Source organism: Hyla sarda, chromosome 9 (genome assembly GCF_029499605.1).
Source record: "Hyla sarda isolate aHylSar1 chromosome 9, aHylSar1.hap1, whole genome shotgun sequence".
In the NCBI taxonomy this organism is placed as follows: Eukaryota; Metazoa; Chordata; class Amphibia; order Anura; family Hylidae; genus Hyla; species Hyla sarda.
Genome location: NC_079197.1, coordinates 101,696,384 through 101,765,525, shown reverse-complemented (window position 1 = coordinate 101,765,525; position 69,142 = coordinate 101,696,384). Strand labels below are relative to the sequence as shown.

Below are 69,142 nucleotides of genomic sequence, written 5' to 3'. Positions count from 1 at the left end.
ACTCATAAATGAATAAATAATCATAAATAAAGATACTTACTGATACTACAGAGTCCGGCAGCGGGCGTGCAGGGGCAGTGGTGTCGACGACATGTCCGGGAGGAGTGGCCTGATTGACAGGCAGGGAGCGAGCGCAGTGTAAATGAATTAGGACCGATTGCCCGGCCGCGATCGGTCCGAATTCAGGCGTGACGTCACGCCATGCTGCAGCCAGCCACTAGGAGGGAGACCCCTAGTGGCCGGTTTTCAAATGTAAAATTCACCCTGAAAATGAAAAAATTTATAATGAAAATATATTACAGATATGTTGTAGTACATAAGTACTACAACATATCAAAAAATAAAGTTGGTGACAGTGCCCATTTTAAAGGGGTTGTCTCAGCCAGTGCTGTGATAAGCCGAGCAGAGAGTCCGGTGTGCGCTTAGCTCAGAAGCTTCGGCCAGGGAGTGATGTCACCATTGCTTCTAAAGCCGAGCTGGTCGACAGGAACCATGACTAACAGCTGTCAACAACAGAAAACTAGGAGAGTTTGCTAAGTGAAGCCAATTGCAAACTTGTTTATGCTGCCATGCTCTACATTTAGGTCTCTCCCAGGTGGTAGGCCAACTCTCTGTAGGCCCACCAATCAGTTCATTCAAGTTGCCATGGCCTTTGGACAAGAGCTGTGGCCCCTTCATTAGCAGGTACAGGGCTGTATATTTTCAAGCAGCTGTGCTCAGTATTACTACTACAACTTCTTCATCTTGCACATTCCCATTCACAAGACTGAGCTGCAGTACAGGGTACAACCACTACATAATGTAAGACAGGTTGTCAGAGCAAGCGCTGCAGCCTTTTCACTACTAACCAATCATTGCAGCCAGTTTAATCAGCTGCTCAAGGATACCAGTAGTTGGACCCCTACAATCCGATATTGAGCCACTTAAAGGGGTATTCTGGGATTTTTTTTATTTGAGTATGCTACATGGGCTGTAAAGTTAATGTAGTTCATAATATAGTGTCTGTACCTGTGTTTCAAAGTAGTCTCACTATTCTTCTGTGATTTTTGCCCCATGGTTTATTTTTAAGAGCATACAAAATGACTGTTGTCTCAGGTTTTCCCAGGTTGCAGTGCAACCGGAGACATTACATCACTAGTCAGGTGATCAGAGGGAACCTGTCTTTGCTTCAATGGGTGGAGCGACTGCTGGTTGGGAGAAAGATTATTTTGTTTTTGCAACAGCTGGAGGCACCCTGGTCAGAAAACACTGGTCTATTGCATTTAAGATATCACAGGTGTGTTTCCATGGATGGGGTGGCTGATGTGTGAGAGGGAAAAAAGTGACCCCATACTTACAAACAAGGAATGATGGGATTTGTAGTTTAAGGGAACAAACTCCAACAAGAACTAGCCAGTTCACAAAAAGATAGCCTCAGTTTTATGATAATCTCAAAACATAGCCATTTAGACCCAAGACAAGCATGGATCCTTCCTAAGCATGTCCATTACTGTCTGGCATGTATGTGCTATAATCACCTTATGGTGGATAACCCCTTATAGAATAACAACAATACGGAGGATAAATATAAAAACTTGAGCAGATTAGCAAGTTTTTTTTAAAGTGCCTCTGAAAAATAAAAGCTAAAATCTGATTAGTTGCTATGTGTAACTGCGGTGGTCCAGCACCAGTGTACCATTTGCTACATTGAGTTTAGCTAGGATGGCTGTAGTTTTCCTTGAAGGGGTACTCCCATGGAAAACTTTTTTTTTTTTTTTTAATTAACTGGTGCCAGAAAGTTAAACAGATTTGTAAATCATTTCTAATAAAAAAAATCTTAATCCTTCCAGTTCATTGTAGGGGCTGTATACTAAAGAGAAATCCAAAAAAGAAATGCATTTCCTCTGATGTCATGACCACAGTGCTCTCAGCTGACCTCTGCTGTCCATTTTAGGAACTGTCCAGAGCAGCATATGTTTGCTACGGGGATTTTCTCCTGCTCTGGACAGTTCCTAAAATGGACAGCAGAGGTCAGAAGAGAGCACTGTGGTCATGACATCAGAGGAAATGCATTTCTTTTTTGGATTTCTCCGCACAAGCCAAAAACCACCCAAATGAATGTGGACTCGGAATTGGTGCACATGTGCGGAAATTCTGCCGTGTGAATATACCCTTAGCCATTCTTGGGTGTTTTTAGCTGTGTGTTGGCCATTATCCTGTTGAACAACTCATGACCCGTGACTGAGACCAACCTACCTGACACTGGGCAGCATCTTTCACTCCAGAATACCTTGATAGTCTTGAGATTTCATTGTACCCTGTACAGATATCAGACACCCTGTGCTAGATACAGAAAAGCAGCCCCAAAACATAACCACAACCCCTTTAACCCCTGGGAGACTGGTCAAATAACCAAGATGAGATATCAACTAGACCCTATACAGCCCTGATTATTACTATAACTATTATAGATCAAGGTATAAATTATATGTAAATTCGGGTAGAAAACAGACATGGTGCACATCTACAATCTTGTATAATGATCTGATTGCTTCTCAGCATAATATCAAAAACTAACAGGTAGTTAGTATACATTTTTGATCAAAAAGTACAAGCCCATTCACCACGTCAAGGCCACCTATTCAGCATAAAATGGCGTAGCACTGGGCGGCGACCACCACCGCCGCGACACCAGTGCACAAGGGGGGGGGGGGGGGGGGGGAGCGACCCACTGGCAGAGCGGCCCCAATGCCTCTCAAACCAGTCTATGGGCCGCACCCGCCCGCAGACACAGCGCCACGGCAGCAACGGACGCCGCCCTGCACCACACCAGTGTGAACAAGGTGTAATGGCTCACTTACCATTCTCTCCCAGTCAGACTGGGAGGCTGCTAGGAATGAAATGGCCCCTGTGTGGCTAATTACCACCTATATAGGGTTGGGCTGAGGGGGTGGGGAAGAATGCAGCACATGTTCAAACAAAAAAAAAAAAAAGAAAGAAAAAGGGAAGGATAGAAATCACAGTGTGAATTCGGGTAGAAAACAGACATGGTGCACATCTACAATCTTGTATAATGATCTGATTGCTTCTCAGCATAATATCAAAAACTAACAGGTAGTTAGTATACATTTTTGATCAAAAAGTACAAGGCCACTCGCCACGTCAAGGCCACCTATTCAGAGTGGGTCCCTAACGTCCCTAGCATAAAATGGCGCAGCACTGGGCGGCGACCACCACCGCCGCGACACCAGCTCACACGGGGGGGGGGGGGGAGCGACCCACTGGCAGAGCGGCCCCAATGCCTCTCAAACCAGTCTATGGGCCGCACCCGCCCGCAGACACAGCGCCACGGCAGCAACGGACGCCGCCCTGCACCACACCAGTGTGAACAAGGACCCACTCTGAATAGGTGGCCTTGACGTGGCGAGTGGGCTTGTACTTTTTGATCAAAAATGTATACTAACAACCTTTTAGTTTTTGATATTGTGCTGAGAAGCAATCAGATCATTATACAAGATTGTAGATGTGCGCTATGTCTGTATTCTACTCGAATTCTTATTGTGATTTCTATCTTCCCCTTTTTTTTCTTTTTTTGAACATGTGCTGCACTCTTCCCCACCCCCTCAGCCCAAACCTATATAGGTGTTAATTAGCCACACTAGGGCCATTTCACTCCTAGCAGCCTCCCAGTCTGACTGGGCGAGCAAGGTAAGTGAGCCATTACACCTTGTTCACACTGGTGTGGTGCTGTGTCTGCGGGCGGGTGCGGCCTATAGACTGGTTTGAGAGGCATTGGGGCCGCTCTGCCAGTGGGTCGCTCTCCCCCCGTGGGCACCTGTGTCGCGGCGGTGGTGGTCACCGCCCGGTGCTACGCCATTTTATGCTAGGGATGTTAGGGACCCACTCTGGATAGGTGGCCTTGACATGGCGAGTGGGCTTGTACTTTTTGATCAAAAATGTATACTAACAACCTGTTAGTTTTTGATATTGTGCTGAGAAGCAATCAGATCATTATACAAGATTGTAGATGTGCGCTATGTCTGTATTCTACTCTAATTCATAAATTATATGTAGTTTTATGTTATATAGTTATAAAATAATCATATCTACTCCCTTTTGGGAACACTCATACTAAAAATGAATAAAAGGATGTACAATGTTTAAAAATGATACTTTTTTAGGAAGCAGCTGACAGTGGTTTTTGGAAACCACTGAGGCAGAACCTTGGTCAACAGCCATGTATGTTGTTTTCTCCACCTGTGATGAAACGTCTGCTGAATGCAGACTACAGTGAAGGATCCAGGAAGCAGATATTGTCCTCTGTACCAGCAGCCCCCGATACACCAGGGGTGTGGCTGTTCTTTTCTGTGGCCCTCAATGACATCAACATGTCTGTCAATGACACAAGTCTGTGCAGTCTGATGAGGCCTAGTTTTTTTGACAATGCAAATGAGCAGGATTTCCAAAACTTTTTCAGGTCATGACTCCCTTAGTGTATCTGAATTTTTCCAGGGCTCCTTAATGTCATAACATATGCCTATCCAGTAGTTGCAGCGTGCATCTATATCTACACTGCAACTGTTAGATGCGTATGTTGTGACACATCCTCTAAACTCCCATACTAGTTAGGCATCACACTGTGTCCCCATAAAGTAATTAGAGGCACCTCTGGGCCCCCTGTTGTATTAGGCCCTCATTATAGTATAAGGCCCCCTGTAAATCAATAATAACTTTGATAATAATAACCTATGTCTACTTCTAAAAAAGCCTAAAATGGACATTGCGTTTGAAAGTCTGAAAAAAAAAAGTAGGGAAAATGGCAACCTGATCTGACAAATCTACACATTTATATTGCCAGGTACACTGCTTACCTGTATTACAAACTATATATCCTCACATCCATCCATCCATGTGGGCAGGAACGTTCCCTGCGTTGCCAATTGTTATATATGGTTAAATCTAGTGCTTGGTTCCCTTTAACAGTGGTAACAACAGAATTCTTCTACTACCCAAACACACTGACAGGCCCATAAAAGTTTAATTCCTTCTTTTCTATCCACACTAAAACATACATATAAGAGGCAGCAGCACATGCCTTCATATCCTCCTCCTTTCTTTAGCTCACAGTGATGTTGCCACCTACTCAGACTGCTGCCACCTGCTGGCTTTCATACTGGTCTCCTCAAAGACTAAAACAACTAAAATAACAGGTCCTTACTAATGATCTTTTCTGGACAAATTACAAAAAATGCGCTAGATACCACCCTTGGCAAAAGGAAATATATCGCCTTAAGTAAGGTAACCAATTGGGCAGCAGTATAGAGTATAATAAAACAACCTTTATTTATTTACACCATGAATTTATAGATAATCTAGAGAGTGGCAATTTTCACCTTTAATAGTAAAATTAGTCAACATATAAGATATCAGTTATTTAAACCTCTGAAAAAAGTCATATATTCCATTGATTTCAACATGTTTCTTTTGAAAACCAAACTCTAAGTTCATCAGGGGGAAAAAAGTCCCAATATAACACCTGCAACTAGTAGGTGGGGCCAACACAGGTGTCACAGAACAATCAACAGATGCCTGAAACCAAATTCAAGAAAAAAGGCAACAATTGATAACCTGTACAGTAAACATCAGATATACCTTCATAACCAATGTACCTCTTGACCGTGGTAAAAGATGGTGCCACAAACTGTCCATGTCCTCTATTAGTAAATGTCACAAATGAATGTTTTATATATACAGCGTGGATCAAAAGTTTGGGCACCCCAGTTAAAAATTTGTATTAATGTGCATAAAGAAGCCAAGGAAAGATGGAAAAATCTCCAAAAGGCATCAAATTACAGATTAGACATTCTTACAATATGTCAACAAAAGTTAGATTTTAATTTCCATCATTTCCACTTTCAAAATAACAGAAAACAAAAAAATGGTGTCTGCAAAAGTTTGGGCACCCTGCAGAATTTCTAGCATGCACTGCCCCCTTTGCAAAGCTGAGACCTGCCAGTATCATGGATTGTTCTCAGTCATCATCTGGGAAGACCAGGTGATGTCAATCTCAAAGGTTTTAAATGCCCAGACTCATCTGACCTTGCCCCAACAATCAGCACCATGGGTTCTTCTAAGCAAGTTGTCTAGAAATGTGAAACTGAAAATAGCTGACGCTCACAAAGCTGGAGATAGCAAAACGTTTTCAGATGTCAATATCCTCTGTTCGGAATGTAATTTAGAAATGGCAGTCATCAGGAACAGTGGAAGTTAAAGCAAGATCTGGAAGACCAAGAAAAATATCAGACAGAACAGCTCGCAGGATTGTGAGAAAAACAATTCAAAACCCACGTTTGACTGCACAATCCCTCCAGAAAGATCTTGCAGACACTGGAGTTGTGGTACACTATTCCACTATAAAGAGATACTTGTACAAATATGGTCTTCATGGAAGAGTCATCAGAAGAAAACCTCTTCTACATCCTAACCACAAAAATCAGTGTTTGAAGTTTGCAAATGAACATATAGACAAGCCTGATGCATTTTGGAAACAATTTCTGTGGACCGATGAGGTTAAAATTTAACTTTTTGGCTGGAATGAGCAAAGGTACGTTTGGAGAAGAAGGGGAACAGAATTTAATGAAAAGAACCTCTGTCCAACTGTTAAGCATGGGGGTGGATCACTCATGCTTTGGGGTTGTATTGCAGCCAGTGGCACAGGGAACATCTTTCAGCCAATTTTGGATGCTAACTTGATGCCATCTGTGAGAAAGCTGAAGTTAAAGAGAGGATGGCTTCTACAAATTGAGACTGATCCTAAACACACCTCGAAATCCACGGGGGGATTACATCAAGAGGCGTAAACTGAAGGTTGTGCCATGGCCTTCACAATCTCCTGACCTCATAATTGAAAATCTATGGATAGACCTTAAAAGAGCAGTGCGTGACAGACAGCCCAGAAATCTCAAAGAACTGGAAGACTTTTGTAAGGAAGAATGGGCAAAGATACCTCAAACAAGAATTGAAAGACTCTTGGCTGGCTACAAAAAAATGTTTACAAGCTGTGATACAAGATATTAACTCTGCAGGGTGCCCAAACTTTTGCAGACGCCATTTTTTTTTCTGTTATTTTGAAAGTGGAAATGATGGAAATAAAATCTAACTTTTGTTGACATATTGTAAGAATGTCTAATCTGTAATTTGATGCCTTTTGGAGATTTTTCAATCTTTCCTTGGCTTCTTTATGCACATTAATACAAATGTTTGCCTGGGGCGCCCAAACTTTTGTTCCCCACTGTGTGTGTAGAGACTAAGTAAAAACTACAGCAGTGGAGTGGGTTACACGGGTAAAGAGAGAAAGGCAAAAATGTCCCATCGAACCTGGCTTAAATAGCCATCCAGATATGTAAATACTGAAACATTTGACCCATGCTGTCTAAAAGAGAGAGAGAGCGCGCAGAGATAGCTACAGGGGAGAGAGGCACAGTGAACTGTGGACATAATAGTACCAGGAGCATTGAACACTGTGAACATGATAGTGACACAGGGGGAGATTTATCAAAACCTGCGCAGAGGAAAACTTGCCCAGTTGCCCATAGCAACCAATCAGCTCGCTTCTTTCATTTTTAGGAAGGCCTGTGAAAAATGAAAGAAACAATCTAATCGGTTGCTATGGGGAACTTTTCTTTTGCACAGGTTTTGATAAATCTCCCCCACAGTGTATTGATATTGCACATATTCCTAGGTAGGAATGCAATAAGGGGACAATATATACACTGCCCCAAAAAATAAAGGGAACACAAACAACACAATGTAACTCCAAGTCAATCACACTTCTGTGAAATCACACAGTCCACTCAGGAAGCAACACTGATTGACAATCAGTTTCACATGCTGTTGTGCAAATGGAACAGACAACAGGTGGAAATTATAGGCAATTAGCAAGACACCCCCAATAAAGGAGTGGTTCTTCAGGTGGTGACCACAGACCACTTCTCAGTTCCTATGCTTCCTGGCGGTGCTTTCACTCTAGTGGTAGCATGAGATGGAGTCTACAACCCACACAAGTGGCTCAGGTAGTGCAGCTCATCCAGGATGGCACATCAATGTGAGCTGTGGCAAGAAGGTTTGCTGTGTCTGTCAGCATAGTGTCCAGAGCATGGAGGCCCTACCAGGAGACAGGCCAGTACATCAGGAGACGTGGAGTAGACTGTAGGAGGGCAACAACCCATTGATGCTATGGACTGGCCCGCCCAATCCCCAGACCTAAATCCGATTGAGCACATCTGGGACATCATGTCTCGCTGAATCCACCAACGCCACGTTACACCACAGACTGTCCAGGAGTTGGCGGATGCTTTAGTCCAGATCTGGGAGGACATCCCTTGGGAGGACATCCCTCAGGAGACCATCCTCCACCTCATCAGGAGTATGCCCAGGCGTTGTAGGGAGGTCATACGGGCGCGTGGAGGCCACACACTACTGAGCCTCATTTTGACTTGTTTTAAGGACATTACATAAAGTTGGATCAGCCTGTAGTGTGGTTTTCCACTTTGATTTTGAGTGTGACTCCATATCCAGACCTCCATGGGTGGATAAATTTGATTTCCATTGATAATATATGTGTGATTTTGTTGTCAGTACATTCAACTATGTAAAGATGAAAGTAATTCATATGATTAATTCATTCATTCAGATCTAGGCTGTGTTATCTTAGTGTTCCCTTTATTTATTTCTGCAGTGTAAAAATACCAACATGTCTCCATGTATCATAGAAATATACATCCCCTAATAGAATATATACAAATACACAGTCACGAATCAACAGTGCAGTTAGAGATAATACCAATACTTAGCTGCCATATAAACGTAAAACTAGAACATTCTGGAACAGTGGTCTGGATTGGAGAATCTTCTGATGTCTGTATCTGATGTTTACAGTACAGGTTATCAGTTATTGCCTTATTCCTTGAATTCCGTTTCAAGCATCTGTTAATTTATGTTCTGTGTTTATCCCACCTACTTGTTTTGGGTGTTACCATTTTTTCTGTATGCACATATTTACAATGTTGATTATGCCTATATCCTGCGGTGTGTATAAAATTTCTCTGTATCTATGCTGAAACGGATTCCATTGGGATTTTTTTACCCTGATGAACTCTGAGTTTGATTTTCAAGAGAAATGCATTGGAATCAATGGGATCGATTCATTTTTCTGTGGTTGGAATAATTTTACCACTCAAGATGACAATTGCTAGTAAGTCGAGACGGTGTGTTGGATTTTGTCGTGTGACAATTTTATTATTTTACTTAAGAATAATTAAAGGTTATGTTTCAAAATACTCGGTATTGTTGCCAAATTGGTTACCGCTATGGACTAGGATGAGGCAGATGATAACCAGGGGATTATCCGCAACTTGAGTTGCTCAATCCCGGACAATTGGGAAGGAGGGTGAGAATACTCTCAGCTGCATAGACTCATTCTTACCACAGTTTTAACAATCATCAAATATAAACACTATCATCTATTTTCATTGAAGATGTCAGATCATCAATCAGATCATTGCCCTCTGGAATCACCAGCAGAGCACTTCATCAGTGGTTGCAATTTAACATGAGCCATGAGTAGTCTGATTTCCTGGCAGCTACCCTTAAAAGGGTTATTTAGGATAAAAAAAATTGGGCTAATATCTTAAAAAAGCAGTGCCACCCCTGTCCTCAGGTTGTGTGAGGTATTACAACTTGGCTCTATTTATGTTAATAGAACTGAGCTGCAATACCTCACACAACCTGAGCACAGGTGTGATGCTGCTTTTGGAATAAAGCATCTGTTTTTCTAATCCTGGATAATCCCTATAATTGATCCAGCTTGTGAAGGGAGCAATGCTGATAAAGGAATTGTCCTTGGTTATTTAAAGGAATTTTCCAGCTTAATATAAAATTTGCTCAGGTGCAGGAGATGGTTGTAGATACTTATATTCATTCCTCCATCTACTCCAGCCATGGTGATTTTAAAGGGGTATTCCATGAAAAAAAAAAAATGTCATATCAATTGGCTCATGAAAATTAAACAGATTTGTAAATTACTTCTATTTAAAAAAATCTTAATCCTTCCAGTACTTATCAGCTACTGAAGTTGACTTTTCTGTCTGACCACAGTGCTCTTTGCTGACACCTCAGTCTGTCTCAGGAACTGTCCAGAGTAGCAGCAAATCCCCATAGCAAACCTCTCCTGCTCTGGACAGTTCCTGAGACAGATTGAGGTGTCAGCAGAGAGCACTGTTGTCTGTCAGAAAAGTCAACTTCAGTAGCTGATAAATACTGGATGAATTAAGATTTTGTAATAGAAGTTATTTTACAAATCTGTTCAACTTTCTGGGGCCAATTGATATGAAATAAAATGTTTTTTCATGGAATACCCCTTAAACATACACTGGCCTCAGCGATCACATGCACCTATGAATATTTTTATTAATATGCATAGCCATAAATGTAGTAAATACAGAGTGGTAAATCTTTCATCTTCCGCTCCCCTTTTCACCTAAGCATCAAGATACAGTATCTTCCTTTTGATTCCTTGTTATGTAATGTCTATATTGGAAGACATTGTGAATGATAACATTTCCTCTAAAAAAACATCACTTAGGCTCAGATGTATCAAACTTTGTGAAAGAGAAACTGGAGTGAATTTTCAACAGCAACCAATCACAGCTCAGCTTTCACTTTACCACAGCTCGCTAGCTGAACTAGGATTGGCTGCTGTGGGAAATCACTGCAGTTTCTCTCTCACAAAGTTTGATAAATCTGGGCCATAGTGAGCAGAGACAACCATTGTATGAAACTTCTGAAAGTTAGGGAAAAAGTGTTTGATAATGATAGTTTCCCAATTTATTCCACTGTGGGGCACTCCTGGCACCCCTACCAAAAACATTTCTACAAAACTGCTAAATACAAGCAATGCACAATAATCCCAAGTATCTCATTCAGTGCTCTCATTTAATGACCTGTCAGTAGTAGTTACTATAAGGCTGGGTTTAGCAGTATTCATGCAAACTCTGTTTAACATTGACACCCAATTTCTTTGAAATCCAAAATAGTGTCATTTTGGCCTCCATTTGAGATGTAAACGCCAGGATTTTCTGGATGGATAAATGGCATAGCTATATGCTGAGTGGACAATGCCAGAGCAGTGGGAACCCAGTCTTAGCATTCATATTCTCCTGCATAACCCTACCAGTAAGCATGAGTTATGTTTCTCCTGCACACCCACAGTAATCCCTATTAACACATTGTCAACAGAAATATATAGAAAAAGACAGAGGAGACACAATGCGCATCTAAGCGTAGTAAAAAAAAAAAATATATATATATATATATATATATATATAGATATAGATATATATACAGATATAGATAATCTGAGTGTAAAAGAAAATAATTAAATTAAATAAAAAAAAAAAAATGGATGTCGGCTCCAAGGAAGGGGGGGAGCAGCCGTTTCCAGATTCGTTGTTATGTTAGGTTTGCTCACCTTTCTGTGTTGTACCGTGGGCACAACACCAGTAGACGCTTGTTTCCCACTATTCTGGGGGACACAGATTGGAGGAGTGCAGCCGGCACTAGACCCGTTCTCACCGGCGGAGGACGGTCACTGGAATGGAAGAATATCGGTCCCGTGGTCCCGAGAAATGTGCTCAATTGGGGTTATGGACATAGCCTACCATAGCCTATCTAGACATCTGAGCCTGATGCATGAGGGAAACATGACAGCCATATCCATAACCCCAATTGAGCACATTCCACCGGGAAAGAAAAATAGGTTTGAAATCCTGTCACGCAAAGAAATGTTCTGGATTTACAGCCTCCAGACATTACAACCACATGGCCTGAATGAAGCGGTGGAATTAATATCTTAAAAAGATGAGATAGTTAACAACTGACACAACAACCACAACAAACAAACTGAATTAAAACAAAACAAACAGCTGATAAGTACACATCCATTCACCATGCGTATGGATGTGTGTGTATGTACATATACATACACATATGCATTAAATAAATGTAATCATCCCTGTGTGGGGAAATGGGTTTGACACCGGTCCCCCATCGAATAAGCGGCCAGGAGGACGGATGTGTGGACAGACCTCTCACCCAGCCACTGTAGATCTCCGAAGGGAGAGCATTTGAAATGGCCCGACGTCTGCAGAATTATTACATATCACATATGCAATACAAGATAGGGTGCATAATATAATGGTTAGTCAAACTGACCATCTGTGGGTTATTTTACAGAATGCTCACTTCCATTTTTAATGTAAATGTCTTCTTTTCTATGGATTTTATTTATTTATTTTGATTATTTATTTATTTATTCAAATTTTCTTTTTTTTTATATTATTATTTTTTTCTTTATTGTTTTATTTTCATGTTATGTAACACACACGTGATTTTCGCGGGCAAATGAGGTATAAATAAAGGACATCCACACTGCCCAATCAGATAGCCTGATGAAGAGGGGGTCCCTGCCCCTCGAAACGCGTTGCTGTATTGCATGCTGAAGGAATAAACCTTCTTTTTATTTTCCAAAATACATCCGTGTCCAAGCGGTTTTATTTTACCAAGTTCTCGGAAACTTCCACATACCTGTGACGGACTACATCTGTGACGGAGGTGAGCGCCCACAGAAGCACTTCTCTTTTTTCTCGGGACCGATATTCTTCTATTAACAAATTGTGACACTGCTCACTTGTGTTAACAGTCCTTCAAATGCTCGGTGGTGGTTGCTATGGGTGGGGGGGAAAAGCACACTACTGTTCAGCAGAGTAGGGTAAGTGATCGAGGGCCCCTCTTTGGTGGAAAGCATTCTTCTTCTCATAGGCAGAAGTTGTAGATACCCATAACGTTGACGCTTTCTACCCGGCTTCCTCTGAGAAGTCTGTACACTCTACTGTACAGTACAACATGTTTCTTTTCCTGCCATCTTGCCCATCAGAATGCTGTGGAAGCCCTGGTCAAATTTCTCAGCACACCAGCTAGGAATCACTGTGTGCTAAGACCCCCCCCCCCCCCCCCGACCTACGATGGCCCCGACATACAATCATTTCAACATAAGAAAATGAGGCCATCGCATGTTGAAGGCGGCATCAACATACGATGCTTGTGTATGTCGGGGCCATCGCATAAACGGCTATCCGGCAGCGCAGACTGCTTCAGCTGCCACCGGATAGCCGTTTACGGTGCCCTGTGTGGTCCGCTGACGATCACTTACCTGTCCTCGGGGCTCCGGCACGTCCTCTTCGGGATCCTCTGCATCGTCAGCGCTCTCCATGGTTGCCATCACGTCGCAGCGCACACCGCCCCGTCATCCAATAGGAGCTGTGTGCGTAAAGACGTCATGGTGGCGACGGAGAGCGAGGATGCCGGGGAAGCAGAGGCCTTGCTGGAGCGTCGAGGACACCCCGGGTACGTGGCGACAGCGATGGAGGGAGACATCCAGTGCAGCGGTGGTGAGCGGTGACGGTTTGGAGCGGCGGGAACAGGTGAGTACAACTTCCTCTACCAGTGGTCTTCAACCTGCGGACCTCCAGATGTTGCAAAACTACAACTCCCAGCATGCCCGGACAGGCATGCTGGGTGTTGTAGTTTTGCAACATCCGAGGCCCGCAGGTTGTAGACCACTGTCCTATACTTTACATTGCACGGATACCTCAACATACGATGGTTTCAACAAACGATGGTCCATTTGGAACGGATTACCATCGTATGTTGAGGGACCACTGTACTTATGAATATTTTACTTACTAAAAAAAACACTCAGAAACAAAGAAAGAGTTTGAAAGCTAAGGAAGGAGATTTATCAAGCTCTGTAGTAGATATTTTTTGCATAAAAAGGGTGCACGTACTTTCGCATGTGCGACTTTTCTATACATGCTGCGACTTTTTGATTTTTGCTTATTCCAAAGAATATTTCTGAAATCTGCTCACGTAGTAATTTTTTTTTTTTCACTTTGCAGTGGTCATGTATTTATCAAACGTGATAGTCGCTATTTATGAAGAAAAAAAGTTGTATCTCCATTTAAGTCGCATCTGTATTCCAGGTCCAACCTGGCTTACAGAAAGTGCATCCGTCTGCAGAAAAGGACATTAACAACTGTTCTTGTTCTGCATCATGAAACAAAGCTACTACATTAATGTTAATGTTAGTTATAGAAAAAATGTATTATATAAGTAATAACTATTCATTTTAAGGTTGAAAATACATACTGCACACCTTGTTAATTTTAGGACATGTACATGCTGGCGTATAGGGATGTCCCGATACCATTTTTTTAAGACCGAGTACCGATATTTTAATTCTAGTACTCGCTGATACAAAGTACGAGTACTTATATTTTAAAAGGGAATCTGACACCAGGGTGACCCGGTTTCTTGCGCTGTTTACCGTATGATATGTGGGTCCTTGTTGTGTACAATGGAGGCGGCTGCTGTAGTATGAGCCAAGATTTCTCTCTTCCCCATTGGACAGAACAGGGAATTTGCATTGGTGGTGAGACCGATGACCACATGGTGAGCAGTGGTAGAAACCGGGTCACCTGCACTATCTACCCATAAATTCAAGTTAGTGCAGGTGACTCTGCTGTAAGATTGCCTTTAATAGTAGGTAGTATCCCCTTGCAGACATTAGCAGCAGCCCCCTTGTAGACAGCAGACCCCATGTAGACATAAGTAGCAGCCCCCCTTTAGACAGTGGGCCCCCATTTAAACAGCAACAGGGGGCCCCCGTTTAGACAGCAGCAGGGGGCCCCCGGTAGACATTAGTAGAAGCCCCCCTCCTTGCAGGCAGCTCACCTCCTCTGTCAGGTGCTGCAGCTCCACTGTCCCGTTCTCCCGTCCGCATCATGTCGTCCTATGGAGGAGCATGTGACATACACGTCACTCTGCTTCCTCCGTAGCGTTACGCCGGGCGCAGGGGAGGAGACGGAGTGACATGTGTGTCACATGCTCCTCCATAGGACGACATGATGCTGCCCGGAGGACGGAAGAACGGGACAGTGGAGCGGCAGCAGGTATCGGGCATGGTATCGGGGACATTAAACGAGTCCCCGATACCATGCAAATACCTAGTATCGGCCCCGATACCAGTATCGGGACATCTCTACTGGCGTACCCGCTGAATTTTTTAATTAATGTTGTTTTAAAATAGAATAAGGCACAAAATAATTGTGTAAGAATTCTTACAGAATACATAAATAACCTGTATGTGGCACTAAAATCTTTCCTTATAAAAAAGATACATCCATAGTAATACAGCTTTATGCACATTTTGGAGTGGGTAACGTACCGAGCCATTTTTTTTTTTTTTTTTGTGGCTTCACTATTGTTTATGTGCCTGTTGGTGCTGCGCCATTTGTCTTTCTGCTGTAAACTCTGGCCTCTACACAGTGACGCAAGACTCTACTCAACATCACAAAATGCGGGCTCAAAATTTAACAAAAAAGGCTCCAGAGTACAGATCTTCATGGTGCAGCATAGTATGTTTTTAAATGGAGGGTGGATGGGTTGTTGCGGGATAGTTGGAGGGCAGCTATTTAGTGCCAGGCAGGCAAGTCAAGGTGTCACCTGATGTGGTACCCCCCCCCCCCCCCTCTCAGTCACTCTCCTAACAACCCTACTGGTAATAAAGGGTAGATAACGAACTTTGGCTATTAACATATGGGAAAACTTTTCTGCTTTAAAAAATGCTTTTGTCAGCAGGTTTCGCTTCAGTGTGATTTATTTATCAAGGTCATGTGACTATTTGATAAATACGTAAGCAAAAGTTACAAAAAAAAATTGTCATATAAAAGCCATACGTCTGAAAAGAATGATAAATCTCCTTCAAGGTGTTTTTGTGTCTCCATTACACTTATTGAAGATGTTGATTTCGACAAGCCTCTTCAATTGCCATGTAGCCCATATGTATAACACTAAACAGCAGGTACAGTGACATTTATGAAGTGATAAGTATCCTAAGCTTAACTAACCACCTTATAAGAATGTTCTGATTCCATGTATTTCAAAATGGCAACTACTTTCTGCATTTATTTGTGCATGATACCAATGCATCCATGCGTCACAGGTAAACAGGTTCTATAAGCCTTATACAGATCTATAAAAAGCATAGACTTTGCCGTAAGTGTGTAGCATCAATAAAGGTTTGTGTAGAAATAGTCCAAACTAGTTATAACACAGGATAGGGATGGTATTACTCAGGAACATTAACACAGGCCAACTTGATGGCAAATAAGTTAGGCTGGTGTCTCTTTCCTGCTGGATCCACTTCTGGTTTTGAGTAATGGCAGCGGCAGTTTTCCAACAAGAAGATTTGCGGATGTGGCAGCAACCTTATGGAAACTCCTATTTTATATTTATGGAAAAATAACTAGCCCTCCACTATTCTTCTTAGCACGGCCCCCAGTCCGCCTTTTGCCACCTGTAGTGGTGTCTTCTCGTCTTTGTTTTCTATATAAATACTTGCTCCATGTTCTACCAAGAATTTGGCCTCGTCTGCTCGCTCCTCATCACAGGCAAGATGACTGAAAGAGAGACATTGATGGGATTATCTATTGGCTTTAAAATAAAGAATTTAACAGTAAGGTTGAAATGTTTCTTATATCAGATGTAAATGTATGTATGTTAAATATCTGACAGATACACCAAGAATTGACTTACAAATAGAGGCATAAAAACCAAGTACTTTATGTATGTTAATTAGACTTAGAATAGAACTAAGTAGACAGGAGAATCAAGCACACCCTATTTCTAAAGTTACTGTTAGCAAAGAGGCAATGTCAGATTTGCTATGCAACACTTTTCAATTTAGATTTTTCTAAACAAATTTTTTCAAACGGAACTTCAATGTATATTAAAAAGTTTTATAACCTTTCATTATTTAAAGGGGTACTCTGCACCTAGACATCTCATCCCCTATCCAAAGGCTGCGTGCTGTTCGTGACGTCATGGCCACATCCTCTCCCATAGACTTGCATTGAGGGGGCATGAACGTGACGTCACGAGCCTCTGACCCGCATCACCAGTCATCCGGCCCGGAGCGAAGTTTGCTACGTACATCAGAAGTCTGGGGTGCTGCAGCCAAGATTGCGGGGGTCCCCAGCAGCAGGACCCACGCGATTAGACATGCTATCCCAAACCCTTTGGATAGGGGATAAGATGTCTAGGGGCAGAGTACCCCTTTAAGGAATAAAAAATGGACCAGCTTCCAGACATGTATTGGGAAATAACTGTTCTAACTTCATGTCCAGTTCTTGTAAATTGACTTACAGAGCTGTATTCCCTTCAATGTCTTGTATGTTAGTTGAAGCTTTGTGTTTTAGGAGGATTTCTACAATTCTCAGGTTGCCCTTGGAAGCAGCACGATGCAGAGGTGTGGACTCCAGTCTGTCCTTTGCATCGGGTGACGCACCATTTTCAAGGAGCAAAACAGCAATCTGCAAAAGTAAACAGGTATCTGAGATACTGCATGCACACAAGAAATATACATATTCACACACAATTTTTGTTCTGACAGTCATAATTGATCCATTAGTCTGCTCTTTAAATCAGAACCACAAGATGATGTGATCTTACATTTAGACACTGTATGCTGCCATGAGGATTATGGGAAGGCGGACGCTGGGCAAGACAAGATCTTCTTACCAGAAAGTTCAGACCCAAATTCAGAGATTACACACGATGGGGGGGGACCTTATGAAGACCCGTCCAGAGGAAAAGTTGCTGAGCTGCTTATAGCAACCAATCGGATCGTTTCTTTCATTTTTGAAAAGGCCTTTTCAAAAATGAAAAAAGCAATCTGATTGGTTGCTATGGGCAGCTCAGCAACTTTTCCTCTGGACAGGTTTTGATGAATCTCCCCTGATATCCTTATACTTTAAACAGATAGAGTAAGTTGTTAGTTTTTTGTTGTGCACAGTGACTTTTCAGTGCAGGGCACAAGCCTCCCTGTACACATGCCAGAATATCTGAAATTATTTGAATTTACTAAATAAATGTAAAGCTGTCGCACACTGCCACAATGGTATTTCAGGTGAAAACATTTAATACAACTTCAATAATGCATTATTAATATAATACCTCATGCTTGTTTTTGGAAGCAGCATAGTGCAGGGGTGTGCAGCCATTCTGATTGGTCACATTCACTTGAGCCCTCTTCCCGATTAGTGCTTTAACTATATCAGTGCGTCCTGCAGAAGCAGCAATGTGAAGAGGAGTCCACCCAGCCTGAGAGAGGGCAAGCACATACTTGGGGTCATGACAAAAAACTATTTACATCCTAAAGGAAAACTAAACATAGGCTCACCTCAATAAAGACAGGTAAACAGTCTGCATATACAATATATTTATAAAAACTACCCTAGGTTTCTGAGGAAATCAGCCCCCCCTTTCTTAGGGTCCTGTGACTAGCTATATGGAAACTGGCTGCAGCAGGAGCCTCCCCTCTCTGCCTTTCCTGCAGTAGGAAAAAAAAATAGATAATTAAGTCCCTCCACACCTCAAAGTGTAACAGATGGGCAGGAAGTTAACCCCTCAACCATGTTCTTTGCAGGACTTCTACTGAGAAAATGTTGAGGAATATACAGAAAAACTTGCATGCTGACAGTGTGGGTAAGATTATCTCCTGTTTAATCCAATTAGGATATGCCCCCCCCCCCCCCCCCCCCAGTAGTAAGGTAGGGAATTTCCTCCCCCTTTAAATAGGTAGGTAGGCAATTCCCCATACTAGGTAGAATACTCCAGTAGGTAGGGAATCCTCACAGTATATGTAGAAGACCCAGACAATAGGTAAGAAGGGAATTCCACTATTAGGCAGAAGCCCTAAGTAGTTAGGTAGTCAGATAGGTAGGGAACCTCCTATTAGGTAGAAGTCTACCTACCTCCAAAAGAAAAAATAAGAACTATCCCACTCACCTTATCTCCACTCCAACCCTGAGGCCTCTACATCCTTTGCTCTTTTGGTGGTGCACAACTTTCTCCTGCAAACTGGTGTGGTGCAGGACCTGCCACACGATGAAATGACAAGATCACACAACAGGTCCTGCTCCATTCCAGATAATGCCGCAGATGATGAAGAGGCCTCAGTGAAAGGGATTTCTTTGTTGGTCCGCAGGTATCAGGATGGATTACGGGAACATTTGCACGAGTACATGTACTCATACAGATGTCCAGTATTAGCACTGATACCAATATAGAGACATCCCTAACTACTATCATTTATTTCCATTAAGTGAATGAAAAACAAGAGATTCCCTCTGTACTTGTTAGATAGTTTTACAGACTCCTATATAAATAACTGATCTTATTATCAAGCCTGCTAGACATTACTAATAAGGAGTATGACCGCTATCTCACTACTGAATGTTTTCTCTAAATCATTGCTTCACATTATCATTCTCCCCGCTAGCTTCTGCACAGCACATGATACCATATAGACACAACTTACATCATCTTTGTTATTAATAGGTACGCCTAGTCCGAGTAGATAGTCCGCAACCTCTGTCTGCCCTGCAGAACATGCCCAGTGTAGAGGTGTCCTGTCATCCTAAACCAGGGTAAAGATAGAGAGTCAGCATGTTAAAGCCCACCTGTGATTTTAGAGAATTTTAATAAACCAACATAGTTTTATAACCTTAAAGGGAACCATCATGAGATTTTACTATATATAACACTTGGCAACACATTATATATGGTAAAATCTTCTTCCTCACCATCCCTGGGATGGTGAGGATATGAAGTTAGTAAGTCTTCCCTGCTGGCCCCATAAGTAGTCCTCTGGGCAGGGAGCTATACTTACCTAGTCCGATCTTCTCCAGCTGTAATCATGCCCCCTCTGTGGGCGTGATCAGCCCGGGCCCGCCTCAGCTCTCTGCTCCGTCTGCTTAGGGAGGAGTGCAGTGATGCAGGCTGTCAATAACACTGAGGGGGTGGGATTACAGCCGAACCAGCGGGACTAGGTGAGTATAGCTCCCTGCCATTTTCAGAAATGAGGCTCTCAGAAATGAAAGAAGTGATCTGATTGGTTGCTATGGGCAACTCAGCATTTTTTGCTCTAGACAGGTTTTGATAAATCTCCCCTTCTCCATTTTGTTCTATCCAGATACTTCACTAAACCGGTCGCGGTGCGTCGGGTCGGTGCGGGGGTCGGGGCATTATCGGCAAGGTAATTGCCGATACCGATAATGCCCAAAATCGTGATTATCGGACGATAATATTGGCCAAACCGATAATCGGTCGATCCCTACTCCAGATGTTTCAAAACTACAACTCCCAGCATGCCTGGACAGCCTTTGGCTGTCCAGACATTCTGGGAGTTGTAGTTTAACAACACCTGGAGGCACCCTGGTTGGGAAACACTGATCTAGGACCTGAGTATAAGGAGGTTTACAGGAAAGGGCTGATATCTCCCCTACTTCTATGACAGACATAACTGCAACCGGAAAAGCTTTGTTTTACAGTATGGTTCTCATGTGCCGTATTTTGCTGCATATTTTCTGCAGCCAATTTTGCTACCCATTGACTTCAACAGGTAGCAAAATTTGGCATGTGTGACCCTACCCATAAGAGACAAAATTCTTATGGGATTAAAATAAATAAGTTTAAACAGATCTGTAAGGGCCTGGAGAACTAGTGAAAAATCCCAAGTGGCAAGCTCTGGTTTGAGCCCTTTTTCTAGGCCTTTCTGTAAGACCTCCAGAATAGATGCAAAGCTGGGTCTATACATGTCCGAGCAATGCTTTGCACCTCCACCAACTTAGGGAGCCTGAGGCCGGGTTCACACTATGGAATTTCTGAGTGGAATTTCGTTTTGAAATTCTGCTCAGAAATTCTGGTGCAGCAGAGCCCCATTGCTGGCAATGAAATTCTGCTGCACAGTGCACACTGCAGAGTTGTGACTTTCCACCCAGAAAATCCACTCGAAAAATTCAGCCAGAACAATGAACTTGTTTAAAGGGGTATTCAGCTACTCAGCATTTGGAACAAACTGTTCTAAATGCTGGAGTCAGGAGCTTGTGATGTCATAGCCCCGCCCCCTCAATGATGTCACACCCGCCCCCTAAATGCAAGTCTATGGGAGGGGGCGTGACATCTGTCACGCCCCCTCCCATAGACTTGCATTGAGGGGGCGGGGTGTGATGTTGTGAGGGGCGTGGCTAAGATGTTACGAGCTCCGGCATTCTGAACAGTTTGTTCCAAACGCTGAGCAGTGGAGTACCCCTTTAATGTTCTGGCTGATTTCCACAGTGCAGACATTGCCGTCTATGGGGACAGTAATATCTGTGCAGTCCTAGCGTTGTCTGATTCAGTCGGTACTGTCAGTGCTCTGGAGCTTCTCAAGTGTGAACCCGGCCTTACACCCTCTGAGGCAGATAAACAGATCTGTTTAGGCCTCTGGAGAATTGTTCCACTGACCTATAAGGCTAGGTTACCACTACGGAATCTCCGGGTGAAGTTTCAAAGCAGAATTCCACTTAGAAATTCCGGTGCTGCAGAACCCATTGCTGGCAATGGGATTCCGCTGCACAGTGCAACCCTCCACCTCTGAAATTCCACTGCCGAAAGAATGAGCTTGCTAATTCTTTAGACAGAATCTGCACCAGAAACACTGCTGTCTATGGGGACAGCAATGTCCGCACAGTCCTAGCACCGTGAGCCGCACTCAGAATCTCCGGACAAAATGTTTCCAATTGGGGATTCTGTAGTGTGAACCTAGCCTAACTGAGGAAGATAGGCACATAGGCTGTAAAGGAAAAGTTGTTTTAAAGGAGTACTCCAGAATACAAAAATTGTCCTCCATACTGCCAGCAGTAAAAAAAAATAAACTGGTACATACCTTCCTTCGCTCCCCCGGTGCCTTTGGTAACCCGCTCCGGTCTCCGCCGTGATCCTCTTCAGTGATTGGCTGAGCGCAGTATGACTCGCCGACCACCGGCAACCAGGAAGAGGATTACGGCGGAGACCGGAGCCAGTTACCGGAGGCCCCAGGGGAGTGAAGGAAGGTATCTATCTTTTTTTTTTTTTTTAAGCATAATAATGTATATGCCCATACTCCAGGACAACCCCTGGCAGGGCTTATTTAGGCTGGACAGAGGATACTGTAAGGGCTCATTCACACTACAAAATCTCCACCTGGGAGATTCCATCCGTAGCGAGCGCTGGCAGAACAAGCTGGGGCTACTACTGCTCAGAAATGTGCCATCTCCACAGACCGCAATGCATTTCAGAGCAATTTCTGCCCCCCAGAAAATTGACATGTTCATTCTTTTTGGAGAGTCTGGGATCCAAAATTTCCACAACGGAACATGTGGAATGGTGTGAATAGGCCCTAAAAGTGTATTAAATTGTGATATGTGGGAAAGGTTTTACTCAGGGGGAGCCTGGGTGCCAAAAATTCTTACCAATCACTAAACCAAAAGGAGCAGCCAATCACAGTCCTGGGGCCTACATGGCAGAATCAGCACTGAAGCCAGTGATTGGATGCTGCGCTCACATAGGTGTACGTGATGTCATCATTGTTGCCACCCCCAGTATGAGCTCATAGTACCTGCACCTGGTTCTAATGGGGAGATTTATCAAAACCTGTGCAGAGAAAAGTTGACCAGTTGCCCATAGCAACCAATCAGATCGCTTCTTACAAATGAACCCCTTAAAGTGGTACTCCTGTGAAAACCTTTTTTCTTTTAAATCAACTGGTGGCAGAAAGTTAAACATATTTGTAAATTACTTCTATTAAAAAATCTTAATCCTTCCAGTACCTATTAGCTGCTGAATGCTACAGAGGAAATTCCTTTCTTTTTGGAACACTGATGACATCACGAGCACAGTGCTCTCTGCTGAAATCTCTGTCCATTTTAGCAACCATGCATAGCAGATGCATGCTAAGGGCAGCATGGTGGCTCAGTGGTTAGCACTGCTGCCGTGCACTGCTGGGGCCTTGGGTTCAAATCCCACTGAGGACAACAATAAATAAAGACTTATTATTATTATAACGTCAGAAAAGAGCACTGTGCTCGTGATGTCATCAGAGAGCATTCCAAAAAGAAAAGAATTTCCTCTGTAGTATTCAGCAGCTGATAAGTACAGGAAGGATTAAGATTTTTTAATAGAAGTAAATTTTAGAAGGAGAGGAGAAAAAAACGAAAACGCAAAAATAAAATAGGCCTGGTCCTTAAAGGGTTAAAGAAGAGATCTGATTGGTTGCTATGGGCAACTACTCAACTTTTCTTCTGCACTGGTTTTGATAAATCTCCCCATAAGTGTCCAGGCTCACACCTAATTAGGCCCCCGTTGTAAACCTCTAGAGCATGCTGAGACTAGTAGTTCCACACGAGTTCCCGGCGCTCACCTGGTCTGTCCTGGAGGCCTGAGACTTATCGGCCTGCAGAACACTGTTCAGCTCGTCCAGCTGGCCCCGGTACGCCAGGTTACACACCTCCACATCAGACACTCTCATCTCCTCCATGCTGACAAAGGGAAAGAAGCCGCCTGCTCCCGCCGACCAATCACACACTTCCAATACTCTGACGTAGGAACAGAAACTGGAAAGTGGCGCGATGACCTATGGGAATTGTAGTTTGTCTTCTCGAGCGTCCTGCTGACCTAGTCTAACGTTACACTACGTCTCCCAGGGAGCATTGCGCCCACTGTTGTTGTGGACGAGGCTGCGCCGGTCCCTGGGTGACAGGGCAGGATGGAGGCCGGTAAGTTGTTCACTGAGAAGCGTCCTCCTGTAGTGTGGAAGTAAGGGAGCAAGTCCTGGGGGGTGTGAGCTGGAGATAATCCGGGGGGCCTGAGGGGGGAGCTATGGAGCTGCTCGGCCCCGGGAGTCCACTTCTCTAGCGTTGTCTACAGACTCTCCTGACCTCATTGTTGTTTCCTTGTGTGTTGTCACTTGTGTGAGTATAGACCAGTGTTTCACAACCATTCTTCGGCTGTTGTAGTTTTGTAACAGCTGGAGGCACTCTGGTTGGGAAACACTGGCATAGAGAATGTGGAGCAGCTGCTGCAGAACCTCTTTCGGCTTCCCTCCAACTTTTCCTTTTCAAAGCTTTGCTCTATGATGGAGCAGTATATAGGACACAGGTATAATATAGAGCAGTGTTTCCTAACCAGGGTGCCTCCAGATGTTGCAAAACTACAACTCCCAGCATGCCCGGACAGCCTTTGGCTGTCCGGGCATGCTGGGAGTTGTAGTTTTGCAACACCTGGAGGCACCCTGGTTGGGAAACACTGATATAGAGTGAACTGGATTCCCTAGAAAGTGGTGGACACAATGGTAAATCAGTCATAAGAGCGGGCAATGCCAGGGTCAGCAACTTATAGGAGCCATGCCAATCAGGTGGTACCATTACATAGACTGGCACACCACTCATACGCCACTCTATTGCCCAAACGTGAGGCCAGGTTACAGTACACAACTATACAAATACTGCACACAAATAAAGGGCCTCCGTATCTTTCTGAGCATTAGGGCCAGAGCAGCAGGTTACGGCATTTAAAGGGGTACTCTGGGGGAAAACTTTTTTTTTTTTTTTTACTCAACTGGTGCCACAAAGTTAAACAGATGTGTAAATTACTTCTATTAAAAATTTGTAATCCTTCCAGTACTTATTAGCTTCTGAATACTACAGAGGAAATGGTTTTCTTTTTGGAACACAGAGCTCTCTACTGACCTCCCAAGCACAGTGCTCTCTGCTGACACCTCTGTCCATTTTAGGAACTGTCCACAGTAGGAGAAAATCCCCATAGCAAACATATGCTGCTCTGGACAGTTCCTTAAATGTTCCTTAAATGTGAGATGTCAACAGAGAGCACTGCTCTGTGTTCCAAAAAGAAAATAATTTCCTTGGTAGTATTCAGCAGCTAATAAGTACTGGAAGGATTCAGATTTTTTTTAATCGAAGTAATTTACAAATCTGTTTAACTTTCTGGCACCAGTTGATTTAAAAAAAAAAAAAAAAGTTTTCCACCGGAGTACCCCTTTAATCTCCATTCGTAAATTTCTAAGGCTAGGTGGTCACGTGACATGGACATCGCATTGCCGCATGCAACATCATATCTAAGGATGGTCAGTGTAGCCACTTACAAGACGACGAGACTGCGATATGTCGCCCAAGGTCCACTTTGCAAGTATTGACCTCAATTCAAGTCACATGTGACTGCGACCTGCTTGCCACTTTGCTATGTGGCTATTTTTTTGGACCGCTATTGTAACTGTAATAAAGTCACATGACAGCAAAATATTTTGGCCGCACCACTGCTGACCCGCTCCACTAAAGGGTGTTCTGTCAGTTTGTTGGAAGGACAGGAGTTGAGTATTAAAATTCAAATTTTTTTTATTTTTTATTTCTTCCCTGATGGACCCCATTCAAGTCAATGGGATAAGTCGGGACCTGGCAGTGTCAGATGTGCTCCAACCCGTTCAAGGTCCATTCGGCGCAGAAAATGATGCATGTCACTGTGTAGTCCTAGCCCAGTGTTTCCCAACCAGGATGCTTCTCGCTGTTGCAAAACTACAACTCCCAGCATGCCTGGACAGCCTTCGGCTGTCCAGGCATGCTGGGAATTGTAGTCTTGCAACAGCTGGAGGCACCATGGTTGGGAAACACTGTCCTAGCCTCATGCTGCCGTTTACCATCTGACACGACTATACAACCCTAGTGCGGCATACACATCACCATGGACTTCTCTGGGCAGAAAAAGATTGTGCCATGGCGTAGGCAGTATTTCTTCAGGGGTGGCATTCACTATTATTCAGACACAGTAATACAGCAGCCAAGCCCCTAGGCCAGTGTTTTTCAACCAGGGTGCCGCCAGCTGTTTCAAAACTACAACTCCCAGCATGCCAGGACAGCCAAAGGCTCTCTGAGCATGCTGGGAGTTGTAGTTTTGCAACAGCTGGTGGCACCCTGGTTGGGAAACGCTGCCTTAGGCTGGGTTCACACTACGTTTTTGCCATACTGTTTTCAATCCGTTTTTCTAAAGAAAACCATATGGCAAAAAAACAGATGGAACAGTATGGGAAAAAGTAAACCGTATGCGTTTTTAAACCGTATAATGTTTTTAAAAGGGCATACAGTTCCGTCCGTTTTTATAGAAAATAAACCCATACGTTTTTGATAATTTTGTCCATTTTTAATGGGAGGGGTATTAATGGGAGGGGTGGGGACTTTAGGATGCAAATGCGAATGTGCAAAGTAAAAACCGTATACGTTTTTCCCGTATGGAACCGTATACATGTGCGTTTCCCATTGACGGTTTTTAAACCAGAGAAAAAAACGTGGTCAACCACGGTTTTGACTCCGGTTTAAAAACTGTACTGCAATCGCATACGTTTTTTTTTAACATGGACGTCAATGGAAAACGCACATGTATACTGTTCCATACGAGAAAACGTATACGGTTTTTACTTTGCACATTCGCATTTGCTTCCCAAAGTCCCCACCCAACCCCCCTCCCATTAAAAATGGACAAAGATATCAAAAACGTATGTTTTTCTTTTTTTTTTTTTATAAAAACGGACGGAACTGTATGCACTTTTAAAAACAGTATACTGTTTAAAAACACATAGGGGGAGATTTATCAAAACCTGTGCAGAGGAAAAGTTGTCCAGTTGCCCATAGCAACCAATCAGATTGCTTCTTTCATTTTTCACAGGTCTTCATGAAAATGAAAGAAGCAAGCTGATTGGTTGCTATGGGCAACTGGGCAAGTTTTCCTCTGCACAGGTTTTGATAAATCTCCCCCATACTGTTTACTTTTTCCCATACTGTTCCATCATTTTTTCTGCCATACGTTTTTTTTTTTAGAAAAACTGATTGAAAACAGTATGGCAAAAACGTGATGTGAACCCAGCCTTGCCCAGGGGTGTGGAAATTTAATTAAAAAAAACTACTTGTCCACAGGACTAAAACAGAGCAAAATCTACTTGTCCCTCATGACGATCCACTTGTCCGGCCAATTTTCGCTTTTACGCTCAAATTTTTTTCCTCCTCGCCCTATAATAGCCATAACTACCTACTATAAGGATACCTTTTAATTTTTCCATAACATATGCTCCTAAACAAAAAATATATATATATTGGTGAGGTGAAATTGAAATAGTAAAAGCAAATTTAGCAAATTTGGTGGTTTTCTTTTCTACACCATTTACCTTGTGGTTGAGGTAACTTGTTGTTTTGATACTTTAGGTCGTCAGATTGTTTCCCTCATGTTTTACTAATTAAAAAAGAAATCAGAACTTTTTTTCAAAAATTTTTTAATTGACATTTTCTGACCCTTTAGCTTTGCTTCCCCCCCCCCCCCCCCCCCCCCCCCGAGGCTGTATGAGCGCTCATTTTTGGTGCCATAATTAGTTTTTTGTATCTGTACCATTTTGGTATTGACCTGACTTTTTTTAATCGCTTTTAACTTTTTTCTGGGATATTATACAAATTGCAATTCTATTTTTTTTTTTTTTACATTTATCATTCACCGTACGGGATACATTATGTTATATCTTAATAGTTTGTACAATTACGCTTGCAGCAAATATGATTATCTTTATTATGTTTACATGTTTTTATATAAGAGAAGGGGGTGATTTGAACTTTTAATATGGAAATGTTAATTTTTTTTTTTACACTTTATTAGTCCCTTAGGGGACTTATAGGATGAATCATTAGATTCCTCATACAGATCAATAGAGTTCTATTGAACTCCATTGATCTGTGTACTGTTCGATCCATTGATAGAGCCTAGTCCAGCCAGGGAAGCAGACGTAAGCCCTCCTGCTACCTCTATAGTGGACCACCCCACTAGCCCACCCGGGAGCATTCATATGTCCCTTTAGATGCCGCTGTCAGCTTTGACAGCGGTGATCTAAAGAGTTAATAGCCAGCCGCTGTGATCGCCGCATGCTAGCTATTAGCGGTGCCCCCAGTTACTGAAAACAGCCGGGGGCTGCAGAGCATGGAGCGGGCAGAAATCCAGAGCCTTCTCTCTACACTCCTCCGAGCGCCGCTGTGCTTATCGGGGGCTTTCAGGTTCGGCCCTGCCTGCCCGAAGCCGGGCTAAGGGCCTGAAAAATTCACCTGACCGGCGCCCAGAACTGCATGTCCCGGGCGTTGGGCGATAGGAATTCCACATCCCTGCAACATGGTATCTGTATAGATTCCTCATCATAGTAGGGACATACAATTCCCATTTATTTACTACAACACGGATCTCAAATCCGCATAGTTGAAAGCCATGACAGAATGATTTCCATTGGAATCCATGTGAACCTACACTTATACCTGCGTGCCCAATATGTGGCTCTCCAGCCCTCAGATGTCCAGGCATGTTGGAAGACATGCACAGGTCGGAAAACTGCAAAGATGAGCTCCATAGACTTTATGTAGAAGCCGTCTTCTGCAGCAAGGAGGGAAATGCTTAAAGGGGTACTCCCCTGCCAGAAAGTTAAACAGATTTGTAAATAACTTCTATTAAAAAAAATCGTAATCCTTCCAGTACTTATCAGCTCCCGTAAGATTCACATGAAGTTCTTTCCTTTTTTTATTTCCTTTCTGTCTGACCACAGTGCTCTCTACTGACACCTCTGTCCATTTTAGGAACAGTCAAGAGTAGGATCAAATCCCCATAGAAAACATATCCTTCTCTGGACAGTTCCTAAAATGGACAGAGGTGTCAGCAGAGAGCACTGTGGTCAGACAGAAAGGAAATTCAAAAAGAAAAGAACTTCCTCTGGAGCATACAGCAGCTGATAAGTACTGGAAGGATTAAGTTTTCTAATAGAAGTAATTTACAAATCTGTTTAAGTTCCTGGCTCCAGTTTATTTAAAAACAAAAATGTGTCCCCATTGGAGTACCCCTTTAACTTAGTGCTTCTCCCTACCTGTTCTAACAATCTGATGGGGTTTCTGCACACAGTCCCCGAGCGACTGACATTTTTGATGCGTCTCTAGTGTTTTTTTGTTTTTTTTCCTATGATAAAAACATTTTACACAAATGCTAATGGAAGAAGAAGCTGACAGTAAAGATGGGTTCACGTGTCATATAGTTGTCAGCATGTTTATCCAAAACCAGGAGTGGGACAGTGAGAAAAACTTTTTAGGTAAGAATAGTTACTAAAAATGTCTCAACCCAGCCTAAGGCTTTCCATATAGTGATGTTGCAGAAGTGTCACTTTGTACAATATTAGTGCAACTTACAGTTGACTCTTTTACATTCTTGTTTTTTATGTGCAAGCCTCATTCAGATGAATAGAATACTCACAGACATTTCTGAAACAATTGTGCCGTGTGTTGCACAATGTCAGTGTATACAGGGGTATGGATTTTTGTATGGCCGTGTTTTACTAGGATGAACAGGATATTAACTTACTTTATGCAATTATTTTGGCAATTATTCCGTATTACAAGGTAATTCTAGAAGTAGTATGTGAGTATATTTGTTTCAGCTGGAGGGCTGACAGCCCAGGTATTCAATGACTGTTGCCTGGATTAATGTCACATTCTCATTCCAATTGGTATTGTCATGTGGTAAGTAGAAAATCAGGCCAAACCACAAGCCGCATGCAAACAATTTCCATAAACAAGGAATGTGATATATTATTGTTACAAGTGGCTCCGTGGCCAAACATGCGCGCCACGGGCGCACTTCTACCCCGCCGCCCGCGCTGTCTCCGGCACAGGTGGCACTGCTGTCTCCTTACTGGGCTCTACCTGCAGCCTCCCGGCTGGCGGACACGCTCCCCACTGCGTTCCCGGCTCCACTGTTCTCTCTCACTCCTGGCGCACGCTGTCTCTCCCTGCCGGATGCTTGTTGCCTAAGAGAAAGGGTTTTCCTGTGTCTTGCCTCGCCGTGTATCTGACCCTTGCTATGTATTCTGACCTTGCTCCTGTGCCGCCTGCCATCTGACCTTCCTGCTACGTGACCAGACCTTGCTTCTTTGCCGCCTGCCCTGACCTCCTGCCTGTCCTGACTACGTCTGTGCTTCTACCTTCCTCTGCCACGTTATTGCTCGGCTGCCTGAGGGGACGAGTCGTACCAAGGGTAGAGACCTGGGTGCTGAATGCTGCAGCAAGTCCATCCCGCTTTGCGGCGGGCTCTGGTGAAAACTAGCAGCACCTTAGACTCCGCTCTCTGGCACGGCCCATCCCATCATCCCCACAAGTCAGTGGATCCACCTTACCACAGCTGTTCCAATTATTTAGCATTGTGCTGTTCCACAAAAGGTTTACTGTGGCTTCCTAATGACCAAAGACGATCAAAGTGGCAGAACAAGGTGCACGAGAAAGGAGAATTCCCCCTTACTATATATATATATATATATATATATATATATATATATATATATATAGTATGGGGATGATAACAATAGTTAGATGATTTGAAATAATTTAAAGGGGTATTCCGCCGTTAGACATCTTATACTCTATCCAAAAGATAGGGGATAAGATGTCTGATCACGGGGTCCTGCCGCTGGGACTTGCCCGCGATCTTCGTGCAGCATCTGGCATTCTGTGCCGTGTGCTGCTCCAGTCTCTGAAATGCTGGGTATCCTAGTCGGAGATGTGACGTCATGCTCCCTCCATTCATGTCTATGGGAGGGGGTGTGACGGACGCCCCCTCCCATAGACCTGAATGGAGGGGGAGTGACGTCACTGTCTTGGAAACCCAGCGTTTCCGTGACTGGAGCAGCACACGGCACAGAATGCCAGATGCTGCACGAAGATCGCAGGGGGTTCCAGCGGATAGGGGATAAGATGTCTAAGGGCGGAATACCCCTTTAATTGAAAAGAAAGAGATTGTGTCCCCCAAACGATGATCATAAGGGGGTTAACAGGCAAACCTGTAATGAGCAGCAGGTGGCAGGGACAATTTTATGGTAGAGATGGCCTTTCACATTAGTTGGACAAGCCATCTGACATCAGCTGGACCAGCTCTCGCCAATAACATGATGGGGAGAGAAGGACTGGGCAGCTGAATGTTAACTTGCCTGATCCTCTGGTTCTCAGAGAGATAACCCATTGCCAGATGAGTCCTAGAATGGTAGCTGTCGCCTAAAAAGCGGTGTGAAGCCTGTGGCCGGCTTTAGGAGTTTTCCAGTTAGGACAACCTCTTTGTAGTTTTTATAGTACAATAAATACTTATGCTTTGTTGATGATGGAGATATGTGTTACATTCTGATGAACAAGTAGTCTATCAACCAGGACACTTGTTTGATTGCCACCTACCCTCAAGGCGCCGCGGATATCATCCACCTTTTCTAGCCCTGGGAACTGCTGGAGCAGCCCTCCCCAAGGACCACTCCTTACATTCTGATGTGTCACTTTATACAAATATGTCAAAATGTTTGTAATATTTTATTTATTAATTAATTTATTTTTGTATTTGTTGTAGGTTTTGCAAGTTATGAAAATCAGTTTATTGAATCAGATTACCTGGAACTAGAAGAACTCCCAGACACTGATGAACCTGTTTACATTTTAGGAAAACAATATGACATTAAAACAGGTTAGTGGCAGCAAATAAAGCTGGGATCTATTGGTTCATATACAGCCATGGACTTGTCTGACAAACAGGGGGTTTAGAAGTCAAAAAGGTAGTGTCACATTGCTGGTAAGTATGGGCTATGATTACATTTTGTTATTGATCACAAATACTGGGTAACTACTGATAAGTATCCTGAAGTCAATGGCTTTAGTTTGATTTGTTCCTTTATGTGAACATGGCAACCTTATTAGCTTAAACTAATGCAATGCTTTTCTTACAGGACTACCTTCAAAGTGAATGTTAGTGAATGACAAATTCCTTATTATAGACAGCGGATCATGTCTGTGTAAAACAGGATTGTGCCAGGCGCTTCTCCTCTCTAAAAAGACAGCGCAGACTACACTTAGTGCTGTGCAAAAAAGAGTAGTCAAGTTTATTAGATGGTGGTGCACATCCACTTAGTGTAGTCTGCATTGTCTTTGGAGAGGAGAAGCGCCTGGCACAATCCTGTTTTACTGTCTACAAATCCTGCTTGCTGTCTACAAATTACTGAAGTGACCTTGAGCCACTTGAGAAGGACGATGTGGCCAGCTAACCTCTGACATCACTGCGAGTCTACAAGCGTGTTATGGTGTTGTGCCCGTAGTACCTTAAAGGGGTACTCCGGCCCTAATACATCTTATCCCCTATCCAAAGGGGAACGTGACGTCACAACTCCGCCCCCGTGTGACATCACGCCCCGACCCCTTAATTCAAGTCTATGGGAGGGGCGTGACGGCACGATACTCCGGCCCCGTGGTCGTCACAATACACCTTTGGTGTGCAATGACAGATTGCGGGGGTCACCAGCAGAGGGACCCCTGCCATCAGACATCTTATCCCCTATCTTTTGGATAGGGGATAAGATGTATTAGGGCCTGAGTACCCCTTTAAGGGGGCATCTGCTTATTTAATCCTCTGCACTAGGAGCGCACCTGTTTACCTTTTTCTTTTTATACAAATTCCTTATTATGGCTCCTTTCACATGGGCAGACCACTGCCCGATACCAGTGCCATTGGAGTGAGAGTGTTTTTTGCTAATTGCTGGGTCTTTTACTGTGGGCAATAATAAGTTAGTTCAGCAGATATTTGCCCAGTGTAGAAGGCCCTTTACACATAGTTGGTGGAGAATATTGATGTGATCCTGAATTGGTTTTTGAGAGATACATTGTTACCAGTACTACAAAACACTTAAAGGGGGAAGTCCAGTGGTGAAAAACTTATCCCCTATCCTAAGGATAGGGGATAAGTTTCAGATCGCGGGGGGTCCGACCGCTGGGGTCCCCGCGATCTCCAGTACGGGACCTCGGCTTGCTGGCTATAATAGCGTGTGTTGACCACCGCACGAATCGGCGGCCGACTCGCCCCCTCAATACAGGGGATATGTTTTTCACCACTTGATATCTCCTTTAAATGGGCACTCTCAATAAAACTAATTTTTGCTAGTGCACGCCCTATGGTAAATAGAAAATCTTTCTAATGTACTTTGTTTACAAAAATGAAGATTTCTATGTATTTGTGTCCCTATTGTCCATAGCACATTTCCCCCTATTTCTTGCACAGACTTTCGACTCCTGCTGGCCTGGCAGAAGTCCAAAATTAGGAAATGCAGTGTGGAGTGCTGAGGGGGATGTGTGTGCAGCCTTAGCCATTCATAGCTCATCTCACACTGAACTGCTCTGGGCTGTGTATAGCAGAGTGAGGGAGGAAGTTCTCCCCTGTATGGCTTCAGATTATGTCACGCCTGCTGGGGAACGCCCCTTCCCAATCTGTGAATCTGACTGAGCAGAAAATACAGAGCAATATCAAGGTAGAAACCTAATCAATAATAAAAATAAAGGCAGAGGGTGGTTTATCATGATGGGGGCAGTGAACTGGGAGGATTATAAAATTTAACAAGATCATGAAGGGTATTATTTAAGTTGCACTGATACATGGCATTTTATGTATCCAACTAGAAAGCAGAAAGAGATTTTAGACAAATATTCATGTGATTTAATACTGAAATTAACAGAAATCTCTCGCTTGCTTACAGACAAATGTGATCTGCTCTCAGACATTACCTCCCGTTTGTGGTTTACATATAGAAAGAAATTTTCCCCTATAGGTAAGTAATGACCAGCTATATATATATATATATATATATATATATATATATATATCTCAACTGGCTCCAGAAAGTTAAACAGATTTGTAAATTACTTCTATTAAAAAATCTTAATCCTTTCAGTACTTATGAGCTTCTGAAGTTAAGGTTGTTCTTTTCGGTCTAAGTGCTCTCTGATGACACATGTCTCGGGAAACGCCCAGTTTAGAAGAGGTTTGCTATGGGGATTCGGTTCTAAACTGGGCGTTTCCCGGGACACGTGTCATCAGAGAGCACTTAGACAGAAAAGAACAACCTTAACTTCAGAAGCTCATAAGTACTGAAAGAATTAAGATTTTTTAATAGAAGTAATTTACAAATCTGTCTAACTTTCTGGAGCCAGTTGATATATATAACATTTTTTATAGTACTTGCTACTGCTGTTTTTGGGTGAACTCCTGACCACGTGTCTAGGAACATTTGGTTTCAGAGGATCCTGGTTGGAAATCATCCCTCTGGATCTTAGGCTTCTTTCACACTGCCATTGCAGCCTGTTAAAAACATTTTTTTTTTTTTTTTTTTTTGACGGCCATCATTTTGAAGGGGTGCAATGGGCAACAGTGGGTTCCAATGGACTCCATTATAGTCAACGGGGTCCATTGGGGGCCGCTGTTTTTAAGAGGGAGTAGCGGGAGAAAAAGATGGTGCAAGCAGTATTTTTTCTCGAGCTATTCCCCTGGGCTCCCCCAAGAGCCATCGCACTTCTGTGTATCTCAGGAAGTAGTCAGTCCTGGGTCAGCTCACTTCCATACCCCCCCCCCCCCCCAGCTGTTTTTGTATACAGCTGCTATTCTATCTATGGGATCAGGATATATAGTAGTTATACCCTTATATGAGGCTGTGTTCACATGTTGCTTTTTTTGCTTTGTTACTTTTCTGTTGTTGCCATGATTTTTCCAAAATCACCTAAAAATGGTGCTAGTGTTGTTGAAAATCGGCAGCACAAACTCAGCCAAAATACAGTAAAAATATATATACATAATGCAGTAAAAATGTAACATGTAAACACAGCCTGAAGGCTTCAGCTCTTCATAAAACACCTCGCTTGTGATTTAAAGATCAAATCACGTTCCCCTTATGGCAATATTTTGCCAAAAAATGCACCTTCAATAAAAAAACGCATCAAAACTGCATGTAATGTGAACTCGCCCCAACCTCAGTCTCAAAGTTTAGGCTGCTGGAGTATAACCAGATGATTGGGTCAGCAGTTGCACGTATAAGACTCCACCCCCTCTCTCTCAGCAAAGGCAGGGGAGTCATGGGAAATGTAGGCAGCAGTAGAAAATCATTATAGTGTGAAAATACAAATTAGTATGGCTGAAAACCCATGCATGCCACATCAGCTAAAACAGCCATACACAAGAACTGCTACATTATTCTCTAATAACAGCATATGCTGCACCATAAAAGAAAAGAAAATCCTGCTTCTTTAATACAGCATTGCAATGTGGACTATTTATAGTCACTGATCATTGTTAAATCTGTTATCTTAAAACAGGAGGAACAGGGCCTTCGTCTGATGCTGGCTGGGGGTGTATGCTGAGGTGTGGACAAATGATGCTGGCACAGGCCTTAACCTGTCAGCATTTAGGCAGAGGTTAGTACTGCAGATAGGACAGATGGTTATATGCATATCACATAAATGCTGGTTGAATATCATACAATATAGTAAAAATGATTTAGCAATCTTATGAAGATGGTCCTGTGTCTGTTCACATATCAAAATTTGTGTTCATAATAATATGGGCTCCATTGATGCGTGCCACTAAATGTATATCTGTATTAGGGCTGCACAATATGGGGAAAATTAGCAATTGCGATTATGTTCCTAAATATTGCGATTTCGAAATGCGATGCGATATAATAAATAAATGGTGAAATCCCCCCTTTTATGTCCAATCTCCTCCATTTTATGCCCACCGCCAATTTCACATCTCCCCCTGTCACATTTTCCCCTCTTGGTCACATCTTCCCCCGTCACATTCCCCCTCCCCCTGTAACATCCCCCCCCTTTTACATTTTGTACTGCAGCAATACACTGGGTCCGGGAAACCTAGTGTTTTTGCTGCCGAAAAAGACCTTTCTCCATCAGCCAATCACTGGCTTGACACGTGACACCGCTGCGGCCAGTGATTGGCTGAAAAGGGAAAGGTCCTACTGCTTGTATGGAGAAGAGAAGAGACACCGGACCGCACGGAGGAGAACGGCATCTGCAGGGAGTAGGTGAGCAGAATTATTATTTTTTTTTCTTCCTGCGCCCTTTTACTTAGCTCAGGGTTTTTCTACCAGGGTGCCTTCAGCTGTTGTGAAACTACAACTACCAGCATGCCCGGACAGCCTTTGCTGGTCCGGGCATGCTGGGAGTTGTAGTTTTGCAACTACTGGAGACACCCTGGTAGGGAAACACTGACTTTTAGTATTTAAATTAGTTTTTACCTGCTCAGGCCGGCCCCTGCCTGCAGCAGCACACGGGAGCTGGCCCAAGCAGATAATCGCAAGTTTTCCCAAGGGCCGTATCGCTATATTGCAAAAAGCAAAAATCACGATTTCATTGCTTTTGTGATATATTGTGCAGCCCTAAACTGTATGGAGAAAAATGTTTCCAGGTTCATATACTGTACTTTTTGTTTGTTTGTTAGTTTTTTGCAGGACAACCTTGTAGTAAAAGTGTAGGGGCAATATTTCAGACTAATCTTAAATAATAGATAAATCCTATGTACACTGAATTTCACTTTTTTGTCACCGTAGTAAGTGCCTGTTTGGATCTACAGCTTAACATGCCCTTTATATTAAGTAGTGGACTCCATTATATATACAGCATAAAAGTAGAAAGCACAGAGTCTGGCACCGCTAATGCAATATATGTGAGAGTATAACACTGGAAGAATGGTAGCAAACAACGAGTATCAGTCCTGATGTAATATGCATGGGAGGCGGAGGTGCGCTTATCAAGGAAATCCACAGGTAAGTATTCACAACAATATGAAAAGAAGATAATGCACTCACCGAAGGTCACGATGCAATTATTCAAGCTTTATTTCCAGGAGAAAAAAGAAGCTTCAGAAGACAGGACAGGTACACAGGGAGCTTGGGTGTTACAGGTGAGGCTAGGGCGTGACGGAGGGGTGGCAACTAGTTTCGCGCTCAAGGACTCTTCCTTTGACCCGTACGGGCCAGAGGAAGCGCCCTTGAGCGCAAAACTAGTTGCCCCCCCCCCCCTAACCTATGTCACCCAAGCTCCCTGTGTACCTGTCCTGCCTTCTGAAGCTTCTTGTATTCTCCTGGAAATACAGCTTGAATAATTGCATCGTGACCTGCGGTGAGTGCATTATCTTCTTTTCTCACATATTGTTATGACTCCAGTATATAGTGTGAACATATAGTGTTCCTTAATGTAGGATCCATTTCATATAATTCTACAAAAAAAACTAATATATTTATTTATGAAGTCTTTAACAGGTACTTACTACTTTTATTTAGATTGGAGATGGGAGAAGCATAAAAAACAGCCAGAAGAATATTACCAAATCCTACAATGTTTTCTGGACAGAAAAAATAGTTGTTATTCTATTCATCAAATGGGTAAGGACAATCCATTCAATGATGGAATTTATGGGGAATTACTGTTACGGTTTATACAAAATCGGTCTGTTTAGAGCAAATATTTTACCATTGTAGTATATTCTTTATCAGAATACTGCATTTTATGGACATAAGGCTCCAAAACTTGGATAACAAGTTAAAAATAAACAGCAGGTGGACAGCAGCTCTAGGGAGGTTTAAACATTTTACCCCTGGTGGTCTGGCGATCCTACTTGCCTCCCTTGTTCTCTATTCTCCCTCACCATACCCCCTCTTCAGACTGTGCTTGACCCACCAAGTAGAATATGGGGCAATATATATTGACTCCTTAGTCCTTCAGTTTATTAGGCCCCTTTTGTTGTGCTTGCAGATGACAACAAATGCCATCAATGCAGCAATATTCTATTACTCTCAGATCCCCTCCTAAACACAGTTTTTAGCTTTAGTTTTTTTGCTTAAAAAAGGTTGTCTTACAGATCTGTGAATGGGACTGAATGCAGTTTTTACTGCATATTGGCTGAGCCTACTGCAGCCCAACTTCCGCTTATTTCAACTGGAACCAGGCACGGCCACTAAATGGAGCCTATTGCTTGTGGCCCCGTTAGCATGGTCCCATCTTAACTATATACTAGTGTCACCATTCACTGTAATCCTACCTGTGATAAAAAGAAGAGACTACCTGAAAAGTTTTCTCCACAGAACAGAAAGTATCAACCTATTATTAGGCAATGTTTTTATTAAATAGATAGTAATATGGAAAATTGGAAAAAAAATTCAACATTTTTTAAAATAGCAATAGATCATTTTTTGATCACATATTCCCTTTAATGTAAAAGGTGTGGTGGCCTTAGCGGTACCATTCAAACATTTTAAGCAACAGAATGTTTCCTCAATAAGTCGGCCACATAACAGGAACCAGTGTCAGACTAAATAACTGAAACTTTCTGCTGCCGCTATAGTGACATGCTTGCCATATGTAAAGGGCCTTTTATGGTAGGGTTACACGGGAGCGCATCCGCAGCATATTTGACGCTGCGGATGCCCTGCTGGCAGTCACAGTGTTACGGCAGAGCGAGCTCCCTGCTGCCGTAGCTCTGTGTTTCAGCTGGTTACTGCGGGCGGGAAATCCGCAGATATGAGCAGACACACAGAATATGGCAGAAGGGAGCTCGCTCTGCCGTAACACTGACTGCCAGCAGGGCATCCGCAGCATCAAATATGCTGCGGATGTGGTCCCGTGTAACCCTACCCTAGCACTAGGGGTTATTAGCCAAATAGGACATTTGTTGCCTGTATAAAAGATCCAGCGATCAACTGACTAGTGAGCCAGCACTTATTTACCAACTAGAACTGTGCAGCACGAGTGATCATTTGTGTGGCCCTGCACTGGCATTAGTTGAGCTGTGTAAAGTATCTCCCGTTAGAATGTTTTCACGGCTCCCATGGGTAATAAATGGAATGGCGACATGCTTGTGCATCCCGGAACTCCATTTTATTGGAAACTTGGATGTCGAGGTTGCTGGGGTGATCGGGCCTCCCAGGATAGTCAGGGGATAATTTTTACAGAATGGGAAAATCCCTTTTGATGGTATCCTTATTATATGGGCTACATTTTTTTTAAAATAAATCAGAGGCGTCAACGGCACTGTGACTAGTCACTGACAATGAAATCGAACTACTGAATGAAAAGACCTTCCCTTGTCCATGGGGTGCAGGCACGTTTAACTCAGCAGAAAGTGCATTCACCAGGAGTTGTCGTGGAGAAATCTTTATTGCTATTCAATCCATAAATGTTGTCCAGAGACAGCAAAAAACTCCATTTAAGCTGCCCGGCTTCAAAGTCCTTCTCTGTACCATATATATGGATTGAGTACCAATAAAGAATTTCTCAAGTCCTGGTGAGTGCACTGTTCCTCTTTTAAAAGGAGGTTTTCAATCTGAGGCCCCTTTCATGTGGCAACATTTTCTGCCGGATTGGCTCGGAAATTGGACATTCCGCCATGTGAATGTGGCATCAGCGTAATAATTCTCTTAATAAAGGCTCTTCCTTGTCTGTAGAGGTTACTTTTCAGCAGCCTCCTTATAATCATTACAGGTAGGATTACAATATAGATAGGTGATGGTCAGAACCCCCCTCCACCCTCTTCCTGCACAATGTCATGCTTTCAGAATTCTCCAATAGAAATCACTAAGCTCTAATCTATTATTTCCTATGTACATGGGACTTGCTGTAAAGCCTATCTGTAAAAGCTGTCAAGCAGCTCAGGCAAGATGGCTGCCCTCATAACCATAATCCGATAAAACAGAACAATAATCTACAATAAGAAATAAAACAGATAAGACGTGTTCTGTGTATATTACGTTGACAGCCATTCATTCAAATATCCGCATATAGTTGTAGATTTCTCTGTAGGTGCCTCTGCAGGAAAAGTGAGGAGGTGAATGTTCTCTACATTGTATGTAACTTATGCCATTAATAAAATGATTAGCAGATCAAATATAATGTTGTTCTTCTGCTTTATTTGGGGGTATCAAATCAGCACAGATGGGAGTTGGAGAAGGAAAGTCTATAGGAGAATGGTTTGGACCAAATACTGTGGCTCAGGTTTTGAAGTAAGTAAAGCGTTCCTTACACCGTCCATCACATAATGTAACATTGATTGAGAAGCTTATCTGTTTTCCCCATGCTCACAGGAAACTCGCTCTGTTTGATGAGTGGAATTCCTTGGCTGTGTATGTTTCAATGGATAACACTGTGGTCATTGAAGATATAAGTAAGTTACAATCTCCTCTCATTGGAACCCGTATATTTGTCTGAAAATTCTAATCAATAAACAATAAGGGCTTACAAGGTCAGGACAACCTCCATAATAAGTGTCTTCAGAGGGTGTTTTTAGATGAATAACATTGCAGACAGAAAGGAAAAAATAGACTATGAAAACCAAAAGAAATATGAGTAATAACACACGTTTAATCTCTTGCCCCACTGCAGTGATATTGGGGTGCAGCTGGCAATCATACCCTTATGTCTGCTGTTATGGAGCAGATCAGAGACACCCCCCACCTTCTCTGAAGGAGATATCTCATGCAGAACTATTTTCTGCTATTAGGCCTGGGCTGCCAGAATATAAAACATCAAACATCACTCGCCTGCAGCCACTCCCTCTGTGTCCTGGTATCACTGCTTCAGTCTTCTGCGGCTGTCTTCTTCCTGGTTGCCCGGTGTCGATGCCTCAGATGGTGGCTCAGCTAATCTCTGGCCGCAGCAATGTCCCACCTTGGCTGACGATAGGCTGAGTGGCAGTGTAATGCTTTGAGCCCTTGCTCTGCAGGCTTTATCTCTCCCAGAGCTGGTGGGCGGAGCCTCCCCCTTCCATAGACTTGTATTGCTTGTCTTGCAGACACTGGGCTAAGCCAAGCTGATTTTCAGAAAAGATTTGAGCAGCAGGAGCGGTGGGGAGAGGGAAAAAGTTTGATAACAAGAGAGAGAAGCATTTTTGTATATTAAGATTTATTACAAAATTTCTATTATGGTATTCACTATTGATCTATGCAAAGTTTGTTTAACCCCTTAACGACCAAGGACGTATATTTACGTCCTTGGCCGACTCCCGCGATATAACGCGGGGTCACGTGGGTCATGCCGGGACCCGGGGCTAATAGCTATTAACCCCTTAGACGCGGCGTTCAAAGTTGAATGCCGCGTCTAATGCGAAAGTAAAACCTTCCCGACTGCTCAGCGGGGCTGATCGGGACTACCGCAGTGAAAATGCGGTGTCCCGATCAGCAGGGACATGAGCGGAGGTCCTCTTACCTGCCTCCGGCATGTCCCCTCGGCAATTGATTGCTCCAAGCCTGAGATTCAGGCTTGAGCAATCGACCGCCGATAACGCTGATCATTGCAAAGCTATGGCTTTGCAGTGAACAGTGCTGGCAATCAGTGTGTGCAGTGTTATAGGTCCCTATGGGAGCTATAACACTGCAAAAAAAAAAGTGTAAAAAAAAAGTTTATAAATGTGATTTAACCCCTTCCCTAATAAATGTTCAAATCACCCCTCTTTTCCCATAAAAAAAACCCACCATGTAAATAAAAATAAATATAAACATATGTGGTATCGCTGCGTGCGTAATTGTCCGAACTGTAAAAATATATCATTAATTAAACCGCATGGTCAATGGCGTACGCTAAAAACGTCAGATCACGGCGCAAAAAATAAGCCCTCATACCGCCCCATACGCAGAAAAATAAAAAAGTTATAGGGGTCAGAAGATGACAATTTTGAACGTATAGATTTCCGTGCATGTAGTTATGATTTTTTCCAGAAGTACGACAAAATCAAACCTATATAAGTAGGGTATCATTTTAACCATATGGACCTACAGAATAATAAGGTGTCATTTGTACCGAAAAATATACTGCGTTGAAATGGAAGCCCCCAAAAGTTAAAAAAAAGGCGTTTTTTCTTCAATTTCGTCGCACAATTATTTTTTTTTTTCCATTTCGCCGTAGATTTTTGGGTAAAATGACTGATGTCACTGCAAAGTAGAATTGGTGGCGCAAAAAATAAGCCATCATATGGATTTTTAGGAGCAAAATTGAAAGGGTTATGATTTTTAAAAGTTGAGGAGGAAAATACGAAAGTGCAAAAACGGAAAAACCCGTAGATGAAAATTGCCACTATACAAATTGAAACATCAAATGAAAATTTGTCGGTCTTTTGGCCACAGCTGTACACTGAACTTAAAGGGGTATTCCAGTGAAAAACATTGTTTTTCCCTATCAACTGGCTCCAGAAAGTTAAACAGACTTGTAAATTACTTCTATTAAAAAATGTTTAATCCTACCAGTACTTATCACCTGCTGAAGCTGAGTTTTCTTTCTGACAACAGTGCTCTCTACTGACACTTCTGTCCAGAGTAGGAGCAAATCCCCATAGAAAACATCTCCTGCTCTAGGCAGTTCCTGAAACGGACAGATGTCAGCAGAGAGCACTGACAGAAAGGAACAACTCAAATTCAGCAGCTGATAAGTACTGGTAGGATTATGATTTTTTAATAGAAGTCATTTACAAATCTATTTAACTTTCTGGAGTCAGTTGATATGAAAAAAATAGTTTTTCACTGGATAACCCCTTTAGGGTCAGGAAGGAAGTCAAAAGCTGCAGCAATCCCGCAATAAAATGTTGTTGGTGATTTTGCTGTGAAAACCCTGCTGATATTTTATTTTTTTAGTTTATATAAATTGCACTAAAGATCTAAAGTGCCAAATCTGCATGAAAATGTGCACAAAAATGCGAAATCTAAATGTTTTTTTTTTCTTTAATAGATTGGTTTGCAAAATAATAGATGGACAGAAGGACATTTTACTTTTATGTAATGTAAACCCTTTGAGAAACCTTGATAAAGCAATCTATAAAAAGGACTTGTAGCCTCTCCTAACCTGTCTGCTTTAGTAAATACATGTCTTTCCCACAATAGAACAGTTCTGAAGCAGTGTTTCTCAGAACTCCACATTGTGCTGTTCATCTGTTAACCTTATTAAAAGTGTATGAATGAATAGAATGAATGGGTGTTACTCATTGGGGTGTGTCCCTATACTGTCTGATATTGTTCAACCACTGCTGCCAGTCTAATATGGCTAATAACATACTTGGCAATTTACAATTTTTTTTATTTTTTTTGGAGTTCTTAAAAACATTTTTTTGAGGAATACAAGTACTTACTAAAACTGACTGGTCAAGAGAAATGACAGGCCCCCTTATAATAATGTGTATGGATATTGTAATTAGCATGTTATCACTCAGCTTCCCATTGTATTATTGTATTAAGGGGTACTCCGCTGCTTAGCATTTGGAGCAAACTGTTAGAAACGCTGGTGTCGGGAGCTTGTGACGTCATAGCCCCGCCCCTCATGCCATCACGCCCCGCCCCCTCAATGCAAGTCTATGGGAGGGGGCGTGGTGGCTGTCACGCCCCCTCCCATAGACTTGCATTGAGGGGGCAAGGCGTGACAACATGAGGGGACGGGGCTAGGATGTCACGAGCTCCCGGTGCCAGCTCCAGCGTTCGGAACAGTTTGTTCCAAACACTGAGCAGCGGAGTACCTCTTTAAGTTGGTTGTATCATTAATGTAGGGAAAATGTGCCGATATCACCCTCACACCTGGAGCACAATGCAGAGCGAATCTTACACACACCAAAGTGCTTGGAGCAGAGGTAGAGACACATCGGAGCAGTGTTCTGTGTGGAGGCCGTTGCTGCTAGTTGTACCACTGCGCCTAGGAATTAACCACATTAATCCTGTTTATATTGATGATTTTAAGGTAAGTTTGCTCACAGTACATTGTTTTCCAGAGTTGGATAAGTAAAAAGTTTATTTTTGGGGGTCCCACTATTGGGATTCACTGTAAACATGCTGATATTGAGGAAGCTGCTTGTAGGTCCTAATCTGATAAGTGGAAAGAGTATGGTCGGCACAGCTGCGATTGGTGGTGCTCGTGGAGTGTTAATGCATAGTAGTAAAGGAGATCCCGGCACTCACCAAAGCTTCAAGCAAATAGTATTTATTGCATATCCTCAAGACAGGACGCTTTTCGAAACGTCGAAACGCGTCCTGTCTTGAGGATATGCAATAAATACTATTTGCTTCAAGCTTTGGTGAGTGCCGGGACCTCCTTTACTACTAATCTGATAAGTGTCTGATCACGGGGGTCCGACCACTGGGACCCCTGCGATCTACTGCACGGCGCCCCGGCTCTCCTCCTGCTTGGAGCGGGGTCATCATGCCGATATATACACTAGTACAGTGCTCCTTCTAGAGGAGAGCTACTTTGCATGTCCGAAATATAAAATTGGCATTTATGGAATAGCAAAAATGTAACACGTCTCTAACATATATTGGGGAGGATTTATCAAAATCTGTGTAGAGCAAAAGTTGACCAGTTGCACATAGCATTGCTTCTTAATTTTTTCAGAGGCATTATAAATTAAAGAAACAATCTGATTGGTTGCTATGTGCAACTGGTTGACTTTTACTCTACACAGGTTCTCATAAATCTCCCCGATTGTTTAGGTAAAGGAACCTTTTAGGAATGCTCATTTCCAATAATTTTACATGATCGATATGGTGCTTACCCTACTGACTTGAGATATTATACTATCCTCAAGATGTAAGCCAGCCATACACTTAGGAAACAAATCTTATTTTTAACTCAGCATGTATGTTTGTGTATGTTTAAACTGACTATGTAAGTTTGTGTATGTTTAAACTGAGCATGTATGTTTGTGTATGTTTAAACTGAGCATGTATGTTTGTGTATGTTTAAACTGAGTATGTATGTGTGTGTATGTTTAAACTGAGTATGTATGTGTGTGTATGTTTAAACTGAGTATGTATGTGTGTGTATGTTTAAACTGAGTATGTATGTGTGTGTATGTTTAAACTGAGCATGTATGTTTCTGTATGTTTAAACTGAGCATGTATGTTTGTACTGAGCATGTATGTTTGTGTATGTTTAAACTGAGTATGTATGTGTGTATATGTTTAAACTGACTATATATGTTTGTGTATGTTTAAACTGACTGTATGTTTGTGTATGTTTAAACTGAGTATGTATGTTTGTACTGAGCATGTATGTTTATGTTTAAACTGACTATGTATGTTTGTGTATGTTTAAACTGACTATGTATGTTTGTGTATGTTTAAACTGAGTATGTATGTTTGTGTATTTTTGAACTGAGCATGTATGTTTGTGTATTTTTGAACTGAGTATGTATGTTTGTGTATTTTTGAACTGAGTATGTATGTTTGCAGTGAACATGATGTTGGCTTTCAAAGGCTATCTTGTATGCAGCCAAAGTTATACTGATGGACAATAAGTGACATTACCTCTGTCTTCTCTTTGCAGGAATGTTTTAAAATGCCCCAGTCACTAGGAGCATTAGGTGGAAAACCAAATAATGCCTATTATTTCATAGGCTTTTCAGGTAAGATGCTGATGGGTCTGACCTGAAAGAGCTTATGGTGGGTTTTTCCAGAGCATAGGCAATTTTAGTGCCTCATTAAAAGCTGTGTAACCGTGTATACAATTTATACATGCTCTTTATAGGTTTTTGGTGTTTTCTTTTGTAAAGGGGATGAGCTCATTTACTTGGACCCCCACACAACACAGACTTTTGTGGATACAGAAGAGGCCGGCACTGTGCAGGATGAAACTTACCACTGCCAAAAAAATCCTAATAGGATGAAGATTCTGAATCTGGACCCCTCTGTGGCATTAGTAAGTAAATTGAGGCCAACCAATGCTTCATGGAAATAAAATGATCTAGGAATACCCTTATTAAAAGACTTATTTAATCTCTAGTCACAGATCTGTGATAAATCAGACAGCATAGCATCAGTGATCGCAACCCTGTAGTTCTCCTCCCCAAATGATTCTCCTAAAAAAGGAAAGTAATTCTGAATGAAATAAAACTTTAACATCTGTACACCAGAAAAATACAGAATGAACTTGTTTGATTTAGTATCTATGATGTAATTTACTTGTAATGTATTTAGCTTTATTTTTACTATATTTTGTAGGGTTTTTTTTGCAAAGAAGAAGAAGATTTTAATAATTGGTGTATTACTGTAGAGAAGGTAAGCAAGTATATGTTTTAGGGCTTAAATATCATCATAAAAAATAATGACTGAAATGTGCTGACATCAGACAAAGAACACTCTTAGCAATAGGACTTTTACATAGTTTAGACCAGTGGCCTCCAACCTGCGGACCTCCAGATGTTGCAAAACTACAACTCCCAGCATGCCCGGACAGCCAACGGCTGTCCGGGCATGCTGGGAGTTGTAGTGTTTCAACATCTGGAGGTCCACAGGTTGGAGATCACTGGTTTAGACTGATGTTGTGTTCATGTATTATGCAACTGTATTTGTTATCCTTTACAATACAATAAGGCTTTTTTGCTATTAGGACCCTTTCATGTCAAAAGTCTTGATAAGTCCAAGTCCCATTGCTACAATCTCTGTTTTACCATGAACTTAAAATGAAGACTGTCTCCTCTAGTAAAATAGAAAAGTAAGAAGTAAGTTGTGAAGGGAAGCTGGGGATCTCCCAGCTGTATCTACCAATTGGAGAGGGTTTCTGCACGAAGACCTCAACCGAGCAAAACATTTAGGACATGCCAAAAGTTTAGGACATTTCAAAAGTTTTTTTTTTTAACAGTGTATTGCAGGAACAAATCCCCATAGCAAACCTCTCTTGCTCTGGACAGTTCCTGACATGGACAGAGGTGTCAGCAGAGAGCACTTGTGGTCAGACAGAAAAGAACAACTCAACTTCCTCTGTAGTATACAGCAACTGATAAGTACTGGAAGAATTAAATAGAAGTAATTTACAAATCTATCTTTCTGGCACCAACTGAGTAGAAAAAAAAATGTTTTCCACCGGAGTACCTCTTTAGCAGCCTTTTTTTTTAAATCAGATGATCTTTTTTTAAAGGGGTTATCCAGTATTGAGCGTTCTTCCAGAAAAGGTGACAGACCTCTCCTCAGTTATGTGTGGCATTACAACGCTGGACCATTCATTTCAATGGAATGGAGTTCCAATGCCACACACAAACTGAAGACAAGCATGGTGTTGTTTCTACAAGAAAGCTACTATGTTTATATAATCCATTCCACACCAGTAGTGGATTCAAAGAGTAGAAGATGAATCTGAATTCAGGTAGAAGACAGGCATGGTGCACATCTACAATCTTGCACAATGATCTAATTGCTTCTCAGCATAATTTCAAAAACTAACAGGTTGTTAGTATATACGTTTTGATCAAAAAGTACAAAGCCCACTCGCCACGTCAAGGCTACCTATTTAGAGTGGGTCCCTAACGTCCCTAGCATAAAATGGTGTAGCACTGGGCGGCGACCACCACCGCCGCGACACCAATGCCCACAGGGGGAACGACCCACTGGCAGAGCGGCCCCAATGCCACTCAAACCAGTCCATGGGTCGCACCTCCCCGCAGACACGGCGCCACGGCAGCAACAGATGCCACACAGCACCACACCAGTGTGAACAGGATGCTACAGCTCACTTACCATGCTCTCCCAGTTAGACTGGGAGGCTGCTAGGAAAGAAATGGCCCATGTGTAGCTAACTACTACTTATATAGGGTTGGGCTGAGGGGGTGGGGAAGAGTGCAGACACATGTTCAAACAAAAAAAAAGTGGATAGAAAACACAATGTGAATTCAGGTAGAAGACAGACATGGTCGCACATCTACAATCTTGCACAATGATCTAATTGCTTCTCAGCATAATTTCAAAAACTAACAGGTTGTTAGTATATACGTTTTGATCAAAAAGTACAAAGCCCACTCGCCACGTCAAGGCCACCTATTTAGAGTGGGTCCCTAACGTCCCTAGCATAAAATGGCGTAGCACTGGGCGATGAATCTGTTCTTTCGATTTTTTTCAATTCATTATCATCCATACCTAGTTTTGGCTTCAGAATAGCATAGCAAAACTGCAGTAAAAGTGCACTGTGTAAGAGCACCCTATGGGCCCATTCACACAGCGGAATATTCAGACATTCCGTGTGCAGCAGGCACCGACTCCCTCAGTCTGTGCTCGGACATGCACCGTCTTCATTGACAACAATGCATGCCTAAGTGGATTACATGTTGGTCCAAAACTTCTGCTGTGTGCATGATGCTGCAGAATCCCATAATAAAAATAATGGGAGGCTACTGCATCTAAATTTTCCACTGGATTTTGCTCGGAAATTCTGCCGTTTGAATGGGCCCTAAGACTTTAGAGGCCACTGTTATAAAAATAAGCAACAAATTTCACCTCCCCCTGGCCAAATCACCTATGTGCATTGGGTCTGTCTATGCTCATAAGGGGTAGTCTTAGATGATAAAACTCATATAATTACCTCTATAATTAATAGATGTGTTTATCTTTCTTTAGGAAATATTAAAGAAGCAAAGTTTACGGATGTTTGAGCTTGCACCAAAGCACCCACCCCACTGGCCTCCATTTATACCGCCGACCAAGCCAGAGGTCTCCACGACAGGCGCAGGTTAGTCAGGTCACATTGGTATTCTTCTATCAAATACCAAAAAGATCAGTTACCGTATTTTTCACCCTAGAGGACGCACCGGCATATAAGACGCACCCTATTTTAAAGGTGCAAAATCTAGAAAAAAAAGATTCTGCACCCAACAGTGATCTTCAACCTGCGGACCTCCAGATGTTGCAAAACTACAACTCCCAGCATGCCCGGACAGCCGTTGGCTGTCCGAGCATGCTGGGAGTTGTAGTTTTGCAACATCTGGAGGTCCACAGGTTGAAGACCACTGGATAGGAGGTAGTACTCACCTGTCCCCGCCGATCCGGACCCGTCACCGCTGCCCTGGATGTCGCTCCATCGCTGTCGCCGCGTCCCCGTGGTGTCCCCGACGCTCCGGACGTCTTCTTCCCCCGGGATCCACGCTCTCCGTCGCCGTCATCACGTCGCTACGCATGCCGCTCCTATTGGATGACGGGACGGCGTGCGCAACGACGTGATGACGTCAAAGGAGAGCGTCGGCCATACAGGGGACCCCGGCACGGAGCAGACACCGAGGAGGCAGGTAAGGTCCCTCCCGGTGTCCTGTAAGCTGTTCGGGACGCTGCGATTTCACCGCAGCGGTCCCAAACAGCCCGACTGAACAGCCGGGTTAGTGTTATTTTCGCTTCAGACTCGGCGGTCAGCTTTGATCGCCGCATCTGAAGGGTTAATACAGGGCATCACCGCGATCTGTGATGTCCTGTATTAGCCGCGGGTCCCGGCCGTTGATGGCCGCAGGTATTCGCCGTATAAGACGCACCAACTTTCCCCCCCCCCCCAGTTTTGGGGAAGAAAAAGTGCGTCTTATACGGCGAAAAATACGGTATTTTTATTTATTGTGTGAAAACCCTTTAGAGCATCAAATACATTTCTATTTGTTAACTATAGTCTCTAGAATGGTGCCAAGTAGATGTATTGAAATTAAAGTGATGCCAATTTCTTCATGGAAGAAACTAGCTTTCTGGTAGCAGAGGAGCATCTCTGAAGAAGTTTGTCTTAACAGCTCATAACATTTATGTTAGCGATGAGTTGGACATCTTTGGGCACAGAGCTTAACTGATGCATCTCTGCCCAGAAATGTTTCCAATAGTATTGCGCTGCCTCAAGCATGTGCACTTCCTTCTCAGTATCATTTCTTTATATTAACGCAGGCAGTGGAAGTAACTTAGAGCTGTACATCCATACTTTGCTTAGCTTGGAATGAAACAATTTTCTATACTGGCTATGCTTCTACCAAACATATGCTGAGCAGACACCTAATAGTTTTTCTTTGTGTGTTTTTGGGGGTTTTCCTATTGCTTTCTCATTGCAGAGAAAAACTATGAAGGGGATACATTACTAACTCTAACTGATAGTGTGACACCATTATTCTCAGCACTCAGACTCCCACCTATGAGAAAGTAAGGGTGTATCCTAATAATATGCCACCAATTTATGTGATGGGATATAGTCTGATGTGCTCTGCCGGTCCGATGAAGGTTCAATCCTTTTTTTCTTATACACTGGAATAGCTGAATAATTCCTGCTGTCTACAGACATCTATACTCACAAATGAAACAGTACACATGATGCTAAGAAAACATACTGCATGTCACAAAAATCTTAAAGGGGTATTCCGGCTTTATACATCTTATCCCCTATCCAAAGGGCAGGGGATTAGATGTATGATCACAGGGGTATCACTGCTAGGACCCTCGCAATCTCAGTGCAGCCCCTGGCATTCTGTGCCGGGTGCTGCCTCTGAGATGTGACATTACGGCCATGCCCCCTCGTGACGTCACGCCCCCTCCATTCATGCCTATGGGAAGGGGCGTGTCGGCCGGCACAGAGATCGTGGGGGTCCTAGCAGCGATACCCCTGTGATCATACTTCTTTTCCCCTGTTCTTTGGATAGGGGATAAGATGTTTAAAGCCGGAATACCCCTTTAAAGTCTGTATGTTGTCTTCAGATTACTTTTGTGAGTATCATAACTGTTTCCCTCTTTGAATGGCACTGGAGTAGTCTTGCACTATGTGACTATGGTTTCTCGTCAACACAAATGTGTTTTTTGAGAAAGCCAATGTGCAAATATCCTTTGATCACTGCCATGGACGAGGAGAGGGGTTGTCTGTTTTCTTACTTTTATCAGAGCACATCAGACTATATATCTAAAAGGTTGATGTTAAAAGTGTAGTAATGCTTCCCTCATTTTTTAAATGGTTGCAAGTAAAAAGACTCTTCTCTTACTCCACAGAGCTTATTGAATCCACCGATAAACTGTTTGAGGAGGAGGAGTTTGAGATCCTGACCGTGTGATGAGGTGTCATTGATTCACCACCAGATCACTGATACAAGCTTTGCTAGCCAGAAAGTGCCTCAAACACCGCGGAGAACAGAGCACAATGTGTGGGCATTGGATTGATGGCAGACGTACAGAAACCTCCATGGAGACAATTGTACCTGTTTCTTGCATGTTCCTGTCTCTGGGATCACAGAACAGGTTGTTTTAAGCCACACTCGGTGTGTCCAAGGAGATGGCTGCCAGTACTTGTGCTAAATGAAGTCGTTGCAGGCCAATGTATTCTACAGTATATCAGTGATGACAATGGTTGACTGTCTCTTTTGCAATACCCTAATCTATAGCGTCTTATGGGGATTCGTATGTATTATTTAACACTTCCATGCTGGAAAAATGTTTGTCATTTTCTAGCAAGAATTGTAACCATTTATTTGGGATTTCTATGTATACTTTATTGACCTGTTCCATGGAGGGTGTTCTATGTTATGTCCTCCTTGGTAATAATGCAATTGTATGAGAGTGTGTTACGATCCAGCCAGCATTCTGTGTTATATTTTTATGTTGCAGTGTCTGAATGATGTCTAATAATGATGTTGGATGTGTAATGTTTTTTATAGCTGCAGCAGTTTGTAATATTTACTGACAATCACTTCTTACACTTGTGCCAAGTCACTTACACTTCTCCATAGCAATACTGTTCATGAGTATTTGTAAAAGGAACCATCAAGTATGCAACTACGGTATGTGGAATACACCTAATGCCTTTGTTTTCTTTCACCTGTTCTGCCACAAGAGAAACACATGTTAAGTATTTTATGTAAGTTATGTATGTTTACTTAAAATGTTTCTGTCGCTTACACAAAGGAGAGAGATGCTTTGGAGTTTGGTACTAATGCAGATTTATAGGCTGCATTATCGATGGAACGACCTGGGACTTGTCTATTCCCTTTGCGTGTATGTGGCAAAAACACGGTTAAATGCTTGTCTTTTTCTGATGGAACATTGATTATTTATTTACATACAATACATTGGACGGTAGGATTTTTCTTCCACACTTTTTATATTCTATAGATAGTTTTTTAAGCATTATGCTGGTAAGTTCTTGTGATAAAGGTTGACTTGGTGGAAGCTGGAGAGGTAAGAAAGGCAGTGTTTTTTTAAATTTCACTATATGATAACTTTACCGCGCTCAGGTTTGGTTTATAACGCATGAATAAATTGCGTATTATTCACAAATGTGTCTTACATGTTGGATGAGTTGCTCACATTGTCTTTTAGTGAATATTATATGAGAGAAGTTTCACTGGTCCCAAGAATAGCCAAAGATCTTATGGGAAAACCTTGGCAATAGAAGGAAGTGGTTACTGACTGGGCAGGCGCCAACGCCGTTCACTCTCTTACATGCAGATGACATTAGATCAGACACCTTGGCCCAGATAACAGTTACATAGTCCGACCCTCACCTGATACGAATGGCAATCTCCTAGATATGTATTCGTTTACTTAGCGTATTACACGGTGTGGTGTCAGACAGGCAGAGCCACACGAATGATCACTGAATCATTCAGATTTATTTTTTTCGTCGACCATGTATATTACACAGGGCGATGTGTGGATGACAATCATTTTTAAACATGCCAAAAGCGTGCGATCAACTGATAAATGAATGTTTGCTCATTCGCTGGCTGATCACTTGCCCTATTACACAGGGCAATTATTGGCCTATTCCGCCATTAATCATCCTTTATAATAACGCCCTTAGAGGATATGTGCACATGTGGCAGATTTGCTGCAGATTTTCCCAATTTCAGTCTCGCCCCCACACAGACCATGTAGAGCAGAAAACAGAGTCCCATCAATTGTATTTTGTGTCCTCAGTATGCCACCATATTACAAAAGTATTTCTGCCCTAGGAGGTATGGACTATTCCTTATGTACTGGATCCAACTTAGACCTTCCCTGCAGCTGTAATACTTGGCCAGGCGCCAAGCCCTGAAGGTAAAAGGATAACTAAAGTTATATCCTACAACAAAGTACAAGTCTGTGTGTTTCTTATAAGAGTGTATTTCTTTTTCTATACAGAAAGCCCTAAGAATTCTTGTTCTTGCTGTCTAAATTATATATCCATATAAATCGGGATTTTCCTAGCTACCGTGACAGAAAATCTAGGTTATATGAAGACAGGAGGCGAGTATCTTGCATTAAACCTTTCTTTTAATGCCCATAGCAGAAAATTACAGAGGATTTATTTCATTAACATTAGAAATTTTCATTAAAACTACAACTCCCACCTCCTCTTTCTTTCGTGCGAACTTCGGAACAGCGCACGGCATCTTGATACCCCGGATACACTCCGACGGCAACGAACTCCATCTCCAGAACTGGACGTCAGGGCCAACTGGGCCCCCAGCAACTGTGTTTCAACAGGAACAAACAGAACAGCTGTCACTCAGGGACTTCTCATACTCTGCTGCGTAGATGCAGGTTCCGCTCTTCAATATCCTGAAACGAAAAACACATCGTAACAGGGTTGGGAAGGGAGGGAAGATACTCGCCTCCTGTCTTCATATAACCTAGATTTTCCATCACGGTAGCTAGGAAAATCCCGATTTATATATCAGACAGGAGGCTCATATCTTGCAAGTTTAAAGCTAAACAAGTTTAATCAGAAAACATGCGAACAGACACAGAAACATGTTCCTGGGGCCGAAAATAGAACTGCCTAAAGGTCGTTTCAGACGACCAATCGGCAGCTAACAAAAGGTCCGCAAGCGAACCCCTGAAGTAACCACCTTGGTGGCCATAGCCCCTTTGGAAGAGTGGGCTCCAAAAAGAGAGATATCAATCCCAGCCAACTCCATGGCTGACCGCACCCACCTGGCCAAAGTGGCCGAGGATACCGGAAGATGCGGTTTGACATAAGATATCAATAATTGATTGTGATCTTCCGATCGCAAAGACGCGGTCCTCGCCTCGTACTCTTGTAGACAGCGTACCACACACAATCGTGGGTGGTCTGGGAAAAAGGGGTAAAAGACGGATTGAAGTCCTGTCTTAGTTCTGCGAACCACCGAAAAACGTACCCCTTCCGGCGAAAACTGTCGCTTGGAAATATCTAAAGCCTTAATGTCCGACACTCGTTTTATGGACACTAAACATAAAAGGGTAGATATTTTGAGAGATAAAAATTTTAAAGAGAGAGCGACATTATCCTCCCAAGAGGAAAATAATTCCAACACACGGGAGACATCCCAAGTAGATTGGTATCTAGGACGTGGAGGGCGTTTGAACTTAACACCCCGCAAGAGCCTACATACCAAAGTATGTTTGCCTACTGGTAAAGCGTCCACCGGGCAATGATATGCCGATATGGCGGACCTGTATACGTTAATAGAACTATAGGATTTCCCAGATTCAAAAGAATCCGCCAAATAATTCACAATCACTGACACAGGTGCTTGAACGGCATCAATTTGCCGTTGATCACACCAACGAACCCACAAAGCTCAGGCTGATCTATATGCCGTTCTAGTCCCTGGGGCCCAGGCCAAGGCGAGGAGGTCTCTAGCCGATTGTGAAAGGTCACTACCAGCGTCCGGGACCCCGAAACCAACCACGCAAGGAGTGGAAGGTTGCCCTCCAACACCAACGGGTGAGGACCCATGGTCGAGTTCGTGAGAAGGAGAGGCGATTGAGGAAGCAACCGAGGATAGTCGATTGTCATCCCCAACAGGAGAGGAAACCACGGTTGTCTCGGCCACCAAGGGGTGATCAACACCACCGTCGCCTTCTGACTCAGTATCTGGAGAAGGAGCCTGGAAATCATATTGAATGGGGGAAATGCATAGTGTGTTCCCCGGGACCATACCTGGCGGAAAGCATCGACAGCAGACGCTTCTGGATCCGGCCTCCAGCTGAAAAAGCGAGGTAATTGTCGATTGAGACGGGATGCGAAGAGGTCCGTGTGTAATGGACCCCAAAGCTCCCTCAACGTTTGGAAGATAGAACGGTCTAACATCCAATCGTTGGAATCCTTCAAATAACGAGAATTCCAGTCCGCCACGATATTGGATACACCGGGAAGATATTCCGCAACCGGAGCGATGTCCCAGGAAAGACAGAAGTTCCAGAACTCGGACGCGATGTCCGCCAGCACTCTGGACCTCGTACCCCCAAGGCGGTTGACATATTGAACCGCAGCCACATTGTCCATGCGTAAAAGTACGCAACAATTGGCAGTGAGAGGGAGAAAACTCCTGATAGCGAAGAACGCTGCCAAGAGTTCTAGGGCATTGATGTGGAGGAGAGACTCCTCTGCGGACCATCTCCCTCCTGTAGTATCCTGGCCGCAACGAGCTCCCCAACCTTGTCGGCTCGCATCGGACTCTATTATGACGTCCGGACAGGAGATAGTTCTGCCGTTCCATTCGACAGCGTGACGCAGCCACCACTGCAATTCCTCCACAGCCTCCGGACAAATCTCGTCCGCATATCGGAGGCCCTGGTGAAGATGGAGGGTCTTGAGCCGTTGAAGGGCCCGATAATAAAGTGGAGCCGGGAAGATCGCTTGAATAGAGTCCAATAATAGGCCTACTATGCGTGCAATCATCCTTAGGGATACCCGGGTCTTGCGCAAAGTCGCTCTGATTTCCTTCCGAATCAGAGCTAATTTGGCTTTTGGTAACAGCAGGATGGCACGTTTGGTATCCACTAGGAAACCTAGGAATTCCATCTTCTGCGAGGGAGTCAGCACAGACTTCTTGTGATTGATGAGGAATTCTAAGTCCTCCATTAAGGAAACCGCCCATTGGCTGTGCAGCAGGGCTTGCGTTCTGGAGCGTGCCATGATCAGCAGGTCGTCCAGATAGATGATAAGCCGGACGCCCCTGCTCCGGAGAGCCGCCACTACCGGTTTCAGCAACTTGGTGAAACACCAAGGGGCCGATGATAATCCGAATGGTAGGCAGGTGAACTGCCACATTCGGTCCCCCCCCCAAAACCGTAGGAAAGGTTGGGAGGATTGGTGAATGGGGATGGTAAGATATGCGTCCTTCAAGTCTATCTTCACCGACCAGTCTCCTGGCCAGAGAAGGTCGCGCAGCAGATGGATACCTTCCATCTTGAAGTGACAATATAATACGTGTTGGTTTAAATCTCTTAGATTTATCACTGGTCGATAGCCGCCATCCTTCTTCTTTACCAAGAAGATGTTGCTTATAAATCCGGGTGACAAGGGGTCTACTTCTACAACCCCCTGTTTGTATAAGAGCTCCTGAAGCTCGTTGTCTATGAGTTCTATATTTTGCGCTGAAAACCGAATGGATTGAGGTATGACATTCAGCACAGTAAGAGATTGGAACTCTATCCGGTATCCTGCTACCGTATTGAGGACCCACGCGTCTGCCGTAATCATGGACCAGGCGTGGGTAAAATACATCAGTCTGCCCCCTACTACTGTGTGTGGAATGGAAAGAGAACATATACTCACCGATCGATGGCCGAGATCTAGGAAATCCGCAACCTCCACGTCCCCTCCAGGGGCGTCCTCGAGGGGGGAAGAAAGGGGCCGGTTGGGCCACGGGCAGAGTATATTGCTGTTGAGCGGGAGCAAACTGTTGGTGCGCAGCTCTAACATAGGGCCTATAAGGGGCTGAGCGGCCGGGAGATCGGCCTCTGCCTCTACCGGCCTTGCCAAAAATCTTGGTTGGTTGGCCCGCTTTCTTTAATGACGTCTGCGCCTTATCCAGGCTGGAGAACAAGCTGACCACTTTATTAATGTTCTTAATTAGGTCTTCTCCAAAGAGGAGACCGTCAGCGGAAGGGCCGGGTTCATTTTCAGCTAAGTGGCTGAGCTGGGGTTCTAGTTTCATCAGTATAGAACGGCGATGTTCAACTGAACACGCCGTGTTGGCACTGCCCAGCATGCAAATCGCACGTTGGGCCCAACCCCTCAATTGTGTGGGATCCACTGGCTGGGCAGCCGCGGCTGCTTGTTCAGATAAATTTAAAATTTTGGTAAGCGGTCCCAGCATATCTAGTATGCGATCTTGGATCAGTTTGAAAGATCTTTCGATCCCCTTTTTTGAATATTTCCCCGCCCGGGTCAAGTATTTAAGGAGGACCGGGTCTATTTCTGGGGTAGTGGCCACTTTCTTGGTCACACATGGTCTAGGGCATTCCGCCCTTAGTTTGTTACGGTTAGTGCGGTCTAGAGGTCGCCTAATCCAGTGTTCAATATATTGTGCCACGTGTGGCAACGGAGTCCAGTCCCCTGAGTGTGGGTGTGTGATTTCATCGGGGTTAAACAGAGGTTGACCCTGAGCATCTAGAATTGCCTCGCTGGGCATTTCTGGTGTGGTATCAGAATACTCCGCCTGAATCCCCGCATCTTCCTCCTCAGAGTCTGTGGCCTGAGCCACGTCAGACTTGCCGGACTCGCTCGAGGATTCGTCATTAGACGTATCGAACGAGTCTGGTTTGGTCCGCCTGGCGGACTTCATCCCTTTGTAGTTCTCCTTTGGGCCCAAGGGTCGAGAGTGAACTTTTGGATGCGGGGTGCGGCAGACCGGGTCGGGTTCTGCCTGGGATATATTATAAACTTCCCCTGCCGGGGAGTCGGAGTGTACGTTCATGTGCTTTCTTTTATGAGTTACCTTACCCTTGCCTGAGGTCTCATTAGAGGCAGAGGGTACAGAGGGGTCAGAACGTACATGGGCAGCTAGAGCTGCTTGGATGGACTTAGAGATTAATGCTTGGATTTGTGAAGCAGACATTATCTGTGAAGCTTCAATGTCCAAGGTCTCATCAACCTGTGTGGAAGTTTCTCCAGCCATCTCACAGTCTATGTATAGTACTCTACTGGCTACAAGTAGCCTAACTGATAATCAGTCACTATAAAGGGTTAACCTAATGCCACAGAGCAGATGCTAAGAGGGAAGATACACAAGTATAGTGTACCTATTATAAGGAGAAGTCAAGGGTGTGAACACCTAATAGCTAACCTGCAAACCGGACAATAACTAAGCTGCTGTCGCTCCTTTCACCGCTTGCTCAACACTGGCGCCGGTGAGAGGAGGAGGATCTCAGCAAACAGGGTTTACAGCCGTAGTCTCGCAAGACTACGTCTGTAAGCTCCTCTGATTGGGCGCATAACAGAAACAGGAGGCGCGTCGCAAGAACGCGTCACTCAGACACGCCTCCCCGCCGCTGAGCCCGCGAAAGGGTGCGAGTGGCGGGAGGAAGACGGCGCGAACAACCAGGTAAAATGGCGCCTGAGGAAATAGGGAAATTTACCTCAGCGCTAGAAAGAGAGAGCAAAGAGTAAAAGGGGGGAAGGAAACGCCGTGAAAACACGGCGCTGTAAGCAAAATAAGAATGAAGGAAGAAGAAAAGTACAGACAATATAAGAAAATACAAAGAATCTATAAAATATATATATATATATATATATATATAATATAAGAAAAACTAACTATATATACAATACATATATTACATAAATAAGAACTGAACCAGGACAGACGGGGAGTCCCCAAATGCCCGCAGACCTGGCACAAATCAGAAATATCAAAGAAACAATGATATACTTAACCAGCTGCTATGAGCAGCTTATATGGGTCTCCGACCTAGGGGAGGGGAGTCCAGGGGCTGCTGGGAGTTGTAGTTTTAATGAAAATTTCTAATGTTAATGAAATAAATTCTCTGTAATTTTCTGCTATGGGCATTAAAAGAAAGGTTTAATGCAAGATATGAGCCTCCTGTCTGATATATAATCTATATTTACTCCATCAGTCTGCATTACAGTGTAACTGCATCAGAAAAAACAACACATTCCACTGAATAAATACAAGGTATGTCACTTTTAACAAGATTCCCTTTATAGTAAACTGTAATAGTCCTAATTATTTGCTATATAACTCTCCATCCTACACACTCTTTCTCTATTGCACTTTTGGGGTTCTGGTCAGAATTTACTTTGATCCTCATCAATCCTCCAGGTCATATGTCAACATGTAAATAGTGTTAATGGAGTTACGGTACTTGGGACTTTTTGTAATTATGGCCTATTGTCAGGACAAGCCAGGCCAGTGGGTGTCTGATGCTGTCACCCTGACCACCACCTTCCCCTCCACCCCGATCAGATATTTCATATTGCTCTGCTTCCATTAGAGGGAAGCTGAGCTGCAGTAAGTCAGCACAGCCACTACAAAATAGGGGAATTTATTATCCTCTGTACACCTGTTTTTGTCTTGCAAAATTAGCAGATTTTTGCAGAAAGCTAATTTGAGCAAACATTTGTGACTGTTCTGTGGAAATACATTGCTCTTGCCAACCTAAAAAAAAATGTGTATGGCCTCCGCAAATGGCAGATTTTTAAGTCAATCACCAAAATTTTAACCAAAAAGTGAGGGGGAGGGGTTATCTCAAAGAAACAAGTACAGTAGAATCTTCCAATAGCGGACACTCACCCGTGTCTATATATATATAATATATATCTCGCAAAGGGGAAGATTTCTCAAAACCTGTGCAGAGGAAAAGCCCATAGCAACCAATCAGATTGCTTATTTCATTTTTGAAAGGGCCTGTGCAAAATGAAGAGAGCGATCTGATTGGTTGCTATGGGCAATTGAACAACAAAACCCCAAGAGGAGGTACTAGGGTCAAATCAACTAACAACAATTTTAGGGGAATCCCCCTAGGGGAACCCTTAAACTATGTACCCCCCAATATTAAAATGTACCTTTTATTGATCTATTTAAAATAAAATCTGTGACCAACATCAATATGTGATTCTACTAGTTGGTGTAATGACACCTCCACTAACTTTAAAACCACAGTTGCCACCAGGCTCCTTAACTCCTGTACTTGTCTTTTATAAACACTTGAATGTGTAATAACAGAGTGAGCATTGATTGGCAGCTCGCTCTTCTATCTATTAGGAGCCGGTGGCTACTGCAAATTAAAATAACCAGATATTAGCCAGCCCTTCCAACGTTTCACTGGCACCCCAACTTCGTCAGGAAAGTCTGGTGGCTAAATTTAACCCCAGAAGCCCTGCATCCCCAATCCTTAAGGACTCAGGGCGTACCTGTACGCCCTGGTCCAGCATAACGAGTTTAAACTGTTCTTACCGGCGAACGGGTTAAACCTCATGGGTCCCGGATGCTACGGGCAGCCAGGATCCACGTCTAATGCCGGGCACGGCCACTCGGGCCGATGCCCGGCATTAACCCTTTAGACGCCGCGATCAAAGTTGATTGCGGCGTCTAAAACAAAAGTAAAAGAATCCCATGGCATAGCATTGAACAGTGTATGCAATCAGAAAAAAAATTTTAATAAAAGTTCATTAACCCCTTCCCTATTAAAAGTTGAAATCACCCCCCTTTTCCCATTTTTTCAATAAAATAATGTAATCAAGAATAAAAGTAATCATATGTGGTACCGCTGCATGCGTAAATGTCCGAACTATTAAAATAATGTTAGCTAAACCGCACGGTCGATGGCGCACACGTAAAAAAATACCAAAGTCCAAAATTGTGCATTTTTGGTCACTTCATATACCATAAAAATATTAATAAAACACGATGAAAAAGTCCCATAAAAACAAAAATGGTACCGATAAAAACTACAGATGACGGCGCAAAAAATGAGCCCTCGTACTGCCCCGTACACTGAAAAAAAAGTTGTAGGGGTCAGAAGATGCATGTAGTTTATAATTTTTTTAAATTATTCAAATAAAACCTATATAAATTGGATATCCTTGTAACCGTATGGACCTACAGAATAAAGATAAGGTGTCATTTTTGCTGAAAAGTGCACTGCGTAGAAACAGGAGCCCCCAAAATTTACAAAATGGAGTTTCTTTTTTTCATTACAAAGTACAATTGGTGAAGCAAAAAACAAGACCTTATATGGGTCTGTAGGTGCAAAATTGAAAGTGTTATGATTTTTAGAAGGGAAGGAGAAAAAAACGAAAATGCACAAAACGAGTCCTTAAAGGAGAACTCCGGAATAGGAAAATTATCATCCATACATAGTTAGTTACATAGTTACATAATTAGTACGGTCGAAAAAAGACATATGTCCATCAAGTTCAACCAGGGAATTAAGGGGTAGAGGTGTGGCGCGATATTGGGGAAGGGATGGGATTTTATATTTCTTCATAAGCATTAATGTTATTTTGTTCCAGGAATGTATCTAATCCTGTTAATTTTTCCTGCTGTGACCAGTTCCTGAGGTAGACTGTTCCATAAGTTCACAGTTCTCACGGTAAAGAAGGCATGTCGCCCCTTGAGACTAAACTTTTTCTTCTCCAGACGGAGGGAGTGCCCCCTCGTCCTTTGGGGGGGTTTAACCTGGAACAGTTTTTCTCCATATTTTTTGTATGGGCCATTAATATATTAATAATACTGCAAAAAAATAAACAGGTGCATACCCTTCCTTCGCTCCCCCGGTGACTCCGGTAACTGTCTCCTGTCTCTGCCGCGATCCTCTTCCTGGTTGCCGGTGGTAGTTGGGTCATACTGCACTCAGCCAATCACCGTCCGCAACAAAGTCTCGACTCGGCCGGCCATAGGCTGAGCGGCAGTGTGATGTTTTTTGCCCCGGCAGCACTAAGTCCCTAAGGGGTTAAAGAAGAAGTTACAGGTCTGTGAGAGCCAGAAATCTTGCTTGTTTGTAGGTGACCAAATACTTATTTTCCACCATAATTTGCAAATAAATTCTTTAAAAATCAGACAATGTGATTTTATGGATTTTTTTTCTCATTCTGTCTCTCATAGTTGAGGTATACATATGATGGAAATTACAGGCCTCTCATCTTTTTAAGTGGGAGAACTTGCACAATTGGTGGCTGACTAAATACTTTTTTGCCACACTGTAGGATTGATAATTTAACCCTTACCCACCCCCATTTCAGAGGGTCAGGGTTTTTATTTAAAGTCCCATACAAGTCAATGGGAAATATATGTTACTGCATAACTTCCAAACACCTGGAGATATTTCGATAATACTCAGTCACATGTTATTTATATGTCCACTAAAAATATGGGATAGTTAATGTAACCCTAACCTACCCTCATTTGCGAGGGTCAGGGTTTTTGTTTAACCCCTTAAGGACTCAGACCATTTTGCCCTTAAGGACTCAGATAATTTTATTTTAACATTTTCGTTTTTTCCTCCTTGCCTTCAAAAAATCATCTCTTTTATATTTTCATCCACAGACTAGTATGAGGGCTTGTTTATTGCGCGACCAGTTGTCCGTTGTAATGCCATCAGTCACTTGTACCATAAAATGTATGGCGCAACAAAAAAAAATACTATGTGTGGGAAAATTAAAATCCGCAATTTTGCAAATTTTGGAAGGTTAAGTTTTTGCGCCGTACAATTTGCGGTAAAAATGACATGTTCTGGGGGCGTAGTTTGCCATGTGAGGAAGCAAGTCGCAGGACTTTAGAGCTCCGTCTCCACGGCCGCATTTTAGGGGAAAATCCTTTGCTTTTATGGGGTCCAGGCGATCGGGCAGGCACCGCAGACCACAGGGACCGTCGCAGCCAGCGAGGATGCCGATCTTCAACTTTTTTAGCCTGCTGCAGGAGCTTACAGAGGCCCCAGCCAGCATAACAGGCAAGTCCAAGATGGCACGGGCCTCTCAGCAGGAGAAGACTCCCTCATCCTCGGTCTCACAGCAGCCTCTGTCAGGCGCGACCACCGGCTTGAAGACCCTCCACTTACCGGCTCTCTGAGACCTGCTGTCCAGGGAGAAGACTGCATTCTTCCCCTGCTGTTGCAGCTGCACAGATGTCCGTGGAGCCGGCGGTCTAAGTGCACAATACTGTGAGTTCCCACAGCGCCGCTCCCGTGACCCAGGACTCTCCTGTTGCTTCTGATCCCTCTACTGTGCAGCGTCGGCCTCAGCTCTCCCCCTCAGCCATGCAGAAGGGACGGATGGAGCAGGCTGCCTGCCACCTCCGACCACAGGCTGCCGAGGAGGTTAGTGACCAGGAGAGGATTGCCCAGCACCCTCGACCTCACAGAGGACCGGACTCTCCCTCCATTACCCCCGTCATTGAGAGAGCCCCCTCTCCTGCTCTGAGTATTCCCTCCATATTCAAGAGCCCACCTACCTCCCCGAGCCTTCAGCTCTCCTCTTCAGAGGGCAAACTGGCCGGAGAAGAGGTCGCCATGCACCCTGATACAACGGTGGGGGGGCTCAAGTCTACACCTGTTTCCTACCTATAATATGCAGCCCTTTAGCCCCATCCACCTGGCCACCAACCAGCCACAATTGCCCCCAGGGGTCTCACAAGACTGGTCTGCCCAGCGGAGCTGCCCTCCCTTCTCTTTGACTTGATATGGGGGTCCCTCTACCCCTGCTCTGGACCCTCCAGCCTCCGGAGCAAGCAGTAGCTCTCTTGCAGGGTCACCTGGAGCTTGAGGCTTTTCCCTCTTACCTACGAAGGCTAAGGTATCAGCACTGTCTCATGACTTGTGGCAAGCATGGCGCCAGGACCTACAGCCTGTCCAGCAGGATGTGGTCATGCTGAGGGATAGAGTGGGGGCCCTAGAGGACTTTCAGACTTCGGTGCTGACGACTGTCCAGAATATGCAGGCGTCCATAACTACTCACACCCATACTCACCAAGCCCTGGCGGACCATGTTGATGATATTGAGAACAGAAGCCGGCGAAACAATGTGCGCCTTAGAGGACTCCCTGAAGCCACCCGTGCCCAAGATTTACTCCCTACAGTCACGGGGATCTTTAACATGCTCCTGGGCCGACCGCCGGTCTCTCCTATTGAAATTGACCGTGTACACCGGGCTTTGAGGGCCCCTAGCACAGATCCTGCACACCCGAGGGATGTTATTTGCCGTATCCATCGGTACACTCTGAAAGAGCAACTCATGCAAAAAGTCCGTCTGAAGGGCGACCTGGACTTTGACGGAGCTACCATTCAAATTTATCCGGACTTATCCAGGCGAACCCTCCGGCAAAGAGCTCTTCTTCGGCCCCTGCTCTGCACTCTTCAAAAGTGCCACATATCTTATAGATGGGGCTTCTCCTTTGCGCTACACGTTACATCAGGGGACTCTGTAGCTTCCCTCAGATCACCGAGTGACCTTCCTCGTTTTCTAGAATCTCTTAACCTGCCACCCTTGTCACTACCTGATTCGACTGCCTACCTCCAGGATCCATACTCACCCTCACAGTCCCCTGGGATGACACAGAGGATTGCTACCAGACGCCCTCATCCTGATTGGCCGATGCCACAACATCAGAGAAGATCGCGCCATTGAACCGACGGCCCGTCGGTGGAACATTGATGGGACATGCTGACCTCCTGTCCTATGGATTTTGCCACTAGAGGAACTCTTCTCTTGTTCAATCTCCCCTATGCCCTTGATCCCTCCCCCCCTGATCTCATGTACCATGCTTCAGTCCCCTTCCCCCATCCATTCTTTAGTACATCCCGGGCTCCTTAGCATCCGGAATCTTGTTTAGTCATAGACGTGGACGGTTCTCATCGTCCGCTTTGATAGTTATCCCTTCACCCTTTTTTTTTTAGTGTACTAGCTTGGATAGCGATTGTCTCCATTCACTGATACCCCCTCCCCCGCTTTAGGGCTTGTGTGTGTCCTACGCACCTATTCAGCAGACGGACTTTCTGCACTTAGTATCCCCTTGCAAGTTTTCTTGCTTCTTGTTTTGCATTTTTATATAGTTTTCCTCTCATTTGTACCTTTTTTTTTCTGATTCTTTTACGGATCTTGCTGCTCCCTGGTCGCCGGCTGGAAGGACTGCTCTGGGTCACTGCTGCTGCCTCGCCTCCTAGCCATTTTGTGTGTGTGTCCCCGAAAAGAGAGCCCAAGATCTTTACCATATGTACAGGCGGAAGATAGGTATTCTGTGTCTCCAGGAGACGCATTTCAAGACAGGCCACATTCCTGATAGACTTAGTCGCTACTATCCCGCTTGGCTTCATAGCTCTAACCCTGACTCCCGCTGAAAGGAGTCTTGATCGGTTTTCACCGTTCGTTGCCTTTCAGTGTTCAGGAGGTCCGTACTGATCCTGCAGCTCGATATTTGTTTGTTCGAGGCCAGGTCCTGGACCAGGTGATGACAGTGGCGACTATATATGCCCCTAGCTCCTCTCAAGTCTCCTTCCTTTCTCGTGCTCTAGAAGAGTTGTCCTCCTTTGCCCGGGGTATGGTGCTTTTTAGTGGGGATTTCAATCTGGCCTTGCAATCCTTGCTAGACACATCTACACAGCGCTCAGCCATGTCCTACCGTCAGCTTAGTAAAATTCGCTGCCTCCTCCACTCTATGCAGCTCTGTGATGTGTGGCGTCTTCATCACCCGACAGATAGGGACTACACCTTCTTTTCTAATCCTCATGGGATTTATAGCAGACTAGACTATATTTTCCTCTCACATTTTCTTCCCCGCCTCTCCTCCACGTCCATAGGGACCTCGTATCTTTCAGACCATGCTCCAGTTTTCTGTCTGTTGTAATCCCCTCCCTGAACACTCCTCATTTCATGTGGCACCTTAATGAATCTTTGTTACTTGATCCCTTATGCTTGGCGGAGTTGAAAACCGCGATCACTCACTTCTGCTCGGATCATGAAACTGATCCGACCTCCCTGACAACACAATGGGAAGCTCTTAAGTGTGTGTTGAGGGGGATACTGATCAAACATGGCTCGCGCCTGAAAAAAGAAAGAAATGCCAAATTAAAACTACTGTTGGAGTCGTTACATGACCTTGAGGCGTTACACAAACGCACCCTGCAGGAGTCCGCTGTGCGAGACCTGGTTAAAGTGCGCCATGAGATCACCGCCCTCCTCACCGACACTTACAAGAGATTTAAACAGAGTTGCTCACGGTCCTTCTATGAATGGGGGAGCAAACCTGGGAGGTACCTAGCCAGGGCGCTGAGAGACAAGAGGGCATCCCTAATACCTCCAGAGATAGACAGAGCTACCTTACTGAGGAGATACTGAAGGCCTTTGAACAATATTACGCTGCTCTCTACAACCTACCCCCACCCCCCATCAGTTCCCCACATGTAGGCCCCTCGATCACATTGGGGACCTATATGCAGAACACGGCTCTACCCATGTTACCTGAGAATGCCATTGAGTAACTAGAGGCCCCATTTACAGAGGAGGAGATAGAGGGGGTGATAGCTGGACTCCCTTCCGCCAAGAGCCCAGGCCCGGATGGGTATACTGGGAAATTTCACTTAAACCTGAACTCATTCCCCTCCTATGCCAAACTTTTAATAACATTGCCCCTGATCGAGGCTTCCCTTCCTCTTTCCTAACCGCACACATTTCAGTTATACCCAAGGAGGGACGGGACCCCAATCAATGAGCTAGCTACCGCCCCATATCCCTTCTTAACGTGGACACGAAGATGTTTGCGAAACTTCTCGTGAACCGTTTAGCGGTAGTCCTCGGACCTCTGGTCCACTCGGATCAATTGAGCTTCATTCAATTTCGGGAAGCGCGAGACTATACGGTTTGCGCCTTCTCTGTTATACACCGAGCTCAAACCTCATGGCAACTGCTGATGCTTCTCTCATTGGATGCCGAGAAGGCATTTGATCGGGTGGACTGGAGGTTCATGGATGCTTCATTGGCCCAGATAGGTCTAGGCCCCCTTATGTTGGGACGCATAATGGCGTTGATCCGCAAGCACGAGTTCGCATTAATGGTTCCCTCTCCTCCCCCTTCCCCATCCGCAACGGCACGAGACAGGGGTGTCCGCTCTCTCCTATTCTATATGTTCTATGCATGGAACAATTATTGATCGCTCTGTGGAGTGACCCTGCTATTACTGCCTCCGAGTTAGGGGAGGTGGACACGTCTGTTCGGCCTTTGCGGATGATCTCCTTTTTATTTCTTCTACCCTTACCTCCCTGCCTGCCATCACTCAGGCCTTACACACCTATTCCCACTTCAGCAATCACAAAATATCATGGATAAGAGTGTGGCGCTGAATATTAATCTCCCAGCGGCTAAGCTATCAACGTTAAAAGGAACCTACCAGTTTCACTGGGCCCCTAAATCAATAAAATACCTGGGTATTCACGTCCCGACTGATCTGCAGGATAGTTATACACTCAATTTCCAACCATTGCTTTCCACTTTGGAAAGAGCCCTGTTGAGATGGACGGGGGGGGACATTCTCATGGTTGGGCAGGGCGAACATATTGAAGATGAATGTCCTCCCTTGCTTACTTTACCTATTTCAGGCGATCCCCCTGGCACTCCCTCTTTCCTTTTTAAAAAAGCTTGACAGGATGATCCGCTCCTTTGTTTGGGCGGGGCGGCCATCGAGGATTTCTAGACAAATACTTACTAGACGGAAGCAAGCGGGTGGCCGTGCTGTCCCTGACTGTGCTTACTATGTTGCTTCTTCCTTAACAAGTTTTTTGGATTTCGTTGGTGGCCGCTCCCCGAAGCGCTGGGTGGAAATTTAAACTACTGGAGCTGGTCTGGAAATAACATCAGTGCCTTGGCTGCCTCGGGAGGCAGTTTCAAGGAGGAAGTTGAACTCGCTGCCGTGGGTATCTAGAGAGCTGCTCATTGCCGTCCAGCGTTACCTTCCTAAGACACAGATCTTTTCTCCTGATGGCCCTGTGACGCCACTCCTGGGTAACCCCCGCTTCCCCCCGGTGCTTTCAGAGTCCTCATTCCTTGGGATCGCAGAACCCCCCCTTCCTTACCAATACGTGGATTTCTAGATGGCACGGTGCTTCTTCCTTATGAAGTTTTAGTCCCTGAGGCTCAACGCACTCCGACTAGATACATGCACTACCTCCAGCTTAAACACTTTGTCCAGACAGAACACACAAGTCTGAATTTAGGTAGGCCTTTACTCCCCTTTGAGAAACTCTGCACCTCCTCTTCCCCGAACCCCAGGGCAGTGTCCTTAATCTTTGGTCTCCTCTTGGAAGAGACAGCTCAGAGTCCACCGTCCTACGTTGCGGCCTGGGAGGCGGAACTGCAGACTTCCTTTGCGGTGACTGACTGGTCTTCCTTTGCGGCTCTCGATCTCATGTAAGGCCAGGAAGCTAACTTTAAGCTCCTGTCTCGTTGGTATAGGGTACCCGTAGCTCTCCATAGAATGTTTCCTTCGTTGTCTCCACTATGCTGGCGTTGCGGTGGTGAGAGGGGCACGATGTCCCATATATGGTGGTCTTGCCCCTTTCTGGATGGTAATACTATCCCGCATAGAGACTGTTACAGGGGTAGTGATCCCAAAATATTACTCCTGACAATCCTCCCGACTTCTCATAGGACTCCCTCCAAGATCCTAGCTCATTTCATGCTAATGGCAGCTCGTACGGTGATCCCTAGACGCTGGAAGTCCATACACCCCCGACTGTGACTGACTGGTACACGGAAATACTGTTCCTCTGTCGCATGGAGGAGTTGATGGCGGACTCCTCAGGTCGCTCTGGGAAGTTTGTAGCGATTTGGAGTCCATGGTTAGCCTTCCTAGAAACTCCCCTTTATAGAGTACACAAACTCTTATTCTTGAACTGCCCTACCGCCCTTGTGGCACCCCCTGACCAACGACCCCTGTATCCACCCCACCCCTGGCCAGGTGTCCATCGATTGTGCTCGAAGTTCAGGTGGGCGAGTGTGGACGGATGGTGTCAGTGGAAAGGTTGTCCGTGGTGACCGGGAAACTGCAGGTCTGTTGTTCCCCCCTTCTCTTTCTTTCCTTCCTCCTCCTCTCATCCCTCCCCCCCCCCCCCCCCCCCCGTCTTCACTTCCCTCCCCTTCCCCTCTTGCTATTCTTATCTCTACCATTCTTATGTTTGTTTCTCTCTTTTGGTTTTCCCCCATGACTATGGATTATTATATTAGCCTAGGCACATTGTCTCATGCTTATATTGCTCTCTCATTATTATGGTGAGCTAGAGTCGATTGCTCCCTGCCACTATCTTGACGAGCATTAACCTGTTTATCCTGATGCACGGAATTATGATGTGCAACACTTGATACTCTTAGTCTGGAATGTTTTTACCCTGTTTATGTTTAATAAAACATTGTTGGAATATAAAAAAAAAAATGACCTGTTCTTTATTCTTTGGGAAAATACGATTAAAATGATACCCATGATTACATACTTTTCTTTTACTGTTGTGCCTAAAAAAAATTGCTAACTTTTTAAACAAATTAGCACATTTAAAATTGCCCTTTTTTTTTTGCGCCGTGATCTGTACTTTTTATTGATACCATATTTGCATATATAAAACTTGTAATACATTTTTAATAAATTTTTTGGGAAATAAAATGTTATAAAAAAGCAGCAATTTTGGACTTTTTTTTTTATTAACGTTCATGCTGTTCACCTTACGGTATTATTAACATTATATTTTCACAGTTCGGATATTTACGCACCCGGCGATACCAAATATGTTTATAAAAATTTTTTTTTACACTTTTTGGGGGTGAAACTGGAA

At 43.8% G+C, this 69,142-nt stretch overlaps 2 protein-coding genes across 4 annotated transcripts; one reads left to right on the top strand and one right to left on the bottom strand.

Moving 5' to 3' along the window:
- Positions 1–15,743: 15,743 nt before the first annotated feature.
- PSMD10 (proteasome 26S subunit, non-ATPase 10) lies at positions 15,744–23,581 on the bottom strand. Its single transcript, XM_056538560.1, has 5 exons — positions 23,375–23,581; positions 19,475–19,573; positions 18,109–18,255; positions 17,299–17,465; positions 15,744–16,553 (listed from the first exon to the last, which is right to left on the bottom strand). The coding sequence occupies exons 1-5, from the start codon at positions 23,489–23,491 to the stop codon at positions 16,400–16,402; spliced, it is 684 nt and encodes a 227-aa protein (XP_056394535.1). The 5' UTR covers positions 23,492–23,581; the 3' UTR covers positions 15,744–16,399.
- A 1-nt stretch (position 23,582) lies between these two features.
- On the top strand, positions 23,583–52,785 carry ATG4A (autophagy related 4A cysteine peptidase). 3 transcript variants are annotated; one of them, XM_056538558.1, is made up of 13 exons: positions 23,583–23,729; positions 31,414–31,527; positions 33,581–33,652; positions 35,190–35,288; positions 37,172–37,273; positions 39,814–39,886; positions 39,968–40,047; positions 43,408–43,595; positions 45,180–45,258; positions 45,406–45,551; positions 45,854–45,910; positions 48,239–48,350; positions 50,615–52,785. In XM_056538558.1, the coding sequence occupies exons 1-13, from the start codon at positions 23,720–23,722 to the stop codon at positions 50,674–50,676; spliced, it is 1,194 nt and encodes a 397-aa protein (XP_056394533.1). In that variant the 5' UTR covers positions 23,583–23,719; the 3' UTR covers positions 50,677–52,785. The 3 variants fall into 3 exon arrangements, with proteins under 3 accessions (XP_056394533.1, XP_056394534.1, XP_056394532.1); XM_056538557.1 differs by lacking the exon at positions 23,583–23,729 and adding an exon at positions 29,016–29,122; XM_056538559.1 differs by lacking the exons at positions 23,583–23,729; positions 45,854–45,910; positions 48,239–48,350; positions 50,615–52,785 and adding exons at positions 29,008–29,122; positions 45,636–45,807.
- The last annotated feature ends 16,357 nt before the right edge of the window (positions 52,786–69,142 follow it).

Coding starts and splice junctions, on each gene's coding strand:
- ATG4A (XM_056538557.1), top strand. CDS start 29,017: ATGCTAATGGAAGAAGAAGCTGACAGTAAAGATGGGTTCACGTGTCAT. Junction 31,528..33,580: donor ACAATATGACATTAAAACAG/GTTAGTGGCAGC, acceptor GCTTGCTTACAG/ACAAATGTGATCTGCTCTCA. Junction 43,596..45,179: donor TTTATATTGATGATTTTAAG/GTAAGTTTGCTC, acceptor TTCTCTTTGCAG/GAATGTTTTAAAATGCCCCA.
- PSMD10 (XM_056538560.1), bottom strand. CDS start 23,491: ATGGAGGAGATGAGAGTGTCTGATGTGGAGGTGTGTAACCTGGCGTAC. Junction 19,574..23,374: donor AGGCCTCCAGGACAGACCAG/GTGAGCGCCGGG, acceptor ACCCTGGTTTAG/GATGACAGGACACCTCTACA. Junction 18,256..19,474: donor CTATTAATAACAAAGATGAT/GTAAGTTGTGTC, acceptor GCCCTCTCTCAG/GCTGGGTGGACTCCTCTTCA.